The sequence below is a fragment of the Schistocerca nitens genome, chromosome 8 (genome assembly GCF_023898315.1).
Source record: "Schistocerca nitens isolate TAMUIC-IGC-003100 chromosome 8, iqSchNite1.1, whole genome shotgun sequence".
NCBI lineage: Eukaryota > Metazoa > Arthropoda > Insecta > Orthoptera > Acrididae > Schistocerca > Schistocerca nitens.
In genome coordinates, this window is record NC_064621.1 from 20,719,818 (window position 1) to 20,791,906 (window position 72,089).

The 72,089-nt window shown below is 40.4% G+C and overlaps 2 protein-coding genes, 1 non-coding gene and 1 pseudogene across 3 annotated transcripts; all 4 read right to left on the reverse strand.

Moving 5' to 3' along the window:
- Positions 1-15,902: 15,902 nt before the first annotated feature.
- LOC126199035 (deoxycytidylate deaminase) lies at positions 15,903-22,323 on the reverse strand. Its single transcript, XM_049935735.1, has 5 exons — positions 21,895-22,323; positions 21,716-21,818; positions 21,016-21,251; positions 16,809-17,022; positions 15,903-16,181 (listed from the first exon to the last, which is right to left on the reverse strand). Exons 2-5 carry the CDS (start codon positions 21,739-21,741, stop codon positions 16,028-16,030), a joined length of 630 nt encoding a protein of 209 aa, XP_049791692.1. The 5' UTR covers positions 21,742-21,818; positions 21,895-22,323; the 3' UTR covers positions 15,903-16,027.
- A 13,140-nt stretch (positions 22,324-35,463) lies between these two features.
- On the reverse strand, positions 35,464-39,911 carry LOC126199075 (uncharacterized). The gene is made up of 2 exons (XM_049935794.1): positions 39,816-39,911; positions 35,464-36,015 (listed from the first exon to the last, which is right to left on the reverse strand). The coding sequence occupies exons 1-2, from the start codon at positions 39,909-39,911 to the stop codon at positions 35,464-35,466; spliced, it is 648 nt and encodes a 215-aa protein (XP_049791751.1).
- A 5,166-nt stretch (positions 39,912-45,077) lies between these two features.
- Trnas-gga (transfer RNA serine (anticodon GGA)) lies at positions 45,078-45,152 on the reverse strand. Its single transcript has one exon. It is a non-coding gene; the product is annotated as a tRNA-Ser (tRNA).
- Positions 45,153-50,886: 5,734 nt separating this feature from the next.
- On the reverse strand, positions 50,887-51,004 carry LOC126199921 (5S ribosomal RNA; annotated as a pseudogene).
- Positions 51,005-72,089: the final 21,085 nt, after the last annotated feature.

Here is a 72,089-nt window from a genome sequence, read left to right on the forward strand (position 1 = left end):
TGCTACTCTGTTCTAATTGTGTTTTGACCATTGTTATAGTAACGTGAATAGTTGAAAACGAACCATTAAAAACTTTTGTCTTAGTCTTGGTGAAGGGAAGACGTGTATTCTGTTTCAAGTTGAGAATGGACATGGTTTTTAAGCCAACTTTCTCTCATATGTAACTTATTTTGTTTCTAATGCTTGGAGACACGATAGGCTTATGAAACAGTATTTATTTATGTGAAGTGTGGAATTTGTAAAATGTCAGAAGTTAAAATATACGTCGTTAATTGAAGCAAATGAAACTTGGTATGTCTACTTATTTTTATAAGTAGAAAGAGTCTTAAGAAATTCCTGTACCTAGCACCATACTTGAGAGAAGAAGTGAAAGAGAGTTTGCAGCAGCAGGCCAGCCATCAGGGAAGTTTGGCCGAACATCTCAAGTAAGTTGTCTCGTAAAAGAAGTGGAAGTTTGCATACATACTTCAACACTTTAAGTTGTCCAAACCATTAGAGAGTATCGCATACGCCTTCAACCAGACAATCGTCGTAGACGTGTCTGGAGGGAACCTGTCAGGTTGAATGCCTTAGAGGCATTGTCCAGCAAGTGCAGCAAGGTGGAGGTTCCCTGCTGTTTTGGGGTGGCATTACGTGAGGCCGACATACGCCACTGGTGGTCATGGAAGGTGCTGTAACAGCTGTACAATACGTGAATGTCATCCTCCAACCGGTAGTGCAATCATATCGGCAGCATAATGGCGAGGCATTCATCTTCATGGACGACAAGTCGCGCCCCCATTGTGCACATCTTGTTAATGACTTCCTTCAGGATAACAACATCACTCGACTAGAGTGGCCAGCATGTTCTCCAGACATGAACTCTATCGAACATGCCAGGGATAAATTGAAAAGGGCTCTTTATGGACAGTGTGACCCACCAACCCCTCTGAGGGATCTATGCCGAATCGTCATTGAGGAGTGGTATAATCTGGACCAACAGTGCCTTGATAAACTTGTGGATAGTATGCCACAATGAAGACAGGCATGCATCAATGCTAGAGGACATGCTACAGGGTATTAGAGGTACTGGTGTGTACAGCGATCTGGACCAGCACCTCTGAAGGTCTCGCTGTATGGTGGTGCAACATGCAATTTGTGGTTTTCATGAGCAATAAAAATGGCGAAAATGATGTTTTATGTTGACCTCTACTCGAATTTTCTGTACAGGTTCCGGATCTCTCGGAACCAAGGTGATGCAAAACTTTTTCTGATGTGTGTAGATTCACCAAATTAGTAACAACAAAATAAATGGAAATCATGCTTTACTTTAACCTCATACAGTTTTGCAATGGCTTCATATTAGCAAACTTGCTAAATTGCAGGCAAAATCTTTTTTAGCCATAACTCCGTAACTAAACATTTGCGGACCTATGTTTACAAGAACTTTTTTCTTTAGTTTTAGTTGTAGAATAACATATTAAAATATTTGCGTATCTTCATGAATCGCCCTGTATATAAGGAAGGACAAGTGTCTCCATCACAAAATTGAAATAAAAACTTTTTGGATTACTACCTACTCGTACCATGTACATGCTGACTGACCAAGTGACCAGAGCATAATTACTCTTGTTTTCATTGAGTGTGAAGCATAAGATAACTACTGTTATAGGTTTTTTTACCATTACTCTAAGTATTGGGAAACAGAACTGATAGTTACTCAGTGTTTACTTGTATAAGTGGTCTTAAAGTGACTGTAAATTTTGCAGCTCCTGTTAAAAAGTAAAATGTATTTTAATATAAATGTATGAAATTTATTTAAACTTCTGGACGGCACATCATGTGATGACACACTCCATAGGACTATGCCACACAGTAAAGTATTGCAACATGCTAATTGAGAAAGTTGGATTTACACTGTAGTTAGTGGCGGAAGATGCAAAACTGACACTGTGATGTTCAGGCAAAGAAAATAAACACAACTGAATAATTAAATGAATTAAAAGGATGAAAATATCACAGGAGTCCACTGAAATGTTGTAAACAAACATACTGTAAAAGCACAATGTGGCTGAGCCTAAAATCAGTGAAAGGAACGAACAGTACTACATACTACAGGTTTTTCCTAACCTTACTACTACTACTACTACTACTACTACTTAATACAGATTTCAAAGTATTCTGCTTGTTCGGCTGTTTCCTTCAGCAACCACCAGCACTCACATTATCCTAAACAGAGTTGTTATCGTCAGTTTAAAGTTGTCAACAATTGATTTTCATCACAAAAGACAGGGCAGTGCCATTGCAGGACTCCTGCCAGCATAGGGCATGCAGCCTGTGATACGTTGATAAATCATATCTGCCTGGTAAACAGTCAAACTCCATCTCAATGCATTGACTGCCAGCAGCCACAGCAGAGCCTCATGCTTAACACCAAGTGCCTGGCCCGGCTCTGAAACACCGATCACTATGCTTGCATCCGTTGACTTGTTATGTGGCCTTTGACTTCCAAAAAGTATTTTGATCAGTACCACATCTATAATTAACAAAAGAATGATCATATGGGGTATCAACAAAATATGTAACTGGAATTACAGTCTCTTAGGGAGAATGCAGCATGTTATCTTGGCTGTAGAGTCACTGACAGATGTAGAAATAATGTCAGGTGTGACCCATGGTAGGACACTCGGACCCTTGCTGTAGATATTCTACATTGCCGTGACCTGTGCTGTGTGGAGTAGTGGTTAGGGATTCCAGTTATCACTGAATTAACTGGTTTTCATTTATACTGGTTCTTTACATCTCCAATTTAATCTGATTATTAAAACTGCTCAAAATAACCAGAATGAAATAATCGATTTTTTGTTTCTTATTGCTATTATTTCTAGTAAGAAATGTAGACTTTGAACAAAGATTGAAAAATTGCAATGAAAGTGAAGGAGCAGGACATCTTGATCAATACAGGATCGAGATTGTGGAAAAACCAGGTCTCACTTTCTTCAGCAAAGATTGTGAAGGTAAGGACAGTGATACAACAACAGTGAGAAGGAAATGGCACAAGTTGATGACTTTCCTGCACAAAGACGTGGTAGATATCAAGTTTTCACCATGAAGTAACCACAAAATTAAAGGCTCAGTTATTATCCCAAGTTAATAGCATGTCAATAAAATTATAGTTGTATCAACCAAATTTCCTTTCCTTTACAAGGTACATTGTGGATATTTTCTCCTTACTTGATGTCACAAGATGTTGGCCCTCATCTCATTTTAAAATCTTTTTAAACAAATGGAGTGCTGTACTACATGGCTACTACACTCGTAAAATACTTCAAAACTAGGGATAGTGCCATTCTCAAACAATGGAAAATCCAGGATGGAATAACGACACTATTATTAAAAGGATAGATTGACAAACTGCCTATTGGCTTCTGTCTCGGGTTCTTCGGCCGACGTTCATCTAATGATTTTTCTGACGTTTCGCCAGCACGAGTGGCTGGCATTGTCAAAGCTTCACCCTCCATTGCCGGTGGTGAACTGGAGCCGAGCTCGCGGGCGCAGACTATATGTACCTGGCGCGCCAACGTCCGAGGGCTTCTCCGCGGTCATTTCCGGTGCGGTTCTCCTCTTGCTACCTGCGACGGTCGTTCGCTGCAGTACGGGAAGCCAGGATCCGTTGACCTTAAGGCTTTCCTCTTTCTTGTTCAAACTGTTCGCGTGTTTTTGTATTTCTACAGCTTCTCTGAACAAGCGCGTGTGATAGTGCTTCTCTACAGCCAGAACTTCCGTGTCGGCGAATTTTATTACATGGTCGGTCTCATTCAGTGCGTGCTCTGCCACGGCCGATTTCTCCACCTGCCCCAACCTGCAATGTCGCTTATGCTCTTTGATCCTGGTGTTAATGGATCGTCCAGTCATTCCGACATAAACTTTTCCGCATGTGCATGGTATGCGGTATATTCCCGACATTGCAAGTGGGTCTCTTTTCTCCTTCGCCGATCTAAGACACTCTTTGATCTTCCTTGTCGGTTTGAAAATCGTCTTTACGCCACGTTTGCGCAATATACGGCCGATTCTGTCCGTCACTCTGGGAATGTATGGCAGAAAGGCCGTACCCGACAATTCTTTTTCCGGTTCCTTACTTCGCCGAGGTTTGGGCTCTGTTACACTTCTAATATAATTTGTGGAGTAACCATTGCTCCTCAGGACAGTTTCCAGGTGTTGCATTTCTCGTTTGAGGTGTTGCGGCTCACATATTCGTCCTGCTCTCGTTACGAGCGTACTAATCATGCCTCTTTTCTGGCTCGGGTGGTGGTTTGACAGTTTGTGCAGGTATCGGTCTGTGTGAGTCGGTTTTCGATACACGCTGTGTCCCAGATCTTCGCCGTCCCTTGTGACCAGAACATCTAGAAATGGCAGTTTCTTGTCCTTTTCTACTTCCATGGTAAATGTTATGTTGGCATGGAGGCTGTTCAAGTGTCTTAGGAAGTCACTGAGCTGTTCTTCACCATGGCTCCACACCACGAAAGTATCATCGACGTACCTGTACCACACCTTAGGTTTGCAAGTGGCCGAGTCCAGCGCCTGTGCTTCGAATTGTTCCATGAAGAAGTTGGCCACCACTGGACTGAGAGGACTACCCATGGCGACGCCTTCCAGCTGTTCGTAGAAATCGCCATTCCACGTGAAATAGCTCGTGGTGAGACATGCATGGAAGAGCTTTCTGATGTCTAGCGGAAAAATGGAACCGATGTGCTCCAGAGCGTCACTGAGTGGCACTTTCGTAAATAACGAAACAACATCAAAGCTGACCAGGATGTCGTTTGGTGCAAGTTTCAGTTTCTTCAGCTTCTCAATGAAATGTCCTGAGTCCTTAATGTATGTGTCGGTCTTCCCCACGTGTGGCTGGAGCAGAGAGGCCAAGTGTTTTGCCAGTTTATATGTCGGTGATCCAGGAGCGCTAACGATCGGTCTCAGTGGAACGTTGTTCTTATGGATCTTGGGTAATCCATACAGCCGAGGTGGTAGGGCTTCTGTGTTGCGCAGGTTTCTCTGTATGTCCGCCGGCAGAGAAGACGCCTTGATTAATCGATTCGTATTCCGTGTGATACGTTGCGTCGGATCTGCGCTTAGTTTTCGGTACGTCGTCGGATCTAATAGGTCTCGGATCTTTTGCTCATAATCTTCGGTCTTCATTACGACGGTCGCATTCCCCTTATCGGCAGGCAGTACCAATATACTCTTGTCGGCGTTGAGATTCTTAATGGCTTGTACCTCTTCTTTCTTCAGGTTGCAAGCTGGTGGTTTTGCTCGGCGCAGTATCCTGGCTGTTTCCGTGCGTATTTCCTCTGCCCTTTCACAAGGAAGGGTACGAATGGCTGCTTCGGTGTTGGCAATGATGTCCTCCATAGGTATAGTTCTCGGGATGATAGCGAAATTCCCTCCTTTTTGAAGAACAGACACTTCCTCTTCGGTCAATTGTCGTTCAGTGAGGTTGACCACTGTGTGTGACATGTCGGGAGTCGCCTTTTCGGTGTGCTTCCGGCATCTTTCAAACTTTTTCTTCTGTCGATCGGTGCAGCGCTCGAGTTCGTTCTGCATGCTCCTGTGAGTGATGCTGTCAATCTTGTCCCAGTCGTCTCGATGCATTCTGCTACTTAGTTGATAGAAAAGGTCCAGAAGTTCCTGATCCGTTCTTGCCAAGTCTCTCCGTGTTGTATGTATTCGCTCACGAAGAAAAGCTCGTTCCATTCTGTCGTAGATACGATGTGCTTGGGCGGTGGTGAATAGGCGCTTACATCTCAAGAACTTCGGTGTAGCACATTCATCTCGGCAACGTGACAGAAAGGCGAGAGAGGACATCAGTCGCGCTTTCTTCTTCCGTCGTTGGTCAAGGCGTCGGTACAATCTGCAAATCTCCTCCCCGTAGAGGCGTAATACAAAATTGTTGAGGCTTTCGTGGCGGAGAAGCCCTCGGACGTTGGCGCGCCAGGTACATATAGTCTGCGCCCGCGAGCTCGGCTCCAGTTCACCACCGGCAATGGAGGGTGAAGCTTTGACAATGCCAGCCACTCGTGCTGGCGAAACGTCAGAAAAATCATTAGATGAACGTCGGCCGAAGAACCCGAGACAGAAGCCAATAGGCAGTTTGTCAACAAGTGGCCACGAAAGCCTCAACAATTTTGTAAAGGATAGATTGCTACTCACCATATAGCGGAGATGTTGAGTCATGGACAGGCACAAGAAGAAGACTGCTAAGCAAGGTTTTGGCCAAAAAGCCTTCTACTTATTAGCCCCCCCCACCCACCCACCCACCCACGCACACACACACAAACACACACACTCAAACACACACACTCAAACAAAACTCATACACACACTGTCACTGTCTCCAGCAGTGAGTAACAGCGCATGATGGGAGAAACAATCTGGATTGTTGGGCTGAGAAGAAGGCCAGGGCAGGAAGGGGGAGGGATAGCAAAGTGCCAGTTCCATTCTGCAATAACACAGAAGTCTAAGTAGGAGAACAAGAAACTAACATGTACACCAGGTGGGGGAGGTCTTGGGCACTGCACATGCTCATGTACCGTCTACAGTGCCATGCTACATGGCAATAGATATGTCACTGTCTCAGCAATGCTGTACAAATTCTGAAGTCATGTCTTTGTTGCTAGTTTCTAACAGTCAGTGTTTTTCAAGTAGCACTGTTTGCTTTTCCCATGCTCTCTATTTCAAAGCAATGGAAATTTTATACACAAAGATTAATCATGTTTAAAAACAAACAAAGTTTAGCACTGCTGCTTTGGTGAATTGATATGCTAGTTTTTTTTATCTTATTATAGGTGGGGTGGGGGGTGGGGGAGGGGGGTGGGGGGGACCTGTTACAACTGAGACTGAACAAATATCAAGTTATTCAGAACTAAAATAGCAGTATTGATTTTAACTGGTAGGTTTTTCCCATCCCTAGTAGTGGTTATTCTCACTGCCTCGCATGCAGTGGGTGGCCAGCTACAATTCAATTACCACAAAATATTTGTCATTTAGTATTTATCATTTCTGGGAGGTTTCCGGTATTTCTTGTCCTTGCTTATTCTATGTCTGTATAAATAGCAGCAATCCCCATCCAGATGGCAGTTCTGTTCAGTTTATAGGTTGGTCTCAGTAATAAACGTGTTTTCAGTGCAAAGTGTTGTACTTCACTGACAACCCTGGTTTTGGATTTGGAGCTGACTGAGGTAACAGTGTGACCTATTTGGCAGAGATGCCAAGTATTCAAATGTTTACATCGCCATGGCTCCAGTTAAGCAATGTAAAAGCCATTGCCCAAATAGACAGGAACACAGTTCATCATTCCCAAGGCCTGTACATTCGGGAGACCAATGGATTCCAAACCAGCAGTAAATGACAGCTCCACATCAGGCCCAATCAGCATTTTCCGGAGACATTGGTCAGGAACCCATGAAATAGCTAAGAGGATTTGTCCAAGTTGCCAAATAAAATTTTTTGAATGACATGATGTGTTTGACAAAAATGTACTTTTACTTGGATGGCATAGCCCAGCGAAGAAGAAGTCATTGGCCGTGATAAGTTCCAGGCTGAACTGAAGAAAACATTTGGCAACAATTAGCAGCAAGTTCACTTAGTGGTAGAACAGTTGAAGAATTAGGTCCAAAATCACAGAGAAATAACATAGTTTTATGTACATAATGTTTTGGCTCCGGGCCACATTGTAAATCTACGAAAAAAGCTAACAAAACCTCACATTAGATGAAACCAGTTGCAGAAGACATGTACCAAGCTCTTCTGGTAAAAGATGTTACAACAACAGGCACTAAAGGCCAGTCCTAAAAAGCAATAAGTCTCCACCACATTCAGTAGTTGGTCATCGAGGTAAAGTTCTGGATGTGGGTGGACAATACGACAATGAGATGTGCATGATGCAAGTCTTGGCAGCTGAAAACTGAAAGCTGTGGGTGAGGGGCCTTGACTGTACCTTTCGTATGGCTTCCTGCACTAGAGTAGCAAAAGTAAATGCAAAAACCATCAGCATACAGGAAAGGTGCTACTGAGGATCTCACAGCTCATTCTAGACCATTAATGGCTGCTAAAAAGAGAGAGGAATGCTCAATACAGAGCACTGCATGACTCCATTCTCCTGGATATGGGATGAGCTGTGGAAAACACCAGCTCAAATCTGGAAATTATGGATTGACAAAAAATACTGTATGAAGATTGGGAGCAGGCCCCAGAGATCCCACTCATGTAATGTAGCGAGGATGTGATTTCTCCATGTTGTATCATAGGTATTTTTTAATAAAAAAAAAAAAGACAGCAATAAGGTATTGACGTTGGGCAAAGACTGTACGGACAGCAGGCTCTAGTGTACCAAATTATCTGTGGTGGAGCTGCCTTGACAAAAACTACCCTGAAACAGAGCCAGAAGGCCCCAAGACTCAAGGAGCCAACACAGCCGATGGCTCACCGTGTGTCCCAGAAACTCGCACAGAATATTGGTGAGACCAATGGGAAGTAGCTGTCCATGTCTAGGGGATTCTTACCAGGTTTCAGCACCGAGACGTTGATGCTTTCCCACCATTGTGTCGAACTCGCCCTCACTACAGATGCGGTTAAAGATAGCAAGCACGTGACGCTGGTAATCCACTGAAAGTTGTTTAAGCATTTGATAGTGAATACAGTCTGGCCCTGGAGCTGTATCAGGGCAATGGGCAAGGGTGCTGAGGAATTCCCCACTCATTGAATGAACCACTGTATGGCTCAACATGGCGTGTAGTAAAAGATAAGCACTTTCATTTCACCCACTGTTTTAGGGTACAAAAGGCAGGTTGGTAAGTCTCAGATGCAGAAGTTCAAGCAGAATGCACAGCAAAATGTTCAGCGATTGCATCTGGATCAGCGTAGATAATTCTGCAGTCCGTTAAGGCATCTGATCCTTGTCCAAACCTGAGAAGGAAAGGTACGGGGGTCCAATGGCTTAAACATACCATTCCCAGCTCTCCCGTTTTTGCCTCTTTATTAGTTGGCACAGAACTGTTTCAAGTCAATGTGCCCCAGTGATAGGTGCCACTTATGACATTGGGGAGCCCGCCTAAGATCTCTAATGGCCCTGGCAATTTCTGACAACCACCAGAGCACTGTCTTTCACTGGGGTGATTCTGAGGAACAGGGGACTGTCAAGTCAGCCACAGAAACAATGGTCGCAGTTGTGTTTTGGACCACCAGATCGATATTGCCATGTGACAGAGATCCAACAGTGGCAGCAGAGATGAAAGCAACTGTCAGCCTTGTTAAAGAGCCCATCTGGGCAGGCAGCCAGTGATGCTGGGGTAGGGACAGGAAGATCAGAAAGTGATCACTACTACACAGATTTTCCTGAACTTTACAGTGAATGGATGGTAGAAGGCCAGGGCTGCAGACTGAAAGATCAGTGACTTAGTAGGTGCCATGTGGGAGCACCAGTATTTAAAAGACAGAGATCAAGTTGTGTCAGTAGATTTTTGACACCTTCGCCATGCTCATGGTGTCACCCCACAGAGGGTTATAGGCACTGAAATCACATAAAATGAAGAAAGATGGTGGGAAATGAGAAAACAGTGCAGCCAAAACATTTTGAGGTATTTCGCCATCTGGGGGAAGATAGACATTGGAGATGGTAAGGTCCTGCATTGTCCTTACCCTGAAAGTCACAGCTTCTGAAGTTGTTTGGAGAGGCACAGATTTGATATATACACAGCCAAGAACAAACATACGTCCTCCATCTGAAACTCTGTCATAGTCAGTATGAATCTTGTAATATCTGCAATAACCACAAACGGTGGGGGTCAGCATTGCTGGAAACCAAGTTTCCTGAAGGGCAATGCAGAAAGCAGGTGAGGTGCTTAAGAGTTGTTGTAACTCAGCCAGCTGACAGAAAAAACTGGTGCAACTCTACTGGAGGATTAATCTTTCAGTGTACTGGAAGGGCATGAAGTGAGCAAGGAGGCAGTTTATGCCCCAGGGTCACCTGTTGCCACCGGTTGAGTGCCTCTGTCCATTGGTTCTGAGGCTCTGTGGAGCTCTAGGTCTTTGGAGGACACTAGGATCTCTAACTAATCCTCAGAATTGGAGCCTGCTGCAAATGGTGGTGTGGAGGCCACAAGGATCTCTTTCTTCGTTATAGGCTGCTTCTTTTTCTCCTCTCCCTTCTCCTTAGGTTTCACTGGCCAGGAGGGATTCTCTGTTTCAGGAGCTGATGATGATAATGAAGCCCTATGACCAACAGCTCGCAGCTCCTTCAGCCACTGGCTGAAATCCAGCTTCATGACAGCAGGAACCTTGGAAGGTAGTGTTCCAAGGGACCCCTTCTTGATGAGAGAAGTGTGAGAAGATTTTTTGGTGCTTCGCCGGCTGACGAATGGGACCTGATGTTCGCGATGGCTGGGACATTGCTCCTGAAGTAGGTGGGAAGGGAGCAACGGGAGGAGAGCCTTCAACCATCAAGGAGGCAGGCATAGTCTGGCAGTCCTGGGGGCCGACTTTAACAGGCATAGCTGATGGGGATGATGATTTCATAAAGGGTGACTTCATTGTAGCCATAGCACATGACGTCATGTGTGTTTTTTGCCTCTGTGTAGGTCAGCCTGTCCAGTGTCTTATATTCCATTATCTTCCTCTCTCTCTCTGATAAACGGCGCAGTCCGGCAAACGTGGAATGGTACTCTCTGCAGCTGACACTGATGGGAAGAGGGAGGGGGGCACAAGGAATGGTCACGCGTGACAGATGTCCGCATTTCCCACATGTGGGGCTGGCATTACAGCGAGAGAGCATGTGCCCAAATTTCCAGCATTTGAAACATAGGAGGAGGAACATGGAGTTTTAGTGTCATACTGGTATACCATCACACTGACCTTTTCAGTCAATGTGGTCACCCCTGTGACGTTGCCGCCACTTGGCAGGAAGGCTCTGTTGCCACTCAGGGGGAAGGATGTGGTTTCCAGACAAGTCAGAAGATGCAAAGGGGATGCCAGAAGAAATTGAAACATCTTCTGTGCTACAAGTGAACCCTCACCACTTGAGGGTGCCAGTGGTGTGCAGAGCCTCTGGAAGAGATCAGCCTCTGCAAATGAACAAACACTGAAGCCAGCCACTTTACTTTTGTCTCCACGGTTCTGCTTGAGTTTGGCTGGGTGTGTGACTGTTTCGAAGGGACTCTGACTTGGCTTCTTTTATGGGAGATTCACATCAGGCCACCCCCTCCAGAGGATCTGCCCACTGCATGCAATGGCAGCGCCATTTGTTTTGCAGGCTAGCTTGTAGCACCAATGGTATTTCTGTCTCTTCTGTATGCCCTCTGAATCTTCTGTGACTTCAACACCAGATTCCTCCCCTTGTATCAGTGGTGGAACAGAAACCCCTGCCAAGTGGAGACAATGTCTCAGGGGTGAGTACTCGGCATGACTGTCAGACTTTTTCAGATTTACTTGTTGCAGCCTACTGTCATGTGTTTCATGTCAGGTACTTGTGTAATTGTCTCTGTTTGGTTTATAGCATACAAACTAGGAAAAGTTCTCCACTCATTGGCTTTCACCAACAAAATGAACCTCATGCAAAACCATAACACATTAATATATGGAAAGAGTACCTTCAAATTTGTTTCTGTGTGGCTTGAATAGAGATAGAATACCACCTGGCAGAAATATTGGGAGGAATAACCATCAACATGATGTTATTCACAGTGAAGGTAAATTACAAATGGCATTACAACAACAGGTAGACCATTTCCAATATTAAGGATGTGATCTATCATACAAACAGGATGTGGATGTTGTGGTGGTCTTCAGTCCAATGACTGGGAGTGCAGTTCTCTCCGTTACTCTATCCTGTGCAAGGCTCTCAATCTCCGAATAACTACCGCAACCTACATCCTTCTGAATATACTTACTGTATTCATCTCTTGGTCTCCCTCTATGATTTTTACACCCCTCCCGCCCCCCTCTCCATGCTTCCCTCCAGTGCTACAGTTGATGTCACAGAATGTGCCCCATCAAGCACTCCTTTCTCCTAGTCAGGTTGTACCAAATAATTTCTTTTCTCCCCAATTCGATTCAGTACTGCCTCGTGAGTTATGTGATCTACCCATCTTATCTTCAGCATTCTTCCGCTGTGTCACATTTCAAAAGCTTCTGTTCTCTTCTAGTCTAAACTGTTTACCGCACTTTTTATTTGCATACATAACTAGACTCCAGACAGACATCTTTACAAAAGACTTCCTAACACTTAATCTATATTTGATGTTAACAAATTTCTTTTCTTCAGAAACACTTTTCCTGCCATTGTCAGTCTACATTTTATATCCTCTCTACTACAACCAGTTGCTACTCTGCCCAAATAGCAAACCTCATCTACTACCTTCAGAATCTCGTTTCCTAATCTGAGTCTCTCAGCATCACCATATTTAATTCAACTACATTCCATTATTCTTACTTCACTTTTGTTGATTTTCATCTTATATCCTCCTTTCAAGACACTTCATTTTGTTCAACTGCTCTTTCAAGTACTTTTCTGTCTCTGGCAGAATTAAGATGTCATCAGCAAACCTCAAAGTTTTTATTCCTTCTCCCTGGACTTCTCATTCCAAATTTTTCTTTCATTTCCTTTAATGTTTGCTCAATGTACATACTGAATAACTTTAGGGATAGGCTACAACCCTGTATCACTCTCTTCGCAATCATTGGTTTCTTTCCATGCCCCTCGACTCTAGTAACTGCCATCTGGTTTGTGTATGAGTTTTAAATAATCTTTTGTTCCTTGTATTTTACCCCTTGCTGTATCCAGAATTTCAAAGAGGGTATTCCAGTCAATAATGTCAAAAGCTTTCTATAAGTCTGTACATGCTATAAACATAGGTTTACCTTTCCTTAACATATTTTCTAAGAGAAGTTATAGGTCAGTATTGCCTCTCATGTTCTGACATATCTCCAAAATTCAAAGTGATCCTCCCTGACGTTGGCTTCTACGTGTTTTTCCATTCTTCTGTGAATAATTTGTATTAGTACTTTGCAACCATGATTTATTAAAATGATTGTTTGGCAATATTTACACCTATTATCAACTATGTTCTTTGAAATTGGAATTATTATATTCTTGAAGCCTGGGGGTATATTACCCATCTCATACATCTTGTGATACCAGATGCAACAGTTTTGCTATGGCTGGCTCTCCCAAGGCTATCAGTAGTTCTGACAGAATATCTTCTATTCCTGGGACCTTGTTTTGGTATAGGTCTTCCAGTGCTCTGTCCAGTTCTTCTCCCAACATCAAATCCCCATTCATCTATGTCCTCTTCCATTTCTGTAACACTGCCTTGGTGTACATCTCCCTCATATAGGCCCTGTATATACTCCTTCCACCTTTCCATTCTTTCCTTGGGACTGGTTTCCCATCAGAGCTCGCGATGTTCATACAGCTGCTTCTCTTTTCTACAGACCTCTTTATTATTCCTGCAGGCTGTCAATCTCATTCATTCAATTTTTATATTGCCCTTTCCCCTGCTTATTTGCTGTATTTTTATATTTTAACCTTTCATCAATTAAATTCAGTATCTCATGTGTTATCAAAGATTGTCTTTTTACCTACTTGATCATCTGCTGTCTTCACTATTTCATCTCTCAAAGCTACCTATTTGTCTTTTACCGTATTCCTTTCCCCTATTCTAGTCAACTGTCGCATAATGCTCCCACTGAATGTCTCAATAACCTATGGATCTTTCAACTTACCCAGTACTCATCTCCTTAATTTTCTATCTTTTTGCAATTTATACAGTTTTAAGCTACAGTTCATAACCAATAAATTGTGGTCAGAGTCTGCATCTGCCCTTGGAAATGTCTTACAATTTACAATCTGGTTCCGAAATCTCTCTTTTACCATTATATAGTAAACCTAAATCCTTCCAGTGTCTCCAGATCTCTTCCACATATACAACTGTCTTTCACGATTCTGAACCAAGTTTTAGTGAACATTAAATTATGCTCTGTGCAAAATTCTACCAGGTGGCTTCCTCTTTCAATTCCTTTCCCCCAAGCCAAATTCACTTACTATTTTTCCTTCTCTTCCAATATACAGAAAAAAACTATTACCAGTATGTAAGGCACAATAAGGAAAACACTAAAGAGTAAAACAAAGAAAACAATTCAACTGAAATTTTATATGGTCACGGTAGTCGCCAGTGTTATATGGGGCAGAGTGTTGGACACAGACAAAGATTTATGACAACCAGGAGCATCGCAAATGAAATTTCTAAGATGTGTAAAAGGCTGCACCTCAGAAGACTAAATTAGAAATTGAGAAAGGAAGACTTTGAAATGCAACCAATAACCCAAAAGGTAATCCAACAAGAAAAATTGAGAGAATGTACTTCATATGCCAACACAAAGACTTTCCTAAACTAGTAATGCAATATAAAGCATGGGAAGATCGAGAGAGATGGTGAGATCAGAACAGATCATAGGCCTAAACCTGCAGGAGGAGGAGGAAGTGGTTTTCACTAATCCAGTCCACTCACCAATGGTTAAAGTAGTTCAATGATTGTATTAATCATTAGTCTCTATGGAATATATTTCACTAGAAGTCCCAAGTAATCGGCAAAAAGATTTAATGTTGCATTGAGAAACCTTTTAGTAGTACATTGGTCTCATAGAGCATGGTAAAAGTATAAAATAATTCATGCTACAGAAGTGTGTAGTACTAATATTGTGTATAGTTGATAATCAATCCTCTTGCAGATTGCCTCTCCAAGGACCACAGAATTCTTAGACTTAAGTGCTAATTCATGTACTCCCTAATGGTATTTCTGATTGATAATAAGAGTGTACAGAAGAAGAACTGCAAAATTCACAACCATAATACTATAAGTAAAATTAATTTACTTGTCATCTGTCTCTATGCCTTTAGTTAGGATTGAAATTTTGTATTTTGGTGCAAAAGCCTTTACGCTGCTGACAATAACAGACATCAAACTGGAACCTCTGAATATTTCAAACTAAAGCAAAACAGTACATTAATAGTCACTCCTGTGATTGAATAAAATATTATGACTCTGGGTGTACATTCTGGTTAAGACTGAAGTTAAATATGAACACGTTTTAACTTCTCAAGTACATGGACAGCAGATAGTGTTCTGTGTAAAATTATTTTACACAAATTCAAGAAGTAATTCTCATAATTATCAATGTGTGTAGGTAAGCATTAGTCAAATTGTCTGATAATATACTTTGCAGTGATGGTCTACCATGATGGGTTCTGCCACTTAAGGTATAATTTGACTCAGTCCACATTCCTGAAGGCTCTCCTTCAGATTTATGGGACACCTGTTTGAACCGAATGAACGAAGACCCACAAACCAGAACCAAAAATTATGAGAATATTAAGATTGCCCCTCGTACTTAATAACATAATCACGAAGATTCATTTGTATTAATGAGGGGAAAATGTAAAAGGACTTTCAATGTTAACAAAGAAGTGTCCTTTACAAATAATCAGACAATGCTCTAGCTTTCTAGTTGTGCCACATAGATTCAGCACTCAGTAGTCAAGGCAATGCAGAAGTGCAGTTCACAATAAACAGTTCTTTCCAATGGTGTATTAATGATCTTTTTAGACAACTTCTTCAGACTGAAATGAGACAGTATACGACAAAGCAGGTCATATCTACTTTTGTCATAGTCATTGGTTATGTATACATCATTTCTGCAAAACTGTATAAAATCAAACACTTCCTGCAAAGATGAAGCATATAAGAGTGAAATTTCTGGTAGCAACATACAGATATAAAGACTAACTATTTTTTTACTTCGGGACATAAAAAAAAAAAAAAAATAGGTCCCTTTCCACGGTGTTATGTATAAAATAAAACTATTTATTCATCATTTGTAAAATAAAATATTTATTCATCACTTATACATGTAAATCACAGATTTTATTACTGGTGAGCTCTCAGCACAGTAAAACACACACACACACACACACACACACACACTCTCTACATCTGGAATCATATCATAGATGATTCTGTGTCAAGATCATTTGGTCAAGTTTTATCTCTTCGTGCAATTCAGCATCTTTGTGTGGAGATGGTGGACACTGTGTCATTTCATTCCAGTTGATTTCTGTGAAATCTATAACAATATGTTTGCGCTTTGGAACATACTGCCTGGAAGCAAAATACTTATTTTATTCATCAACACACTATGGATTTATACAATTTACAGAAATCTAAGGATCTGTATACATTATAAAAATGTTAATAAACACTAAAATTATTGCAATCAAATCAGCAACTATATGTACTTTTGGGAATAGTTACACATACTCTCAATCATTCTAAATGACTTTACTACTGTTCAATACAAATACTTTTCAGATTCACAGATTATGGGTTTATGCATTGAGTTTTTATAGCTCAACATGTCTCATTGCTGTCTTTTATCATATATTGAAACTGCTAACAAGATTAAAATTGTGGTCCAACGCAGAACATCTACAGTCATCCTTGGTATTTGCTACTGTAGAAATTTTCTTACCATAAAGCTATCTATCTACATTAAATTCAAGCATCACGACCTAAATCTCCAGTTCAATACACAGTTTTAATCTGCCAAGAGATTTCATAAGAGCAAACACTACATTACAGAATTTAAAATTAATTCTATTTAAATTCCTTTGTGGAATTACTGTAATCGGGTATAACTAAAGGAGATGGAAATTGAGTCAATGATTTAAGCAGAGAATGTTGTTAGTAATTCTGTTTCAGAAAAAGATAAAAGTTCATTCCACTTACCAGTACTTGACACCAGAAGAGTCAAACATTCGTTTGGAAGCAATGGTTTCCAGCTTGTGGGAATTCTTGTCAGACATATAAATGACTTCTCGAATGCCAGACTGAATTATTATCTTTGCACATTCATTGCATGGGAACAGAGCAACATACATAGAACAGTCTTTCACATCTGCTGAATTTTTGTTCAATATTGCATTCATTTCGGCATGACAAACTGCATCACAAAACAGGTAAGTATAATATGAGATTACAACAATTGAAACCAGGTAGTATAAATAGATGTCACCTATTTTTTTCCCTGTTGTTTGCAAAGACAGATATCCATTTATATGGCTACTAAATGAACTGTACGGGAACATGCCTCTTGCATATTTGGGATCTACGGAAGCATTCAATTCCACCCATCTGCTTTGACCCATGATGTAATGGTGTGGCTTTTTTGAGTTGGCTGTGTTTGTAGATGTCTTGTTGTAGTGATGGTGCCCACTGGTGGTTGTAGTTGATGGTGCCCACTGGTGGCAGACAGGCCGAGTTTAACTTGTGATATTGGGATGATTTGAGTTTTGGTTGTCATCGTGATAAGGTGGTTCTGAGTTTAGGTAGATGGTGCAGTAACGTGGGTTGTGGAAGTGTTTTCAGCGAGTGATTACAGTTATTTTTTGTTTATGTATTTGGCATTTTTGTTAGGCCTGATTAATTTGGTGCTTGTTGTGCAGAAAGAAGTCTAATATTTCTTTTTCTTTCTTTTTTATTTTCCCCGTTGGGTATGGATATGACAGTGAAGTTCACAATTGTATCATTACATTCTGAAATGCGTGATGATATGATGTCTCTCATACACTTTCTGCAGATGGTTGGTCTTATTGCTGAATATGTTAGGTGTCACGTTTGTGGCGTGTGTGTGTACATGTACCTAGATGGTATTTCCAGCTATTATTGGTAAGCAATTTTTGTTTTATTGTATTGTATTGTATTTGATGTTTTGTGTCTTGTAAATTTAAGGTTGGTCGGTTGTGTTTTAATTGATGTAGTGAATATGGAGTATTTGGGTTTTTGAGTTGTGGGGGATTTGGTTCCACTTTTCAGAGTTGTAGGTGTTGGTTTTTTGGTATTGATAACTGCTGTTTAGCTATATAGGCCAAGGGAAAGGTCTGATTCCTCTTTCTGGAGTTGTAGGTGTTTATTTTTGGTATTGGTAGCTCCGGTTGAGCTATATAGTTCACTGGAAATGTCAGATTCCTGTGGTGGTGTTGGTGTAGCGAAATGCTACAATTTAATTTTTTAATATTTGTTCTGTGATGGGGCAGTTGTTTATTGTTGTATATTTAGCTTATCCCCACCCTAAAACGCCAATTTTCTGCGGTTGTCCTATTACTTTCATTTTATTTTTGGAGTGAGGCATTACTGTGTCATTTTTATATTTGTTCGTGTTTGTTGGCGTGTGTATGTAGTGACACCATTGTCAGCCATTTTGTATACGCTGGAAGTACTCGTTTCCCCATGTTGATGGCCATGGGTCAAAGCATATGGGTGGAATCTGACACTTCTGTCGTGTCCATATTTGTATCCATCTGTTGTTTAGTCATATGCACTTACATGGAAATTAGTAGAAAATGCTTCTACATACAAAATGCAATACACAGACTGCAAAGATTTGTATCTTCTTGACTTTCATTTTAACAGTTTCACGAAAAGTACAGTGCTTTCCTGAACTGAATTAAAGTGAAACATGTAACACATGTACATATTAACAAAGGTACATGAAATGTAAGTTATAAACAATTTAATAACTTCATAACAGTACTAAGAAAGTCAAAGAAATTAATACCTAGAAAAGTGGGAAATACGGAAGCGTCCGATCCCGCCCGTCTGCTTTGACCCATGACGTCACAAATATGGCGGAAACAAAAACAAAACACACACGCTTTCCACAAGAAGCCTAATGACACTAACGGGACAAGCGCAGGAAATGGGGTGTTTTGGGTGGGGGGCAAACTAAATATAAACAAATTTAGACGCCTTGCGTAGCTACAACGTGTAAGTGAAGACAGCCATGCATGAATACCCACCCACCTCCCCAAGGGTCATAACCCCTGCAACACATAGAAGATAAAGATGCTTCAGTAGCTGATTAGTTTTTTGTCTTTAAAAAAAAAAAAAAATCTCACGGGATAGAGCGAACAGATCAGAAAGATAAATATAATAAACTAAAACAGAAATTGGAGGAAACAGATAATTAAAATAAGTAATAAGTGTTTTTATATCTAAAAAGAAAGATGATGAGACTTACCAAACAAAAGCGCTGGCAGGTCGATAGACACACAAACAAACACAAATATACACACAAAATTCTAGCTTTCGCAACCAACGGTTGCTTCGTCAGGAAAGAGGGAAGGAGAGGGAAGGAGAGGGAAAGACGAAAGGATGTGGGTTTTAAGGGAGAGGGTAAGGAGTCATTCCAATCCCGGGAGCGGAAAGACTTACCTTAGGGAGAAAAAAGGACGGGTCTTTGAATATGTCCGCCTGCGCCTGCATGTGTGTGGATGGATGTGTGTGGATGGATGTGTGTGGATGGATGTGTGTGGATGGATGCGTGTGTGCGCGCGCGCCCGAGCGAGTGTATACCCGTCCCTTTCACATCCATCCATCCATCCGTCCACACACATCCATCCACACACATCCATCCACACACATCCATCCACACACATCCATCCACACACATGCAGGCGCAGGCGGACATATTCAAAGACCCGTCCTTTTTTTCTCCCTAAGGTAAGTCTTTCCGCTCCCGGGATTGGAATGACTCCTTACCCTCTCCCTTAAAACCCACATCCTTTCATCTTTCCCTCTCCTTCCCTCTTTCCTGATGAAGCAACCGTTGGTTGCGAAAGCTAGAATTTTGTGTGTATATTTGTGTTTGTTTGTGTGTCTATCGACCTGCCAGCGCTTTTGTTTGGTAAGTCTCATCATCTTTCTTTTTAGATATATTTTTCCACGTGGAATGTTTCCCTCTGTTATATTCATATCATAATAAGTGTTTTTAAATTTAAAAAAAAATCTCACGAGATAGAACGAACAGATCAGAAAAGTAAATAAACTAAGATAAAACAGAACTGGAGACAGCCACACTCAAACCAAACTCCACGCCGTCATGACGTCACACACGACAACACCCTTACGTCACGGGTCAAAGCCGACACGTGGGATCGGACACTTCTGTCGACCCGAAAAGTGTATAGCAGTGTCTCCATTGTTAAAAAAAATATTCCAACACATCATGTGGCCACCTTTGACTAACACCAAGTATCTGCACAAGAAGAGGGAACATACCATTCAACTCACTTAAGCCACACATATAGTTAAGTGGGATATTGCCCATGCACTGGAAATTGTCAATGTTTAATCCTAGCAGTGTTTTAGATATAAATAAGTTTGGCACAAAGCAATTTATCAGAATATTTGGTAACAGCAAAATATAAGCTGCTAGTCAGATTATGAGCTTGAGTGAAAGCCTAGAATACAGACAGTGCTGTTAGGCCCCACATTTTGCAGAGAAGGGGAAAAATTGGCAATGCACTGTGTGAGGTGTGATGGGGACACAAGAAGTTGTTTCAGCAGCCAATGGTAAGTACACAATGAGAGGGGTTTTTCTTACGGTAGTCAACTGAATGACATGAATATAATAATGGAATTAACTATGTAATAAACACAGTTGTTTAAGTCTTATTAACCATAACAAACATATAGGCCTACCACTTCAGTAATAAATGTTTATAACACACACACACACACACACACACACACACATTGTGAGACGTCTTTCCAAAGAAAATAGGTGTATGTCATTTTTTGTATTCACAAAAGTACTAAGTAAGGACACATGCTAAATCTGAGTGTCTAAAACCACTTTCTTTTTTTGGTTTCCAAACATGGGTAAATAATGGTATGACAATTTGAAATTGACTGCTGCACACACACAGTGAAGGACCTTTGGCCACTGGCCAGCCCATGAATGAGGCTCTGCTGTGACCACTGGTGGCCTTACAGTAGTCAACATATGAAACTATTATCAATGGTAGAGGAAACCCATAAATTGCACACCAATGTAAACATTTGCATATCAGATTTTCATGGAAGTTACTGTCTAATGGGCACACATGTCAGAATAAGAAAGAATGACTGAACAATTAGTCAAAGGCATACAGACCATAAAAATATTTTGTTTCCAGTTTATTAGAACTTGTTTTATTCCACGGGTATTGATCATCACTGCAACCAGATGGCATTCCATTGTATCCAATACCCACTATTTTCTTCTCCTTATTTACTATACATGCACCAACTTGGGAACAAGGATCCTTACTACGTTTCGCAGCAAGAAAAGCAGTGGCCATAAAATATTCATTCCACTCCAAATAATCCTCTCTCTTTGAATTTATATCCCTGTTTGCAAGCAGAAATGATTGTGTAGCGTAAATATATGCACATTATTTGGAAGAAAATGATAACTAACAGGGTTATAATTGAAATTGCAACTCAGTGTCAACAATATATGTGTTTGGCTTGTTTCCATAAATTCAAGCATCAGGACCTAAGATACTAGTTCAAAACATAGTATTAATCTGCCTAGGGTTTTCATAACAGCAAACACTACATTACAGAATTTAAAATTTATTCTATTTAAATCTCTTTGTGGTGTAACTATAGGTGGATACAACAAAAGATTGAGAAACATGAGTCAATGAGTTAAGCAGAGAATGTTGTTAGTGATTTTCAGTATCAGAAAAAGATACCAGTTCATTGGTGGTTACACAGTTCTAACTAACAGAGTTAATGCTTATATTGGACACAAATCATGCTGAAAAACGTATGAACAGAATGAAAACTTTCGGCTCTTGAAGAATTACCTGTTATTGCAAGATGTTTCCGCCATGTGCCTTGTTGTTCCTTTTACAGACGGGTTTATTTAAAAGGTTCCTTTGTGGCTTTACTAATTTTAGGGATGTACTACTGTAACATTATGAAAACATCATTAAATAAACACCTTATATCGCACGCTGTTATTCCCGTGATCGGGAAAACTTACTTTCAATCCGGAGTTGTTTAAACATCGAATCCGATTGTGCAGCTGACGACACACCTGCCAGCTCGAAACTTGAAGCTAGAACTACAATTGCAACTGAACTGCGAAGAAGGTCAGTTCACAGAAATTTTCCGATTCTCCAAACGTTCCACATCACTTTCATTAATTTTAGCTTACTAGGTAAACTTAAAAGCACGTAACGTGATTTTAGAACAATTTCGCGGTATATTTCAATCAAGTGAATCGACATTTCGACTAATCGAACTTACAGGATTTAAATCTGCGGTCTGTCGACAGCGGCAACAAATACAAACATCATACAATAAACTATCGATATAATGATCCATTGAAGGTTTATTTACTTATTTTGAAAGTTACGTTGATAAAGGCCAATTCACATTGGACATCACGGGACCGTCAACTCACGGTCAACTGCACTGGCCGTCACATCATCTCATGTCCCGTCCCGCCAAAACATTGTGCGATGCATTTCAACTGGCGGCATGTCACGTTACGGCACCGTCGAGTTTCGCGGGAAGAAAGTTTTGCCGGCTGACGTCATCCGTCAGTTGTTGACCACATCACCCTGAAACGCAATTCCCCCAATGCAAGGCTATGCGCAGATCTTCTTATTGCCTTTCATTGTGGTTTTCGTGGTTAATATCAGTTGTTTTTTGTTCGTTATTTGTTATAAATTGTTTCGTTTCGTTATTTCTTTTGTTAAAATTTATAATAAATGAGGAAAGAGTAATTGAATCTGAGGCAGCAGTCTGAATTGTGCGACACGATCGTACCAAATTACTGCCCTCTACTATATTTATGAAGTGGATTTTTATACATACCGTACGGTATTTAAAATTTGACAGTGAAATGCATTTCAATATGTCTCCAACTTGAGGTGAAAAAAGTACTGCGGATAGAATCAGAGTGATTAGTAGGTGGAATTTATTTGTTTGTTGTCAGGCATTTGTAACGTTTCACAAGGAAATGGACTGAAAAATTCAGACACTTCAAGTTATTTGTTTAAATATGTGTTTGTGGTAGGCTTATTTATTTTTAAGTAGCTCTGTGGATTGTGTGTGTTCTGCAAAAGTCAGTGGTCAATATTTACATGGTTTCACAAGCTAACCCCAGTACAAATTAGGCATTTGAATTATTAAAACTTATATATAAGACATAAAAAAGTATAAATCTTGAAGAGAAAGATAGGAGGGAGATATGACTACTGAACAAAAATTTGCACTGAACCAGCTACTAAACCTAACTATAAACAACACAGTTTTTCACGAGATGTAATGGCAGCATGTAACACTTTATTCCTTTTAGTAATTCTGGGTGCAGTTTGATGTAACAAATAAAAACCTGATGCTTCGACTTCCTACAATATAAAATGAAGATTCTTCTTCCTCGAGCTCCATGTCTACCATGTGAAATTCCCCTTCCGTGCCACTTTATGACGTTTTCCGGACCCCACGTTCTTTTTTGTGATGTTTTGCATTTCTGTCTTCCTTCTCTAATATACTAGCTAAGCTTGCAAGCTGTAAATCATTTGAGACAAATAAATGTCATTTTTGTACAAATGTGGAGTCCAGCATCCACGTAAACGACCTACCAAGTTGTGTTGTGGGCAATTCGTACGTAAAAACAGTTGGAAATCATCTTGCGGAGGTTGCAATTCCCTCGAAAAAACAGTTGAGGACAGCCATGCGAGTTGAGATCACATGACTGAATTAACTTGACATGCTGTAACGTGGCGGACAGTGTGAATACACCTTGACGTGGTGGTGCCGTGATGGCCAGTGTGAATTGGCCTTTAAGGTATATTCACACTGTCCATCATGTCACAGCACGTAAAGTCAATTCAAGTCACGTGATCTCAACCCGCATAGCTATCCTCAACTATTTTTTTGTGGGAACTGAAACATTCGCAAGATGGTTTTCAAGTGGTTTTACCTGAGAAGTACACATACACAGCACAATAGCTTATATATTTGGATGCTGGAGCCTACATTTGTACAAAAAATGACATTTATAAGACTCTAATACTTCACAGCTTACAGGGATAGCTTGTATATTAAATAAGGAGACAGAAGTGCAAAACAATGCAAAAAAACAGTGTGATTCCGAAAAGTGTTGTTATGTGGTACAGAAGGGGAATTCCAAATACTATACAAGGAGCTCAAGGAAAAAAGTCGAAGCACCGTTTTTTTTTCATCAGACTGCACCCAAAATTACTGAAAGGAACACAGTGTTACAAGCTGCCATCGCACCCCATGCAAAATTGGTTTGTTTAAGGTTAAGTTTATCTGCCAGTCCAGGGAAAATTTTTGTGCAATAGTTATCTCCCTCAAAATTTTTCCCTTCAAGACTGATAGGTTTTGCTTACATCTTGTATTTGGCTTTTAATAGTTTTTTTAAAATTTGTGGTAAGGTTGTTTGGGATCAAACTGCTGAGGTCATTGGTACCTAGGCTTACACACTAATTAATGTAACTTAAACTAACTTACACTAAGGACAACACACACACCGGAGGGAGGACTCGAACCTCCGACAGGGGGAGCCGCGCGAACCGCGACAAGACACCGTAGGCCGCGCGGCTACCCCGTGCAGCTTTTTAATAGTTCAAGCACCTCATTTGTACTGGGGTTCGGTAATGTAACTATATAAATATTGATCAGTGGTGCTTGCAAAAACGTTGCACACACAATTCAGAGTTTTGTAATAATAAATAAGGCTGCCATAGACACCTAATAAAATACAACTCTAATACATTAGTTTATTTATAGTCCACAATAATGCATTTTGTCACTGTTGCAGTGTCTAAAGGTTTCTTTATCAGCCATCACAAGTGCCTGTCAACAGACAAATAAGTTCCACTCACTAATCAACCTGATACTACCCACTATACCTTTTTCACTTTAAGGTGCAGCCATCTTGCAATAAATTTCATCGTAAAACATTAAATACAGTACCAGTATGTATAATAATCCACTTTATATATATAGTAGATGCAAGTAACTTAGTACACTCATGCCATATGTTTCAACTGTTGCCTTATTGCATCCATTAATGTTCCATAATTAATTATAATTTTAACAAAAGAAATAACAAAACAGTTTATAAGAAACAACAAATAACTGATAACCACAAAAACCACAATGAATTGAAATATGGAGACTTACATGTGGCCATGTATCTGGACAGAGGTTACATTATCACCACTGGAAGGATGACATCAGCTATCAAATCTTTCTTCCTGGGGAACCTTGATGGTACTGTGATGTGATGGGATGGCCAGTGTGAATGCTAACATTTGAAATGCATTGCAGAATGTTTTAATGGGACTTGCTGTGATGTGATGGCCAGAATGAATTGGCCTTAAAATATCATCATATAAATATTGATGTTTTGAAACACTTAATGAAGATGTTACAGAGAACTCGCAAATATTTAAGGGCCTTTATTAGTTAAAGGAGATCAGATTATAGGTCAGTTCACATTGGCCATCATGTCACATCACTTCCTATCCCACCAAAACATTCTGCAGTGCATTTCAAATGGTGGCATCCCCACTGGCCATTCTGTTTCATCATGTCATGTCATGGCACCATCATGGTTTCTTGGGAAGAAATCTTTTGCCAGCTGACATCATCCATACATTGTTGACCACTTAACCCCCAAGCTCACTTCCTCTTGATTCACAGCCATGCATAGATCTTCATATTTCTTTTTGTCATGGGGCTTGTGGTTGGCATCAGTTGTTTTTTGATCGTTATTTGTTATAAATTGTTTCGTTTCGTTATTTCCTTTGTTAAAATTTATAGTAAATGACGAAAGATTTATCGAAACAGTGAGGCAGCAGCCTCAATTGTATGACATGAGCATGCTAAATTATTTGCCTCTACTATATATCAAAAGTGTGTATCCTATTCTATTTTTTATTACTTGCTGGTTGGATAATGAATTAGAGTTTTTGAATTGGAAATGTTTTATGACTTTTGTCAGTGAAGTGATATATGGAAGTTTACAAAATGCTTTTACGGCTGGCTACTGAACAGACACTATCAAACAAATTTGAAATGAACTTTTTGGAAATTTAATGGTAAATGTCCTTTGCTGTATTTTCTTTTTTCTGGGAAACTTAACCTCTTCTTTCTGCCACAGTGGTCATCTCGAATACAGGCTTCATAGAAGGTGCTAATTGTTGACCATGTGCCTAATGAAAGACGCTTATAATTTGATGTGGTGAGATGAAGTGTTAGTCAAATAAATAAACAGGTACTGTAATTCACTGCACTTTCTTTATATCAGCCTAAAATACAATCTTATTCAGAAAATTGTTACAACAAGAAGAACAATAAAAACGTTTGCATCCTCTCTTCATCAAGACACTCCATAGACACTTCTCTTTTTGCCAGCTTAAAAATATGATAATCGCATCTCCTTCATCTAACAGCATCTCTGCTGCTGTGCATCGCTTTTTTATCTCTTTGGAATCATCTACCAAGTGCCATTACAAGTGGATTCTTATACATACCATTACCATGTTTAACATTTTACAACGAAATGGATTGCAATATGACTAAAACTTGAAGTGAAAAAAGTGCTCTGGGCAGAATCACATTGATTGATGATTGGAATTTATTTTAATGTTGTCAGGCATTTGTAGTGCTTCATAAAGAAATTGATTGAAACCTCCTGACACTACAAGTTGTTTGTTTAAATATGTGATTGTGGCAGACTAACTTATCGTTAATTCGCCCTCTGGAATGTGTGTGAAACAATTTTGCAAGCGTTAGTGGTCTGTATTTGTATGGTTTTTCTAGATAACCCCAGTACAAATAAGGTACTTGAACAATAAAAGCCAAATGCAAAATGTGCAGAAAACCTACAAATCTTTAACAGAAAAGTGTTGAGGGAGATATGACTACTGCACAAAAATTTGCACTTGACTATAAACTAAACGTTAAACAAGTACATTTTTCGCGAGATGTCATGGCAGCTCATAAGACGGTGTTCATTTTAGTAATTCTGGGTGCATTTTAATGTAATAAAAAAAAACTAATGCTTCGTCTTTCTAAAATATAAAATGCAGATTCCACTTCCACGAGCTCTTTGTAGGTGTAGTGTGTGAAATTCCCCTTCTGTTCCACCTAATGACATTGTTCGTGTCCAATACTCATTTATATTTTGTTTTGCACTTCTGTCCTCCTTCTTTCATATACAAGCTATCCCTATAAGCTGCAAACAATTTAAGTCAAATAAATGACATTTTCGTTCAAATGTAAATGCCAGCATCCACATATATTAGCTACTGTGTTGTGCGTGTGCACTGCACACATAAAAGAAGTTGAAAATGATCTTGTGAAGGCTACAGTTCCCACAAGAAAACCAGTTAATGACAGCCATGCAACTTTAGATCACGTGACTCGAACTGACTTGACGTGACCAACAGTGTTCAAATGGTTCAAATGGCTCTGAGCACTATGGGACTTAACTGCTGAGGTCAGCAGTCCCCTAGAACTTAGAACTACTTAAACCTAACTAACCTAAGGACATCACACACATCCATGCCCGAGGCAGGATTCGAACCTGCGACCGTAGCGGTCGCGCTGTTCCAGACTGTAGCGCCTAGAACCGTCAGCCACCCCGGCCGGCCACCAACAGTGTGAATACATCTCGACATGATGGTGCTGCAACATGATGTTTCAGGGACGGCCAGTGTGAATTGGCCTTATCAGAGTACTGAAATGAAAAAACAGATTTTATAACTGAATCTCCCAGTATCAGGAACAGTTACCAAACTAAGACTTATTTACGCAGAATAGATTTTGAAAATAACAACTTTGAAAGCCATGTTGTGGGTTTAATAAATTCACTTTATTGCAACACTTAAGGACAGTTCACACTGGTCGTCACGGCGGCGTCATGTTACGGCGCTATCATGTCACAGCACCATTATGTCATGGCACCACAATGTCACAGAACCATCATATTGAGGTTTATCCACACTGTCCATCAGTCACGGCACTTCCAGTCAATTCAAGTCAGGTGATTTCAACTCGCTTGGCTGTTCTCAACTGTTTTTTCGTGGGAATGCGATCTTCACAAGATGATTTTTAACTGTTTTTACACACAAAGTGCATATACACAATGCACAATTGTACGAAAATAATGTTTATTATACAAATTTTTTGCAGCTTGCAGGCATAGCTTGTATTTTACAGAAGGAATACAGAAGTGCAAAACAACGGAAAAAAAGAGGATGGGCCTGGAAAATGTCATTTCTTGGTACAGAAGGGGAATTTCGCAAACTATACAAGGAGCTCGAGGAAGAGGAATCAGCATTTTATATTTTAGAAAGTCAAAGCACCAGTTTTCTCATTTGTTACTTCAAACGGTACCCAGAATTACTAAAAGGAATATATTGTTACAAGCTGCCATCACATGTTATGAAAAACGGATTTATTTAAGGTTAAGTTTAGTTGACAGTCCAGTGCAAATTTTTGCTCAATAGCCATATCTCCCTCAATACCTTTTCTTTCAAGATTTACAGTTTTCCTTACATCTTGTATTTGGCATTTAATGCTTCAAGTGCATTAGGGGGTACTGTGCTTAGTGTGTGAAACCAAATAAATGTTGACCACTTATCCTTCCAAACCTTTTTCATATACAATCCAGAGAGATAAACCTGCCACAAACACATATTAAAATAAACAACTCTAAATTACTTGATGTACACTTCACAAAAAGTGTTTTGATTCTGTTGCAATGTCTGACAGTTTCAGTCCATTACTTTATGAAACACTACAAATGCCTGACAATATTCAAAATAAATTTCACTTACTAAATCAATCTGATTCTAGTCACAATACTTTTTTCACTTAAAGTTGCAGTCATATTGCAATCCATTTCAATGTAAAATATTAAACAAGGTACCAGTATGTTCAAAAAATCCCTTTATTAATGTTGTAGAGGGCAAGTAATTTAGTACACTCATATTGTACAATTCAGATTGCTGCTTCAGTGCTTTAGTTAATCTTTTATCATTTATTATAAATTTTAAAAAAAGAAATAACAAAATGAAACAATTTACAAGAAACAACAAAATCCACGACCAAAGGAAATACGGAGATCTACATATGGTCATGTATCAGGAAGGAATGAGTTTCTACATCTACATCTACATCTACATGATTACTCTGCAATTCACATTTAAGTGCTTGGCAGAGGGTTCATCGAATCACAATCATACTATCTCTCTACTATTCCACTCCCAAACAGCGCGCGGGAAAAACGAACACCTAAACCTTTGTGTTCGAGCTCTGATTTCTCATATTTTATTTTGATGATCATTCCTACCTATGTAGGTTGGGCCCAACAAAATATTTTCGCATTCGGAAGAGAAATTTGGTGACTGAAATTTCGTAAATAGATCTCGCCACGACGAAAAACGTCTTTGCTTTAATGACTTCCATCCCACTCGTTTATCATATCTGCCACACTCTCTCCCCTATTACGTGATAATACAAAACGAGCTGCCCTTTTTTGCACCCTTTTGATGTCCTCCGTCAATCCCACCTGGTAAGGATCCCACACCACGCAGCAATATTCTAACAGAGAACAAACGAGTGTAGTGTAAGCTGTCTCTTTAGTGGACTTGTTGCATCTTCTAAGTGTCCTGCCAATGAAACGCAACCTTTGGCTCGCCTTCCCCACAATATTATCTATGTGGTATTTCCAACTGAAGTTGTTCGTAATTTTAACACCCAGGTACTTAGTTGAACTGACAGCCTTGAGAATTGTACTATTTATCAAGTAATCGAATTCCAACAGATTCCTTTTGGAACTCATGTGGATCACCTCACACGTTTCGTTATTTAGCGTCAACTGCCACCTGACACACCATACAGAAATCTTTTCTAAATCGCTTTGCAACTGATACTGGTCTTCAGATGACCTTACTAGACGGTAAATTACAGCATCATCTGCGAACAGTCTAAGAGAACTGCTCAGATTGTCACCCAGGTCATTTATATAGATCAGGAACAGCAGAGGTCCCAGGACGCTTCCCTGGGGAACACCTGATATCACTTCAGTTTTACTAGATGATTTGCCGTCTATTACTACGAACTGCGACCTTCCTGACAGGAAATCATGAATCCAGTCGCACAACTGAGACGATACTCCATAGGCCCGCAGCTTGATTAGAAGTTGCTTGTGAGGAACGTTGTCAAAAGCTTTCCGGAAATCTAGAAATACGGAATCAACTTGAGATCCCCTGTCGATAGCGCCCATTACTTCGTGCGAATAAAGAGCTAGCTACGTTGCACAAGAACGATGTTTTCTGAAACCATGCTGATTACGTATCAATAGATCGTTCCCTTCGAGGTGATTCATAATGTTTGAATACAGTATATGCTCCAAAACCCTACTGCGAACCGACGTCAATGATATAGGTCTGTAGTTCGATGGATTACTCCTACTACCCTTCTTAAACACTGGTGCGACCTGCGCAATTTTCCAATCGGTAGGTACAGATCTATCGGTGAGCGAGCGGTTGTATATGATTGCTAAGTAGGGAGCTATTGTATCAGCGTAATCTGAAAGGGACCTAATCGGTATACAATCTGAACCTGAAGTCTTGCCCGTATCAAGCGATTTGAGTTGCTTCGCAACCCCTAAGAAACTCATGCAAATTCTGGAATATTCCATTCGTCTTCCCTGGTGAAGGAATTTCGGAAAACTGCGTTCAATAACTCCGCTTTTGCGGCACAGTCGTCGGTAACAGTACCATCGGCACTGCGCAGCGAAGGTATTGACTGCGTCTTGCCGCTTGTGTGCTTTACATACGACCAGAATTTCTTCGGATTTTCTACCAAATTTCGAGACAATGTTTCGTTGTGGAACCTATTAAACGCATCTCGCAGTGAAGTCCGTGCCAAATTTCTCTCGTCTGTAAATTTTAGCCAATCTTCGGGATTTCGCATTCTTCTGAACTTCGCGTGCTTTTCCGTTGCCTCTGCAACAGCGTTCGGACCTGTTTTGTGTACCGTGGGGGATCAGTTCCATCTCTTACCAATTTATGAGGTATGAATCTCTCAATTGCTGCTGCTACTATATCTTTGAATTTGAGCCACATCTCGTCTACATTTGCATAGTCAGTTCGGAAGGAATGGAGATTGTCTCTTAGGAAGACTTCTAGTGACACTTTATCCACTTTTTTAAATAAAATTATTTTGCGTTTGTTTCTGGTGGATTTGGAAGAAACGGTATTGAGCCTAGCTACAATGACCTTGTGATCACTAATCCCTGTATCAGTCATGATGCTCTTTATTAGCTCTGGATTGTTTGTGGCTAAGAGGTCAAGTGTGTTTTCGCAACCATTTACAATTCGCGGGGGTTCGTGGACTAACTGCTCGAAATGATTTTCGGAGAAAGCATTTAGGACAATCTCGGAAGATGTTTTCTGCCTACCACCGGTTTTGAACAAGTATTTTTCCCAACATATCGAGGGAAGGTTGTAGTCCCCACCAACTATAACCGTATGAGTGGGGAATTTATTTGTTACGAGACTCAAATTTTCTCTGAACTGTTCAGCAACTATATCATCGGAGTCTGGAGGTCGGTAGAAGGAGCCAATTATTAACTTAGTTCGGCTGTTAAGTATAACCTCCACCCATACCAATTCGCACGGAGTATCTACTTCGACTTCACTACAAGATAAAGCACTACTGACAGACACAAACACTCCACCACCAATTCTGCCTAATCTATCTTTCCTGAACACCGTCTGAGACTTCGTAAAAATTTCTGCAGAACTTATTTCAGGCTTTAGCCAGCTTTCTGTACCTATAACGATTTCAGCTTCTGTGCTTTCTATTAGCGCTTGAAGCTCAGGGACTTTCCCAGCACAACTACAACAATTTACTACTACAATTCCGACTGTTCCTTGATCCAAGCACGTCCTGTATTTGCCATGCACCCTTTGAGATTGCAACCCACCCCGTACTTTCCCGAGGCCTTCTAACCAAAAAAACCGCCTAGTCCACGCCACACAGCCTCCGCTACCCGTGTAGCCGCCAGCTGAGTGTAGTGAACTCCTGACCTATTCAGCGGACCCCGAAACCCCACCACTCTATGGCGCAAGTCAAGGAATCTGCAGCCAACACGGTCGCAAAACCGTCTGAGCCTCTGATTCAGACCCTCCACCCGGCTCTGCACTAAAGGTCCGCAGTCGGTTCTGTCAACAATGCTGCAGATGGTGAGCTCTGCCTTGATCTCGTAAGCAAGACCGGCAGCCTTCACCAAATCAGATACCCGCTGGAATCCAGAGAGAATTTCCTCAGATCCAAAGCGACACACGTTAGGGGTTATGTGATCAACAATGGACGTATGGTGGCAGCTGTCAAAACTTTCTTTTCGAGAAACCTGGACACTGCTGTGATATGACGTGACGTGACGTGATGGGATGGCCAGTGCAGATGCCACCATTTGCAGTTCATTGCAGAATGTTTTGACAGAACATGCCATGATTTTATGTGATGGCCAGTGTCGACCGCTCTTTGAAACTGTTCCATAACTTATATGATGTTTTGTAGACAGGCTATCTAAAAGACAGAATAATTACGAAAACGAGGAGGAAACATGAATGAAACAGAGACTGTGTCAGAGATAATCATTGCACTGAGTAACCACTTGTCTGTGTAGCATTGCACTAAATGCTGTGTTCCACCACTCACCCCTTCACTGTCAACAATATTTGACGGTGTTAAACCCGAAGTTGTGTAAGTCACGTTTTTAAAATTATTGGCTTAAGTACTGCAATACAATTTTGAAATATAGATCTGTTAAATGGAAGAATGGTGTAACTCACAGTTTTGTTTTTACCCCTATAGATGGCGTTAGCAGTTTCACTTGTGAATGAAACGGCCGCTTTGTTTACAGGCATTGCGGTGCAAGTCAGACTTACGCCATTATTCCTCTAAGTGCTTCTAAGGTGTGCTTTCGTACTGTGTAGTTTACGTGTTTTGGTGAAGATGGATCCTCAATTTGATGAAGACACAAGTAGTGAACCCAGTATATTGCAAAATGCAGGATCTAATGATGATTATGATCCTTCAGAGAATGAAATGTTTGGTTCTTCAGGTAAGTTTAACTCACGTAGTCTATCATTTGACCAATTACGTTAGTAACACATTATCATGTTTTTGAAGTTTAACAATGACTGACCAATAAACGTAATTTCACTGAAAATAATAGCAAACGTGTTGCATGAGCTAAACGATGTACCATAATTTCTGCAAAACAATTCGTAAAAATAATAACAGTCTTGATACACAACCTCAAAACGTCGTAGCATAACATTCGGAAAATAATTATGCGTGTTTGTTTGGTTGCAGAGGAAGAGGTGGAAATAACACAACGTGAATTACCAAGTCGAAGTAGAAACAGGCAAAAAAGGGGGGGGTACGAAGAAGGAAAGAAAGAAATTTGGGTCATGCATATGAAACTAAGGAAGGGAGAAAGGTTCCTGAAAAGACGTTCTCAAACATAAATTGTAACTGCAGATTAAAATGTATAGGTAAGATATCAGAAGTGGAACGCAGAAGTTCATTCGAAACATTTTGGAATTTAGGTTCTTTTTCCTGTCAGCATGCTTTTCTATGTGGGTTAATTAAGCAAATAAGTCCTCAACACAGGCGTCCAAGAGATGTGTTAAGATTGCCAAAGTCAACCAGCAATCAATTTTATTATGAAGTTGATGGAACTAGTGTTAAAGTATGCAAAAAATATTTCCTTCAAACATTCCAAATGTCAGATGGGCGGATGACCAGAGCTGAAAAAAAGTAAAAAATGGGAGAGCAACCAGGATCAGACAAACGAGAAAGTGGGATACCCGTGAACAAAATCTCTGATGAAAGAATGGATATTGTCTGGAAGCATATTTCATCATTATACAAGAGCTCAAAATCCAAACAGAAAATATTTATCCCCTGATCTTAATGTACGTCTTATGTATAATTTATACAGAGAGTACTGCAAAGAGAAAAAAATCTTACCTGTTAAAGAGCCCATTTATCACAGATGTTTCAGTCATGATTTCAACTTGCACTTTCATGCTCCACGTAAAGATACCTGTGTGAAATGTGACAAGTACAAAATACAGATGTCCACTTTAGAAGATGCAATAGAAAGAAAGAACGTGGAAGTACAACACGAACTTCATCTTCGAAAGGCGGAGGCTGCTAGAACATCCATGAAATTAGATAAAGAAAAGTCACAGAAAGATAAATTGTATTATGCCTTCACTTTTGACTTGCAGAAAGCTCTACCATTCCCCAAACTGACCACGTGGCCTATTATAAAAGAAACATGTACTTATACAATGTTGGCTGTCATGAGCTGTCAACTGATATTGGCTTTATGTACACATGGGATGAGACAATGGCCTTACGTGGGTCACAAGAAATAGGTTCTTGTGCTACAAAACATATTACTACAAGAGCTTCAGCTTCAAACCATGTTGTCATGTATAGCGACACTTGTATGGGGCAAAATAGGAATTTGAAATTTGCATTGTGTCTCATGAAATTGCTTCACATCAGTGTTAACATCGACATTATGGACCATAAATTTATGGTTAGTGGCCACTCCTATCTCCCTAATGATTCAGATTTGGGATCTATAGAATCCTATGCAAGAGGTAAAACAGTTTATGTTCCTGCTGATTGGTGCTCCATAATCGCAAAATCAAGAAGAAAGAAAGCTTTTATTGTTACGCAAATGTCACGTGAAGACTTCAAGTCTACAAAGAATCTTGAACAAGCTATTACAAGGAGAAAACAAAATGTTGCTAAAAAATCAGTGTCGTGGCTTAATATGCAGTGGATTCGTTTACTGAAGAACGAACCTTTTATGCTCTATTACAAGGAGACTCTTAATGAGGATTTTCCATTCTCCACTCTATGTCTAAAGCCAGCGAAACCAGGAAGGCCAGTTTCACTTGGACATATTGCAATGGAAAACCTATACCATGGACCAAGGCCTGTAACCAAGGAAAAGAAAAGGGACATGCTAGATCTTCTACCATACATTCCACCCACCAACCATGCTTACTTCCAGGGACTTACAACAGCTTAAGAAACAGTAGATGATGCAGGCCCGCTGGATGTTGTTGATACTGAACGTGACTGAACATTGTTATAGCTAAGAAAGGATATTTCGTTGTTCTGCTCTTAGTTATTTCTGAAATATATCATTTGTCATTAAAAATACCTTTTGGCTTTATTTAAATATACTGCAAATACAAGATTGGTTAAAGGCAAAATGGTGTAAGTCATTTGGGCGCTTCAAAAAACACATAATTTTGTATTAAACCGTTTTCAATTATGAACACATTGAAACAATGACACCTTCCTGTGATGTATTGATTTCTTGTGGAATTTATTATAATGCTTCTCACAAAACCTTCTGTTTCTCAAAATGCATGAAACATGACTTACACCACTTTGGCTTTGTTGTTGAATCAGACTTGTCGTCTGGACCAGATCACAATGGGTCTTACACAGGCTACTGTGCGGTCATCAGAGGTAGCCTTGATGTCTGTTGCCACTTATCTTTGTTGGGTGGCAGTGTAGCTAGTGCGTTTGTCAAATTCATGTTGGCTGTGTCTGTGGATGAGTTCGGACCAGTGTAGGTGGCGCTGAAGGTTAACTTGAGCCTGTAGATGGTGGTTGGTGTACCCATAATGTTGACCTTGGCTGTCTTTTCCTCCATACTGATAAGTCTGTCGTAAGGTGGCTGCACTGGCTTGTGCTCCGTGTCATGATGTACAAAAACATGATCACACCTCCGTAGCTCATTGAAAACAAACGGACGACGTGCCTGCTGGTCCCTTAGAGCAATAGGGCGTAGCTGCCGAATTTTTGCATGTAGATGGTGTACAAAGTCTGACGGTTCAATGTGGTCATCTGACACGTTGTTGAAGAACTCGCTGAGCAGTCGTATCAGCTGGCCATGTACAAGTTCCACAGTCACCACTTTCAGATCTTCTTTCGCCCATGCACGGAGGCTCAGGAAGATGACAGGCAATGTCCCTGTACGCTGCTGCCATTTATGGCGCTGAAGAGAAGCTTTCTATTGCCGGTGCCTTCGCTCAGCTAAGCCATTTGCTGACGGATGGTAAGCTGTGGTTCTAATATGCTTCATATCCTGTGGGACGCCGAGTGCTTTGAACAGGGATGACTCGAATTACCTTCCTTGGTCTTCTATAACTTGTAGTCGTACGCTGAAATGGGTGATCCATCCTTGGAATAACGTGGTTGCGATGGCTTCGGCGGTAATGTCGATCATAGGGAAAGCCTCTGGCCACTGTTTGAAATAGTATAGTCAGTACTGTTCAATGACGGTTCATTGTAGTAAGACAGTAGATATACCATGCGGATGGTGGGAGCAGTCTGTCGGTGTCCAGATGCACATGCTCAGATCTTTGGCTCGGTGCAATGAACGTGCCGAGAGCTGTCCTGACATACTGGTTAGCTTTGTTCTATTGGCACGCCCCTCACTGGCACACATGTTGTTTGGAAACTTTGTCCATGTTTGGCCACACAAAGGCTCACTTCACCGATTTTGTAGTGCACCCTACTCCAGAGTGTTACATTTTATGTAAAGTTGCTACTGTCTGCTGCCAAAAGAAAAAAGTCACAAATAGTCGTGCTTTGATAGTTGTGACATCACAATGCAGCAGCACATTTGACGGTGATACCTGTAACATGGTGTAGCTGTAGATCTGATGGTTGCATCGAAAAGTCTCACAACTCGCTGTGTGCCTGTTGCGCAGCAGTGAGAACTTTGAAATCATCTGCGTCAGTGGAATCTTCGACCTGAGAAAGAGTATCTGCTGGCACTTTCAGGTCTCCCTCGACATGGTCTGTATGGGTGGTAAACTGTCCAACAGAGTCTAGATGGAGCAGCTGACATGGTGATGTTTTCTTTGGACACTGGTGAAAAGCATGTGTCAGTGGCTTGTGATCTGTGCTTGGGGTGAAACGTCGTCCCTCTAACATGTGGCGAAACTTCTTAAAAGGGGGCTATGAAGCTTATGGTTCACAGCCGTATGTGGACGAGTTCTGCTGTGATAGCAATAACTTCCGACTGAAAATGGCCAGGGGTTGCCGGTGTTTGCCTGCTTGCTGCTGGAGTACAGCTGTGATTGCAGTGGCAGACACGTCGGCCCTTACAGCAAGAGCCGCCTGTGGAAATGGATGTGCTAACAGAGTAGCTCATGTGATGGCAGTCTCAACCTTGTTAAGTGCCAACTCAGCCTCGCTGTTCCAGAGCAGTGTGTCCTTTAGTCTCGATGGACCACACAAGAATTCATTCAGTGGTGCAGTCAGGAGGGCACGGTTGGGAATGAAAGAATAGAAAGTGGTGACGCAAACGAATCGCCATAATTTTTTGTCATAGGCCAGTGAAAATTAACTGTAGCTTCCACATTCTCCTGTGGCGGCCATATGCCTTGAGCATTGATAGTGTTGCCTAGGAACTGAACCTCAGCTGCTCTAAAGATGCATTTTGACAGGTTGATAAGCAGACTGTGTGCACGAAGACGAGTGAAAATCTGCCGTAAACACGACGGTTTTTCCATCTCAGAGCTTGACATGTCCAAAATGTCGCCAATGTACACGTAACAAAATCCTAGGTGCGTGTAACCTCGTCCATGGATCGTTGAAATGTTTGGGCAGCATTACGAAGTTCAAAAAGGCATTCTAGTGAGCTGAAACAGTTCGAACAGCATGCAGGCAACGGCCTCAACGATGTCGCCCGGTGCCATATGTATCTGATAGAGTGTACACACTAAACACAATGTAGTAAAAACGCGCTTACCGTGGATGATGAAAGCTAAACCTACGATATGTGGTATCGGATATAAGTCAGCGATGGTTATAGCATTTAACTGTCTGTAATCTCCACAAGGGCGCCATCCGTATCTTCAGTTTCCCCAAGGTCGACCATGAAGTGTTGGTCCCGGTGTAGTTAATATATAGTGTACGATCAAGTGGTGCACAGGTGCTGGTGTCGGTGTCTGGAGTGTGATCTCCCAGAACTGCTTGAGGAGCTCTACGAAGAGAGAGTCGCCGTTTATCATCTGCACTGCAGTGTCGTTCACATGAGGTACTCGCCCTTGGCTTGCCATATTGGTAGTGATGATAAAGAAGGCGCTGATGACAGACGTCAGACAGGAGTTCATAGACCGACAGGAAGTCTGCTCCGAGTAAGGGGTGCAATATGTCTGCCAAGACGCATTGCCAATCGAATTTGCGTCACAGGCTTAAGTTTAATGTTAATGTGACTAGACCACTGGCGGAGAAAAGGTGTGTGGCGGGCGGACAGATAGATAAATTGACACGTCAGCACCCATGTCTACCCAGAACTGCAGCTTGGTATTACACTGTGTCACGAACAGTGGACGGCTCCCGTCTGGAGAGCCAGTGGCCGTCACCACTGACTCCCCTTCTCGCAGAAAGGAGTAGGCCTACACTTCCGCGCCTTGGAGCCGAACCCTCGGTGATACCAGCAAACTCTTGCTGACCAGGTTGAGCGGCTGAACTTTCCTGGTGAGTGGTGGCGCTGGCATTGGCGGCTGTACTCGGTTCGTAAGGCAGAAACTTGCACAGTGAGCTTGGCGATCTGTGCTTGTAATGTGGGGAGAGTGTTACCTGCCTGAGACTCTGGGTAAACTGTGGTGACGCACGCGGACAGGTACGTCTCCGCCGTCTGATCTGAAGTTTATGCTAGCACATCTAAATCTCCAGCGTCCACTGTTAATATCGTCTGCGCGTCAGGTGGCAGGCACGATAACCAAATATTCCGCAGGATGTCTTCGTTAACGGCACTGGTCGCTAACGTATGCAGGCGGCGCAGCAGGTGCGCTGGAGTGTGATTCCCCAGCTATTCGGTGGAAAATTTCTCCAGTTTCTTCGCCTTGGTTTGCGAGATGCGGGTAATCAGGGAGTTTTTGATAGCCGAGTAGCGATTAGTACTCAACGGTGAGGCCACAATGTCTTGCACCTCTGTGACCGTATCTTCGATGAGCTCTTCGGCAACATAACTACACTAGTTGTCTGTGGTTACAAGCGCTGGCACGAATTCTCTTTCTACATATGTGATTTGTGTTCTTTCGGATATCTGAAAGAACACCACCACATATACACATATAATGGAGGCTAGCCAATTATCTCTTCAGTGCAGATGCACACCACCTATGAACTCTTATGGGAATCGGCGAAACACCGCGAGTAATGAGGATAAAGGGTAGAGGCACTACGTCAGCATTGTGTGGATAAGCTCAGAATTTGGGTTTGATGGGACGTGTGCTAGGATAGTCTGTGTAGTTGCGATCACCACTGTGTCCAAAGAATTAAGTGGTCACAGCACGTGCCTAGTGAGCGGAAGACCTGCGTTCGATCCCGGTCCGACACAAATTTTCAACTTTCCCCATTCATTTAAATCAATGCCCACTAACAACTATGTGTCATTAATACCTTTGTCTATTAAACTGGCTTTCTAAATGCGCGACCACAGTAAGGGATTCTGTCGCCCAAACAGTAGCGATTTTATCATGACGCGGTACGGTACATGGCGTCAGCGACCGTCGAACATGACGTCGGGATCACTAATTATTTGGCGTTCAATAAATTCACTTTATTGCAAGACTTAAAACTATCCCGTAACTCATACGACGTTTTCTATACAGCGAACGTGAAGAACAGAATAATTATAAAAGCAGAGAGGAGATACAAAATAGAGAGTGTTTCAGAGATAATCACTGCATGGATTAATGACTTGCGTGCATATGATCGCATTTCACTTAACGCTGCACTTCAACCGCTTTCCAGAGAAACATTTCGCTGCCGAGTTACCTCAGCACCAGTTTTAGAAAACAGTCGCTCGCCCGGAATTGACGTCACCACCATTGGTAGAGTTATGATGGCGTACGTGTATAATCTCGGGGACATTGTTCTCTTACCTATCATTCCACATTGCAACGGGGCTTTGTGGAATCGGAGCAACTGTTCGTTCGAGATACACTTGAACTTATGTGTCCGTCGTCGTGGAAGATATCTATATTTCGGTTTCATGTTTTTGTGCGCTACATGTTTACGTCTCGTCGGATTTTTGAGCACATTGACGAATTCATGTAAAAAAGTGATCATCTTACTTTTAACTAAAGGATCTGTAAAATGAAATAACTTGAGCCCCGAGTCAAGAGCATTTGCCAACGCCGAGTTATATTTCAGTTTTTCGAACCATTTGCTCATTTGCTTTTGCAGCCCACTTTGCAATTCGATAACGTTTGGATCTCTTTGGAAATTATTTTTCAAGGCTTCATTTAGGCCGTTACAAAAGGTCCTCTGGTATCACTTTGCAGGCGTTTTTTCAAAAATCCCCCGAAATCTCTTTGCTTACTATACTACTTGTTAACATTTTAAAGCTCGATCATCTCCTTGACATTGTTTGCTCAGTGGCAGTAATCATGTTATTGTGGTCTTCGATATGAATACTGGTTTGATGCCGCTCTCCACACTACTCCATCTTGTGCAAGCCTCTTCATCTCTGAATAACTATTACAACCTGCATCCATTTGCAAATACTAATTCAAACTTTGTTCTCCCTCTACAGTTTATACACTTCTTTCCATTTCAAAACTGACGATTTGCTCATATCTCAGCATGTGTCCTATCAACCAACCCCTTCCTTTAGTCAAGCTGTGCCATAATTATTCCCCCACTTCGATTCAGTATCCTCCATCCAATGCTCAGCATCCTTGTCTACTACCAAATTTCATAAGCGTCTATTTTCTTTGTGTTCAAATAAACTATCGTTTACGTTAGACTTCCGTGCAAGGCTACACTCCAGGCAAAAACCTTCAGAAAAGACTTTCTAACACTAGTTTGTATTAGAAGTTAACAAATTCTTCTTTATGAGAATTGATTTTCTCGCTATAGCCAGTCTTCATTTTATATCCTCACTGTTACAGCTATCATTACCTACTTTTCTGCCAAAATAGCAAAACATATCAGTAGTAGGGGAATGAGGTTTCTGGAGTACCAAAAAATTTATATGTAAATTTAGCTCAAAATCGTTCCTTAATAAAAAATAAAAGCTCCCCATCGCACACCTGAATTTATCGAAATTTTTGCTCATTTCATCCAACATTCCATGATGCAGAGATGGCTCCACAGCACCACCAAGTTAGGAACATGCAAATTTTTTTACTACGAACAAGAGTGTTAGCTCTTAAAGTTATAATTTCATTTTGAATGTATTCGGTATAGGTATTTTTGAACAGACATTTTTCCCTTCAAACTATACACTTAGACTTTTACAAAAGACTAATAAAAATTTATCCTTTATAAATGAAAAAGACTATAAAAACGTGTGCAGTGTGGAGAGGAGAAGCCACTCAGCGAATATAATTTGCAAATGATTCAAAAAGATAAACATCGCAACATATGCAAAGAATGTGCAATAAGGTATTGTAGAAATAGTTATCTTGTGAACAAAGAACTGATGTCATCCATGAAAACTGATGGAACAACAAAAAAGTGCAATACAGGTCAAGAAATTAAAGGTATTGATTGTTTTTATGCAAATCCATCTATAAAGGATAGACATGCAAGCACATGTATAGCTCGTGTACTTGAAGAAAGAAAAAGTAAAGTGATGTGTGTATGTGGAACTGGAATAAATAAGTGCAGTTTTAGAATGCATCTACTTTCGAACAAGTATCAATATTTACCCTTAATAAATAAGCAGGCAACTCAAACAATGTTCACTGTTGATCTCCAATTTTGCAAAACTTATAAAAAATTTATCATTAATAAATAAGTAGAGAACTCAAATAATCTTTGCAGTTGATCTCCAATTTCGTAAAAATAATAAAAACTTACCCTTTATAAATCAGTAGCCTGCTCAAACAATCTTCGTGGTTGATCTTCAATTTCGCAAAATGAATAAAAAATTTATCCTATAAAAATGAGTAGCCAACTTCAGCAATTCAGTGTCGACGATCTTCACTCCTTTTTTTAGGAGAGAAGGTTGGAAAGGACAAAGTAAGATGAGAAAGTCAGAGTTAATTAATTTTTTAACCAAACAAATCATTAAAAAAAAAGGACTAGCAGAATACTCTGGAGAAAACAAAAGTGTCGAGGATAAACCATTGAAAGAAATATTTCCATTTTCTACCATAGTGTTCGAGAGACAAAGAGATAGAACAACAGTTAACTAATATCTAGTCAATAAAGCATTTGCAGAACAATCTAAACTTGCTTGACAAAAATCTTCTTGAATGCAACAAAACCAAAAATCATGGAAATCATGATCAACTAAAAATTCATAAGAGAGTAAAGATTAATTTCATCCTCTCCTGCATATACCAAATGCAAACAGATCGAAGAATGATGGAATTTAGATTTCAAATGCCAAACAACACAGTCACTATAGAGAAGGATTTAACTAAAAAAATTCAAGTATGGAAAGCAAGATATTCTAGCAAAAATGGCTAATTTTCAAACTTGAAGATTGGGATGGACACTAAACAGAATTTTTGGTCTACAACTAGGAATTAATTGATATGTTCCATTGAGACGATCGTTGTATATTGAATTACCAGAAAGAATAAGTATCAAGAAAGCCTGCATCAATGTGAAAAATAAAGGACGAAAATGTTTCCTGTGGTCAATAAAATCTGCATTATTTGCAGCAAAGAAAGATCCACAAAGGTTAAACAAATACCAAGGCATTGGTCTTGAAATTGATGAAAAACTCACAAATTTTAATTTCCTGTAGCAGTTGATAATATTCCTAAAATTGAAAATGTAATTAATGTATGTATCATTGTTTATTCATTTAATGACAAATATGAAATACATCTGTTAAAAGTTGTGAAATGCAGGAAAGAAAAACACCTAAAAATGCTCTATTTCACAGTAGGTGAAAATTCACACTGCTGTTGGATCAAACACTTACCTCATCTTGTTTGATCCCAGATAACAATGCAAAAACAACTAGCATTTATCTGTGATATGTGTTTACTCCACTTTAATAGTGAAGAAAATTTAGGTGATCACAGGCCAAATTGCATAGTTGACAAACCATTAAAGGTAGAATTACCACAGAAAGGCTCATTTGTAAGTTTTAAAAATTGTCAACATACACAAAAAAGTGCCATTTGTTATTTATGCAGATTTTGAAAGTATACTTCGAAAGATGGACAACTGTCAACCAAACCATGAATAACCATACACTATGAAATATCAAAAACATGTGCCAGGCGGTTTCTGTTATTACATCAAATACATTAATGGACATTATAAAGCCCAGTGGTATATAGAGGACTAAATGCTCATAAAAATTTTATTGAGTGTATGAAAAAGAAGTTGAAGAAATCGGAAAAACTGACTCTCAAATCTTAGAAATGAAACCACATACACCTGAAGAACAATCAAGGCATGCAAGAGCGAAAATTTGTAAGCTATGGAGATGCCACTTCCAAAACATGAACAAAAATGTTCATCACCATGATAATCTAACTGGTAAATACATTTCCCCATTGTGCAATAATTGTAATTTGCAACTAAAATATCCTCGCTTTCTATCTACTTATTTACATAATTTATCAGGATGTAATTCTTATCTCTTTGTATAAGAACTTGGTTATTATGGAAAAGAGATGGATTTAATCCCCAACAATGAAGAGAAGTATACCACCTTTGGTAAAAGGACAGAAAATCTGAAGACAAGATTTATTGACACATTTAGATTCTTGGTCTTCTCACTTATTAAACTTTCATCAAATCTGGAGAAGGAACAAATGGAAAACATTACAAAGTTTTTTCCAGAAGATTTAATCGATTTAGTGTTCAGATTACATGGACAGTTGAAGGAAATTCCACCAAAGAAGGAATTCTACAACAGAGTCAACAATACTGACATAAGCCACAAAGACTATAAGCACACAAAAAAGCTGTGGAAAAAATTTGAGATGAAAAATGTTGGTGAATATCATGATTTATATCTGGAAACCGATGTGCTGTTATTGGCTGATGTCTTCAAGAATTTCAAAACAACATGTATAAATGCTTATGGTTTAAAATCATCATGGTAATTTACAGCTCCTGGTCTGTCATGGGATTCAATGCTAAAAGTGACTAGACAACCACTTGATTTAATACACGATTACGATACGATTCTGATGCTCAAAAAGGAATAAGAGGAGGAATATCACAGTGTTGCAAAGATATGTCAAGGCAAACAACAGATATCTAAGGGATTTTGATGTGACTAAGATATCAAATTATCTGGCTTATTTAGATGCAAACAATCTTTATGGCTGTACTATGAGTCAATATTAACCATAAATAGGATTTGAATGGGACGATACAAAAAGCTTTGATTATGCAAAAATAAGTGAAATTTCAAACACTTCTCGACAGGGGATACATATTCGAAATAGATCTTGAATATCCAAAGGAATTACATGATTTACATAAAGATTTTCCATTAGCTCCTGAAAATAAAATTGTACTAACCTTAAAATTTAAGCAAACTGTATGGCTAATGAAATACATAAATCAGAATACACAGATGAGGATCAAGGCTACAAATGGTTTACAGAAAGATTTCTACAAGCTGATGAAGAACTCAGTCTTTGGCAAGACAAGGGAAATATTGGCGATACATTTTCAAACATCCCAGTATTCATCTGGTTCAATTTAGGGAACTCACGGAAAACTTATATCTGGATGGCCAGACAGGGATTTCAACCGTCCTCCAGCCGAATGCGAGTCCAATGTACTAACCACTGCGTCACATCGCTCGGTACTTCTCGAGAAGCAAACTGATCTTCCTTGAGGTTGGCTCCTACCAGTTTTTCCATTCTTCAGTAAATAATACATGGGAGTATTTTGCAAGCTTTTGCAAGCTTATAAAACTGATAACTCGGTGATATTCATACATGTCAGCACCTGCATGGTTTGTAAATGGAAGTAATACATTCTTCATAAATTTGAGGGTATTTTGACCATTTCATATGTCTTGCCCACCAGGTGCGATTGTTTTGTCATGGCTGGCTCTCCCAAGGAAGTAAATAATTCTGAAACTTCCTGGCAGGTTAAAACTGTGTGCTGGGCCGAGACTCGAACTCGGGACCTTTGCCTTTCCCGGGCAAGTGCTCTACCAACTGAGCTACCCAAGCACGACTCATGCCCCGTCCTCACAGCTTTGCTTCTGCCAGTACCTCGTCTCCTACCTTCCAAACTTTACAAAAGCTCTCCTGCGAACCTCACAGAACTAGCACACCTGAAAGAAAGGATATTGCGGAGACATGGCTTAGCCACAGCCTGGGGATGTCTCAAGAATGAGATTTTCACTCTGCAGCGGAGGTACTGGCAGAGGTAAAGCTGTGAGGATGGGGCGTGACTCGTGCTTGGGTAGCTCAGTTGGTAGAGCACTTGCCCGGGAAAGGCAGAGGTTCCAAGTTCGATTCTCGGTCTGGCACATAGTTTTAATCTGCCAGGAAGATTCATATCATCGCACACTCCGCTGCAGAGTGAAAATCTCATTCTGGAAACATCCCCCAGGCTGTGGCTAAGCCATGTCTTCACAATATCCTTTCTTTCAGGAGTGCTAGTTCTGCAAGGTTCGCAGGAGAGCTTCTGTAAAGTTTGGAAGGTAGGAGACGAGTTACTGGCAGAAGTAAAGCTGTGAGGACGGGGCGTGAGCCGTGTTTGTGTAGCTCAGTTGGTAGAGCACTTGCCCGCGAAAGGCAAAGGTCACGAGTTCGAGTCTCGGTCCGGCACACAGGTTTAATTTGCTAGGAAGTTTCATATCATCGTTCACTCCGCTGCAGAGTAAAATCTCATTTAGGAATAATTCTGAAGATGTCATCTACTCAAAGCGCCTGTGTCCACTTATATCTTTCAGTGCTCTGTCAGACACTTCTTGCAGTATAAAATCTCCTATCACGTCTTCATCTACATCCTCTTTTCGTTCTGTTATATTGCCTTCCTGTTCATATCCTTTTGTAGACCCCCCCCCTCCTTCTCTGTCTCCTCCCTCTACGTTTCTCTCTCTCTTCCAGCTTTTAGCTTCCCTTTCTTTTCTTAGTAATGGCTTGGCATCTGACCTCTTGGTATTCATACAGCCACTTACCATTTCTCCAAGGAACTTTTTAATTTTCCTGTAGGCGGCATCTATCTTTCCTCTAGTTATGTATAGTTGTATGTACTTCCATTTATCGTCCAGCCATTTGCCTTGCCATTTCGCATTTCCTGTCCATCTCATCTTTGATGCTTTTCTATTGTCTTTCGCCTCCCTGATTTACTGTATTTTTGCATTTTCTGCTCTTGTCAATTAGAGTCAATATTCACACGTTAGCAGATGGTTTTTATTCAGCTTTGTCTTTTTGCATATTTGCTCCTCTACTGTTTAAATATTCATCTCATAAGATTACCCATTCGGATTCTATTGTCTTCCTCATAACTGTTTTATTTATTTGTTGTCTAATGGTCCATTTGAAATTTTTAAAGACCTCAAGCAGTTTCAACTTATCGATATCGTCTTAATTTTCTATCATTCCGCAAGTTCTTCAGTTTTAATCTGAGTTCATAATCAATAGATAGTGGCTGGAGTCCACTTCTGTCCCTGAAAATGTTTAGCAGTTTAAAATCGAGGTTTGATATCTCTGTCTTGCCGTTATGTAATCTATTTCCACCTTACCTCTCAGATTGGCTCCACATGTACAACCTTCTTTCATGATTTTTAAACCAAGTGTTAGCGATGATTAAATTATGCTCTATGCAAAATTCCGCCAGACAGTTTCTCTTTCATTCCTTTCTCTCATACCACTTTCTGCTACCATTTTTCGTCGTCTTCCTTTCTTAGTATCACATTCGAGCTCCCCATCACAAATTACTTTTAGTCTCCTTCAAATAACTGAGTTATTTCTTTTAACTCATTATACATTCTCTCCATCTATTCGTTATCTGCGGAACTAAGCTGGCATATAGATTGTTGCTATTGTGCTGGCCGAAAGTTTTGTGCCTATCTTGGTTACAATAAAACATTTTCTATGCTATTCATAGTAGCTTATCAGTATTTCTATTTTCTTATTTATTGTTAGATTTACACGTGCATTACCCCTAATTGATTTTGTACTTATAACCCTGTACTAACCTGCCCAGAGGTCCTGTGCCTCCTGCCAACTGCACTTCACTGTTTATACCGTAATTCAACTTATCCATTTCCCTTTTTAAATTCTATAGCCTATTTAGCCCATTAAGGGATGCAGTTTTCCGACCAGCAGAATGCCAGTTTTGTTTTTCCTGAGGACGACATCATCCTGAGTAATCCCCACGTGGATATCCGAATGGGGAACTATTTTAATCCTGGAACATTTGACTCAAGAGTATGTTATTATGATTCAATGATACAGAAGAGCGGCATGCCATCAGGAGAAATAACAGCTGAAGTTTACCCTCGCTTTCAACTGTTCATTGTACCAGTATAGTAAGACCATGTAAGCTGGTTGCCGTGCAACTACTGCAAAAGGTACTGCCTCTCTTTATGAACCATTAGGTAGCCTGGTCTCTCCAAAAATATCCCTTAATTGTGGTTGAACCTACGGTAGGGCTATATGTATTGTTGAGGCCGGAAGCCCCTTGACCTGGGCATGGTCGTTTTTTCATGTGGGAGGGGGAAGTAATCGCAGAGACAATAATATTTCTCTTATTATAGAAGTGGACTGTGCGAATCGCTTGAAATATATATACGAGCTCCACCGTGCCCTAAGAGCAAAAAGCTTTTCTTTGCATTGCCTTCAGGAGACCCAGCATCAAACTATTTCTTGTGCACTTCATCACTGTCGCTAATGTTTCTTCTAATAGAATGAACTATGTTGCGTACTCGCAGAGGGAATAATATTTCACTTATGATAGAAGTGAACTGGTCGAATCTCTGAAATATATGTACGAGCCCCATCGTGCCCTAAGATCGAAAAAGATTTTCTTTGCATTGCCTTCAGGACATCCAGCATCAAACTATCTCTTGTGCACTTCGTCACTGGCGCTAATGTTTCTTCTAACAGAATGAACAATGTTGCGTACTTTGCTGACCAATGATAACGCTTCTGTGGATTTACAGTGTGTGTGTGTGTGTGTGTGTGTGTGTGTGTGTGTGTGTGTGCGTGTGTGTGTGTGTGTGTGTGTGTGTGTGAAACATGACTGTTTCTTTTTTACACCAAACCAGTTACGATTCGGTGTCCTAATTGTACTGTCATTTCTCATCATGCCAGTAGAAACTTTCTGTACGTCAATGTAAATTTGAAAATGCTCGACGAAATCTCATTTTTTTCGTCCATATGTATTTCCATCGTTTCTCAAGTTGATTCATTATAAAGGGAAACAATTTTTTTCACTGAAGCAAGAAACCTTTTAATCTGATGACTGTTTTAATGAATTTGACCTAGCGCCGTTTTTGTTAGAAATGCTCTTGAATTTCTCAAAAAAAATAAAAAAATAAAAAAAAGGGAAACACTTATATCTGGTTGAATGCGAGTAGTTTGTTGTCTAATACTGACAAAGCAGATGTCGGACGTTTATATTCAGGAATCAGACTTATTCGTATATCACTCTGACTCGAAGAAGAAGTCTGGTTTTGGGATGTTGGAATCGAGAGTAACGACAGCGAAGAGAGGGTTCTCAACAATGAGCGTGTATATGTTTACGCCTAAGGCACAACATTCAGTTAGTTCCGTGGCATGAGGATGTTCACAATGTAAGGAATGATGCCTATTGCCTTCACCTTGTTGTGAATTAATAAATATAATTAACTTAAATATTATTAACTTGGTAGCAGTTAACTGAGACTGTTATTCGGGAAAGTAGTGATCTGTGGACTAAAAATATTATTACTCGAAAAGAGTGCTCTGCATAATTGGACATGACATTCACTAAGATACCAGTATTTGCCGGAGAGGACTACTGGAAAGTAAATGGCGAATGGAAACGTTTTTGGAAACGAAGAAATACTGTACAATGGGGCCAAGAGTAAAAATGAACACTAACAAGGCGGATGCTTGGGATGAAGAAAATCTGACTGTAGTGATCAACAAACATGGAGTCATTGCGAACAAGAGACTGAAATTCGTGAGCGATAAGGAAACAGAGTTTTTGAGTCAGTGAAAAATTTCGACAAATTATACCCCAAGGAATCGACAGCACTGCAGACCGTTTGCAGAAACAATTTGGACAAACTGAGGTTAAGAGAGTATAGTGACACGGAAACATTTTTAGTATTTTTGAAAGAAAACAGGAAATGTACAAAATTGGCAGCCGCTAAAGTGACAGAAAAGGAGACGGTAAAATGCACGTTGAGAACTTTTGGACTCTATCAGGTACTTGATCGATGTTTTGAAAGAAGAAGATTAGATAGCTGGAAAAGTTAAAAGCAAAATTCAAGATTTTACATTCATGTCTGAAAGAAGAGACACTGTTGACACTCGACAGCTGTACGAAATACTCTCGAAATTAATTCGCTGGCTGCGAATTCCTTGATATCAGCTGTATTAGGTACAAATCTATTACCAACTAGTGACATGAAAATCCATTCGGGACCAGGATTTGATACCGGTTTTCCCGCTTATCGCGAGCGGTCGTCTTAACCTCTTTGTCCACCCTTGCGCGCTCCCCAGACCGACGGAAACTTCCATATGTCACACTCTCTACATCGCTGTATCATACTCCACTAAATTCATCACCTAATAGGCCTACTCGCAACATGGTTTGAATCCTCGCGGCAGAGAGAATGAGCAATGCGAAATCGAGACCAGTGTTGTTATCGTTAAGAGCCTGCCTAGGCTTTAAGAACAGTCACTACTGACAATCCACACTCTAGGCTTGTAGTATTTACATGTACCTCTGAAAGAACACAAACTGTTTGCAATCCACGACTGTATGATATTCTTCGAGATTAATTCTCTAACTGTGAATTCTTGACATTAGCGGTATTAGGTATAGATCCGCTACCTAATAGCGACATATACAAATTTGCGCCGGACCAGGACTTGAACCCAGATTTTTCACTTATTTAGAGTGGTCACCTTAACCACTTCAGCTATCCATGCATGCTCCTCTGACCGACCCAAACTTCCATATGTCACACTGTCCACACCCTTATATCCACACATGCATGAAAGGAGTAAAACCTTAGGCGAGCACATAGTGATATCAAATTGCACTCGATTCCTCGTTGTCTCATTCTCCCTGTTGTGGGAATTCAAGAACATGTTTGTAGAGGGACTGCCAGCAGTGAGGAACAAGGTGGTTGCAACAGTTGGTAACATGGGCCAAACAATCAGCATAGTGGCGCTAACAACAACTGGTCATATGGTCGAGGTGAACAGTATGGTTCGAGAGGTGGTCATCAACCAGGATACTGAAGCTATCAGCATAACAGATCTGGCATCAGCAGCTTTGTAATGGAAAAATGTTTTCAAATGTTCGTGTATTCCTAAGTGACCAAACTGCTGAGGTCATCAGTCCCTAGACTTACGCACTACTTAAACTAAATTATGCTAAAAACAAAAAGCTCACCCGTGCCCGAGGGAGGACTCGAATCTCCGGCAGGAAGGGCCACGCAATCTCTAACCGCGGGGCCACTCCGTGCGACTTTATGATGGAAGTTTTTACATTACACATATGCAGCCATGTGATTTGGCCGCCTGGAGTTGGTATAACAGTCTTCAGGCCACAAAGGGCCTATCGGGATCATCCGACCGCCGTGTCATCCTCAGTTGAGGATGCAGAGAGGAGGGGCGTGTGGTCAGCACACCGCTCTCCCAGTCGTTATGATGGTTTTCTTTGACCGGAGCCACTACTATTCGGTCAAGTAGCTCCTCAGTTGGCATCACGAAGCTGAGTGCACCCCGAAAAATGGCAACAGCGCATGGCGGCCCGGGTGGTCACCCATCCAAGTGCCGGCCACGCCGGACAGCGCTTAACTTCAGTGATCTGATGGGAACCGGCGTATCCACTGTGGCAAGGCCATTGCCGGAGTTGGTATGATGGGAGGTGAATTTCCTTGTGTGGCTGAAGATGGGCTACGCAACGCCAAGGTTCAGGGCACATCATGGTCAGTTGTGCTATATGAGTCAGGTAGAAAGATGACAGCGTGACCACATATGGACAAATTCCAGTACGGAGAATTTTGGCGGTGTTTGGTCGCTTAAGGATACAGGGTACTTACAAATGGTTGAAAAATCGAAATTTTTTTAATGACTTTAATATAATCTGTAGTCTTTCCTGATTACATTGATATATACATTATAGGGTTTCAAATGAAAAATGACCTATATATACAAAATTTTAAAGTTATGTACCCCTTTATTTCTGTTACAGAAACCAGTATTATTTCGAAAAGAACTGTGAACTTCCTGTTTCCACCTATTATATGTATGAAACATCGTATATGTTGGTAACAGTGCAGGTTTCTAAAGTCTGTAAATGATTATTTTTGCTATTTTTTGTATTTGCTAGTATTTTGTTTTGTTGAAGCAGTTTGTTCATGTGTTACTGAATGTTTGTTGCCCAAGTGCTACGTACATTTGTGGAAGTACATATCCTTTAGTGTGCAATAAACACGAACTATGCCATGCATCAAGAAATTCAATAAAAGGAAATTCTGTGGTAACGAGTAGCAAACAAAGCAAGCTACACTGTTGAAAATAACCTATGTATCAGTTCTTCAGGGAAGATACTCCCACATGGCACACCTTCTGGTTATTCTAATTTTTGTGTTAACAATGACGCTCTTTGTAGTGGATTTGTTGTTGATGATGTGGGCATCTTATCTTCTTTGATAAAAGAAGTGGGGAAATGTAAACAATGTGATGGTGTAGACTGTCTGGAAATAACTGAATAACAAAGTAACAGGAAGGGTTTAGCGTCAAAATCAGTTGTTCTGTGTAGATGCTGCAAAAAAATCTACCTCGAAAATGACTTCGAACATTGTGCATAATTTGTATGATGTGAATTTGAAGTTAGTGTATGCAATACATGCAAGGAAAAAAGGCTGCTCAAACGTTTTGTGGTTTTATGGACGTTCCTCCTCTTCCCAGTAGGTTGAGCAAGTACATAAAAATACTTTTAGCTGCCTTGACACCAGAAGAAACTCTAAATATTAGTGGAACCAAGAACGTCGCTGTTGCACTTGATGGGACATGGCAACGTCGAGGACATCATTCCCTGAATGGTATTGTAAGTGCTACTTCTCTGGAGAATGGAAAAGTTGTTGATGTTGAGTGCTTATCTAAGTACTGCCACACCTGCCATGGTAACACTGAAGGATATATTAAACATCAGTGTTCTAAAAATGTTCTGAGGCACAGTTTAATTGGACTCATATCTTCATTTACAATTTCCCGCAAGTAGTATTATTCAGAATTCAGGTACAAATATTCCCTAAAGTTTATGAAGCATTGCTCTTATTTTTTCTGAAACTTGCAATAGTCAATACTTATGTAACAGAACTAAGCTGCATTGCAATATCAACTAAATTATAATAAAATAACATTTTTATTAGGAAAAAATTACAAAATAAAAATGTAAGATATATAATTTTTTTATCCTTGTAATATAAATAATAGGTAGAATTAAGTAGGTCTAGTGCCTCAGCCATTATGTCATGCATATCTGTTATAAATTTGGTCTCCTCCAAATGTATAACATTGGATGAAATGGTACCTCAATTTGAGGAAACATTTTGGAAAAAAGTTGCATCAATTTCTTTGTAATTTTTTAATAACCCTAAACAGGTTCAAAAATATTCAAAATACTTCTAATCTGTATAGAGAGTGTGCTGCATTACCTGATACCAACAAAGAATCTGTAAAACATATACATTATAAACAGTGCCTGTAAGAAATAGGTGTTGATTTTTACATTATATTGACCTGGAAAAGTACCCTGTATCCTTAAGAGGGCAGCCAGTGCTCAAAGAAATGGCAGAGTGTCAGACAATATTGAAGATGGCTAATCTTTGACAACATAATTCACAGTCGAATAATAAAGCAAAGCTATATACATCTACAATTTCAGAGGAATGATGCGCATCCAATGATACAGTAATATTTTCGGTATCTTCAAAATTACAGGAGTCAATATTTCACAATAACTAAGCATTTACACAACGAACCTTTGAACTAACACTTTTAAATGCTTCACTCGATTTCAACAAGCAATATCTCAGATGATAGCATTGCAATGGCTGTCATAATTGAATGGCACTTATTGCTGAAAGCCACGTATCGGTATCTATTTTATTTCTTGAGTTATTACGTTTTTTATATTTTTACTATGCAAGTATTTTTCAGAATAACATATTCTCTACAATAACACAGCGTATGAAACCACCATGAATACCTCATATCTTGTCATTCGTATGTATTTTATTTAATGAGCAGTTTACTATTTTTTTCCAGTAGCTTTATTTAATTGTTAATTAAAACTGGTAATAGAAAATGATGGTAATTTAAGAAGTGGTCAACCAGTTGTGTTAGCTGACATTACTATTAAAAAGAGTACCAAATGACGCTTCTATCAATCAGGCATGAATAACTGTTTAAACAACATTTAGAAACAGTCTGTTGTCAGTTAATGTAAGGAGAGTTGCGCAAGAATTCTACCCTATTTATTTAACAACAAACCTTTATTTAGACTTACTGTAAATGATCTGAGTATGACTGAATGTTACAACAGTTCTTTAATTAATTATTATTGTAATATATATTTGTTAGTCCACGAAGTGTTCAAATTGAGTCACATCATGTCTGTAGAACTTAGGAATGATGTATTTTTGGTGGAGCCGCCTTTAGTCAATGGAAAAACCAGCAGTAGTGGCAGATTATGGGGAGGTAAGTGGAGAGCAAGAATTCTCAAGTCAGGAACTGAAGGGAGCGATGCTGGACACATCACGTGGAGACTGGTGGAAGGCAGACCTGCCTATGGTAATGTGTGATATTTTCTTGTGTCGGGGATAGACTCCGTGCAGTGAACGGCCGCTACAACATTGTAACTTTTGAAGGGACTGTATATTTCGAAAAGTCTGACTTTTCCGCTCGCATTATGGAATTGAGAACAGACAGAGTATGAGTTACTGCTCTTTGTACTTCACGTGTTTTGTACATCATAACGCCGAAATCTGAATTCTTTGAGCCATTGAATATTTCATGTGTTGTGATCATGAATTGTCTTAGTTTTCACGAATCTTTGATAACTAATTAGTTTGGGGAGCCTGCTACCATTCTCGGGATGCTCTCAATCTACTTTACTTTGATAGGGGTATTTTCTGTCTGTATTTTAACTGTATATCATAGGAGCAATTTCCAGTTATTTAAAATGTCCTTTTTCGAATAAACATTATTTAGCCTATTTCTCAGTCGTCTATATCAATTACAGACATAAGAGTAGGAACGTTTTTACTAAATTATTTACTTATTTTTTACTTTATAGTTCTGTGTATTTATTAATTCGCAATTGTAGCCAATGTAGAGATTATTTTGGTGCATCGAAATCCCTCATCCACTCTATGAGGTACAATATAAGCATTATCAGGTGTGTAGGATACCTGTGTGTTATGCCCTATTATAATTACTTTAAACAGAGGGTTTTTTTGGCACTGCTGACTGAAAACGTAATGAATTACGTACAATTTCCCTCTTATGGTATTGATATCTTGTTAGTTCGTTTCACTCTGTTAAAATGTCACGTGTGGTAGAATGCAACGTTTTGCCTGGAAATGACATGGGCCACTGTTTTTTTTTTTTTTAAAAAAAAAGATCGAACGTTATTCTAAGCATGGTTTCATGTGGTTCCTAGCATTAGAGGTCAAAGGTATCCCTTATTGGAATAATGACGACACACATGGCTATGCATGTGAGCGGAGGTCAGCAAAACACCAATGCTTGATAAGCATATAATATTTCGCCAACAGATCTGAGGCACTTATAACAATGATGGTGCAACTGGCAAAGTGTGTGATCGGGTGTTGCTGAGGCAACAACGCGTAATAAGCATATACAATATTACTCCAATAGATCATGCATTTTTAAGTGGGACCAATAGTACGCTGACTGGATCTGACAGGAATTAGCTGTGGCCTCGGACACCATAGGGCACATCACCTCTGAACAGTAAAATGCATGTGTGTTCTCCCCAGAACGAAACATAAGAAGTAATACTTAAACAGTTGTTATAATTTTTCCGTATGCATGCACCAGTATGGGGAATGAAGTTCTCGTTAAGGTCGTTGCATCTGTATACTCTTCTACAGTCACAACAGCGCATTTCCTGCTCCCCATCTTCCGAGAGATAAGTACTTAAAGGCATAAAACCGCTATCAGTTTATAACACTACAGCATGGTGTTTACCTAGTGACAACAAGGTTTATTTTAGTCACAAGGCAGTCACGTATAACTCTATTGCGGTAGTAAATTTACCAAATGTGGCCTAAACTTGCAGTAAAGGGTACCCTCTGAGAGGAATTTAGAAAAGTGACCGAGTAATATCTAATGATTTTGGCTTATCGAACTTAATACCAATGTTATTTAAGGACACAGAAAGTGACACATACAATTTAGAAAATGTTTTAGCTAATCACATTTACTCAACTGAAATAGAATGCGGTCGCCAGCCTAATTAGGCATACAAATGTGAAACTTTTCTTTTAAATAAACAGTGAATAGTTTTGTTGGAAAAAACACAACCTATACTTCTTTCTCACAGAGGTGCGACAAACCCTTTTACAAGCAGACAAGTAGTATAGTGGATATAACCAATTTCAATGGGAAATGCGTGTTCTCTCAAACACAATTGACACTTTAGCCCTCATCAACAGTAAATACTTTACCTAGCATAAGATATTTCATTAACAATAAAAGTGGAAATCAATGTTCATATAAAAATGGACGTGGACGTAGTCCTATTTCATCAGATACTTTCTAAACAGCACAAATTTAACGAAAATTCACTTGCAGTAAGATTTACACATTCCTTTATAAGCAATGTTGTAACTGTTTTCATGAATAAGGGCACTCACTGTAACTTTACCACTGGCCGGTGTGGCTGAGCGGTTCTAGGCGCTTCAGTCTGGAACCGCGCGACCGCTACGGTCGCAGGTTCGAATCCTGCCTTGGGCATGGATGTGTGTGATGTCTTTAGGTTAGTTAGGTTTAAGTAGTTCTAAGTTCTCGGGGACTGATGACCTCAGATGTTAAGTCCCATAGTGCTCAGAGCCATCTGAACCATTTGTAACTTTACCTTAATTAAGGAAAACAGTAAATGGGGGCTCACAAGCTGATATTACACATTTCATCACGCAATGTGCTCAAAACTCAACATTAACTTAAAATGTATTTAGTATATTCATTAATCAAGCAGATTTACGCATTTTGAGCAACTTAAAATGGGGACTCTTTTTCTTGACCATCTCCATAAAACAATCTAAACACACTTTTATGAACCGCTACGGTCGCAGGTTCGAATCCTGCCTTGGGCATGGATGTGTGTGATGTCTTTAGGTTAGTTAGGTTTAAGTAGTTCTAAGTTCTCAGGGACTGATGACCTCAGATGTTAAGTCCCATAGTGCTCAGAGCCATCTGAACCATTTGTAACTTTACCTTCAGTAAGGAAAACAGTAAATGGGGGCTCACAAGCTGATATTACACATTTCATCACGCAATGTGCTCAAAACTCAACATTAACTTAAAATGTATTTAGTATATTCATTAATCAAGCAGATTTACGCATTTTGAGCAACTTAAAATGGGGACCCTTTTTCTTGACCATCTCCATAAAACAATCTAAACACACTTTTATGAACAAACTAAAGGAAGCAAACTTTGGAAATACTCTTTTAAAACTTTCATTCACCTTGTGTGAACATTATGTCAGTCGATGCAAACGATCTTTTCAACAGGATTTTCAAATATGGCTTTAAGATAATTTACTTCTAACTAACCCCAAAATCGTGTGGCCTATTTGTCATCAGCACAAACATTAATATTTTTAGACAGAATTAAATCAGTTAATTCTCATAACACTGACACTTTGAACTAAAGCAATTTAATTACTGGGGAGGCTTTCATAAAAGCAACATTTACTTCCTCCCTCAACTTCAATAAAATCTACAGTAATTTTAGGCAACTTTTTAGCACTCGGGTTTTAGCAAAAGTAATTAAACACTTTGTTTTTCACCACTTCTCATAATAAGGGTACCAGGGAATCACTGTTCAAGAGGAATGGATCCTAAGAGATATCATGACAGGAAACAAATCAATGTCGGTACACAAATTTAACATGAGTTACCTTATATCAGCACATACTTTAGTAAATGTGCTGATCCATACACTTTACAAAGATCTGACTTCTCCTCTCTGCTGAAGTGATTGCGCAATGTTGGTGGTGAGTACATAACAGGTGGACTTTCCGTTGCAAGTAATTTGCTCTGTTACTATCTTCTTGGCGATGATCATCAACTTTTATGGTATTTTCCAGAAACAGGGCAATATTTTAGAGCCATTTATCCACCCAAGGCTTTTCCATAATAACTCCAAGTACTGAAAGCTTCACTCGGCACCTGCACTGTGCACTTTCCAGTTACTCGTTGCCAACTGCCCAGCAGTTGCTAGTTTCCGACTGACTATCGTTTCCACCTTTTCCTTCACACCAACCACATTTTGCGTGCGCTAACTCACTTACGTAGCAGAGGAGAAGTACACCAGGTTTTAACTCGATATAAACCAAAAGCCCTAAGTGTGAATCAGCATAGACATAGTTGTATATTCATATCTTTTACAAAATCCTTTCATTTACACATATTAGGAAATTAACAAAAAATAGATATAATTAAAGTCATCCTCCTCCAAATGAGGCAAAGTGTTTAAATGGTGAAGAGAAAACATAGTATAATCTTTCTACACCTTTCCAGCATATTAAAGATTACATATCAAAGAAAACATACTTTATACAAAGCATAATTAATCAAAAAAGTATTTGGTATCGTAACTATGGTGTTACGAGCTAATAACGACAAGTCTTGCGGTGCAAATCGTATAACAGTTAGGTTTATTAATATTTAATAAACATGTACAAACGCTTGCTCAAGATAAAATCTATACCTAAAGATTGCAGACTTACCCAGATCACACCAGCACATTAAGAAGGGATCCGTATTACTTACATCAATTTGCAGTTAGATTTCGGAACATATACTGACTTCCAACATTATGAAGCACCTCAATGAAAATGACACATATAACGGATTGAGAAAATATCTGTCTTGTGACCTTCCATTCATATGAAGCAATGAGTTCCATAGACAGGAGATCTAATGGTGTGTGAGCAGCAGTAAGTGCAATGACAGCTCAATATTTTTATCTTATGTGATTAGAAAAAAAGAGTTTTTCGGTGTTCAGTTAGACTTCATTGTATTCTCGAGTTTCAATGTCAGTAAATTTTCCAATTGCAACATTGCAGAATGGCTTTACAATGCGCGAAAGTGGAAGAGACGAATTTTATTTCAGTGATGAAATGTAGTAAGATGTATTGTAGTTTTTAAAAAATATAGATAAATTGTTAAATAATAATGAGCACAAAATAATCGCTCATTTGCCTAATGTATTTAGCATGAGTTTATATTTGTAGATAGATAACTGGGTTTTGAATTTTTCATGCCTCACAATAAACTCTAGTACTATAAAAAAGGGCGGCTATAAGCAGATCTCAAGTAACAACCACACACTGCACAGCAGTTAAGTCTCACAACATGTGCCTCCTACTGTATCTGTTCATAGACTAGTTTCATTCTACAAAAATATTTTTAGAAGATTAATAATACTGTTAGTGGTGGCTTGTTATTTCTCCTGCAGCTATGCAAGAACAATATATAACTTAATTGTTCCAAAGTCTCGCAGAATTTATTTACTAACTAGCCTAGTAATAGTAGTTGTTATGTAACCTAACAAACATCAACTCATACAGTGCTCTAATAGACAACACCAACATAGATTAGATCTGTATGGACTGAACAAATAGAGTTTTCCTGAAGAGGGACTTTCATGTAGATAGTACTGAAATGAATAGCACCACATGTGGATGCTAGAGTTGAAGTTTAATATCAAGTCCCCTTTCCCAGGTGGTGTTGGTGAAGGAATATCTGTATCTACTCTTTCTTGTCTTCTTTTATTCTCTTCTTAAACTACAGCATAAATTTGTAATTTCATTCTTCCAAATGGCTGTATTTTTCATTAAAAAATAAGTGTAATTGCTATAAGTAAATAAAAGATAATAACAAAGTGTAGACAAATGAACTCCATGCAGTTCCACATCCATATGGTGCTGCATGGGCAACAGTGCCCATGGCCTCAACTGCATAGCACACTTTTCCTACGCGATGGTGGCCATGGGTACTGACTAAGAGGTCTGTTTGGAGCACTAAGGCCTGCGTGAAGTAATAAGATGGCAGGCCCTAGTAGACAAAAGCCTGCCTCAGAAAAAAATGTGGCTTGTATCTGTTCTGCGACGCAGTTATAAATTATTTCGATCAAATAAACAAGCGACTGAATATGGAAGACAAGCCACATAGAATTTTCGATTGAATAAACAAATCAGACTCTGTGGACACCAGAGAGGATCATTGGCACTGCTTTGCTGAGCTCATAATTTTGGAGTGAGAAAATATTAATCTATGTGATATTATTTGTAGCATATGTATATAAAAATTCAGCGTCTAACTACTGTTCCATCACGTGTTTAAAATGTTTGAATCTATAATAATTTCATTACTTTTGAATACATTGTGGGAGTGAACAGTGATCAATGTGATACAAATATTTACTATGAAAGTCTTGATCACAATTTATTTATTATGGTGACCGGTTTTGCGCACTACTGTGGTCATCTTCAGACCAATGAGTAAGAACGTCCTTCTGCTGGAGAATCACTACAGTAGTGGTCGAAACCGGTCACCATAATAGATAAATTGTGATAAAGACTGTTTTTGACAGTACACATTAGCAAAACTTGCTTGTTGATGATGGAGAGCTGTCAATGTCATAGATGTGTAAGTGAGTTTAGATTTCAAGTGATGGTGCAGATACAGATTATCACTGACATAGAACCTGCTGAATTAGAACATAAACAGAATGTACTAGATTATTGGATACAGTGTATGAGTGTTGTGATGAAACTTATTCCAAGTAGGTACTTTTTTGTTAAGTATTACTCGATCAATTTGCTTGATAGACATCAAATCCAGTGCTGTAGATTCACAGTGTAGCTGTGTAGTTTTGTGAGGCAGTGTAGTATGTGAATCCCAAATGTAAGAGACTTTGAGATTACAGTGTATATAAATTAATGACAACATGGCATATTCTGCAAAGTGACAGAGAATTTGTCCCGTAAAGTGCAGGACTCCAACATAATCATGTAGGTCTGTATCATGCACTGCACTTAATTCATTTCTGGCTGTAATAAATTGTCGATATTCATGGTTTTCTAGTTCACTGAATTTATGTCTTCGGGTTCCACCTCGTTCCAAGACTTCTTTGCAATATTTAATTGTGCTTTTTTCCTCCATCCCTTTAAATTTCTTAAAGTTATTTGTTACTTCACTCCATAATCTATATTTGCGACTTTTAATTGGTTTGCACAGTAACCTGTATTGGAACATTTACTTCATGTAACCCAAAGAAATACCATCAGATTGAAGTCGCAGTATTTCCTCTTCGTATTCTTCGTACAGATCGTCTACAATCTCATCATCTGGTACATACGGCCCCGCAGCAATCAGCAAGGTATCGTAATCACTACACGTACTGTTTATCAACAAATGTAGGAAATAATCATACAAATGTTCGACAATCGTTCGATCCCTTAAGGAACTTTCCGATTCCGTACAGTTCGGAAACTATTCATTGACCTTGTTATTGAAGTCGCGAGCTATATTTGCTGGATTCATATTGCCCACGGAATACATCTCACGTATTTAATGCGCTCTCGTCCAAATTAGCGAACAGTCAACTGCCAGCCAGGGAGCCTCGTTAGCAGGAATACTTCTCTTCCGTGCGCTGTAGTCGACTGACGTCGTGTGTTTCCACGTTTGTTTAGGTGTAGCGTCCCCATACTACGGCGCAGTTACCTCGCATCGGACGGACGGACGGACAGATTATAATTGTCTGAAAATAAAAAATTAAACTTTTCACTCGAAGGGAGACTTGAACTAAAGACCGCTCGTTCCACAGCTGCTCACTCTAACCACGGGACCACGGCGCTCCTAAGCTAAAATTACCCTCGATGTTGCCTGTCTTGAGCATCGACTACTCAGTTTGTATATTGTGCTTATTTTTTTCATAGTTCCACACAACTTCTTCCTGTTTTCTCGATTGATCTGTGTTCAGTTTTTCAAGGCCTATCCACTGTGCCAACTTATAACTAAATCTGAGGGGGTTGCGATGGGGAGGTTCCCTTGTAAGAAACAACCACCTATCGGATGGTTCGAAGTGGGGATGAGAAAGCAGTGCAGCCCACCGCCAAGAACACCCGTGATATTGGTCATCCAGTATTTGAGAATGAGAGCACTTAGAGACGTGCAGTAACATAATTTCGAACCTTTACAACACCTTTTCTCGCTGACAACTCCCACAAAATGAAGAAAAGCAGTAATGACTATATTTTCTGTGCTCCAGAAAGACACATCAGTACTTCCAGACAAATTATAAAAATGACTATATCCGTTGATAGTGTCCGGGCCGGCCGGGGTGGCCGAGCGGTTCTAGGCGCTTCAGTCTGGAACCGCGCGACCGCTATGGTCGCAGGTTCGAATCCTGCCTCGGGCATGGATGTGTGTGATGTCCTTAGGTTAGTTAGGTTTAAGTAGTTATAAGTTCTAGGGGACTGATGACCTCAGAAGTTAAGTCTCATAGTGCTCAGAGCCATTTGAACCATTTTTGATAGTGTCCGGGCGAAATATCTCACGAAATAAGCATCAAACGAAAAAACTACCTAAAACGAAACTAGTCTAGCTTGAAGGGGGAAACCAGATGGCGCTATGGTTGGCCCGCTAGATGGCGCTGCCATAGGTCAAACGGACATCGACTGCGTTTTTTTAAAAAATAGGACCCACATTTTTTATTACATATTCGTGTAGTACATAAAGAAATATGAATGTTTTAGTTGAACCACTTTTTCGCTTTGTGATAGATGGCGCTGTAATAGTCACAAACGTATAAGTACGTGGTATCACGTAACATTCCGCCAGTGCGGACGGTATGTGGTTCGTGATACATTACCCTTCTTCGATTGGACCGTTTACCAAATGCAGAAAAAGTCGATATCGTGTTGATGTATGGGTATTGTGATCAAAATGCCCAACGGGCATGTGCTATGTATGCTGCTCGGTATCCTGGACGACATCATCCAAGCGTCCGGACCGTTCGCCGGATAGTTACGTAATTTAAGGAAACAGGAAGTGTTCAGCCACATGTGAAACGTCAACCACGACCTGCAACAAATGATGGTGCCCAAGTAGGTGTTTTAGCTGCTGTCGCGGCTAATCCGCACATCAGTAGCAGACAAATTGCGCGAGAATCGCGAATCTCAAAAACGTCGGTGTTGAGAATGCTACATCAACATCGATTGCACCCGTACCGTGTTTCTATGCACCAGGAATTGCATGGCGACGACTTCGAACGACGCGTACAGTTCTGCCACTGGGAAAAAGAGAAATTACGGGACGATGACAGATTTTTTGCACGTGTTCTATTTAGCGACGAAGCACCAACAGCGGTAACGTAAACCGGCATAATATGCGCTATTGGGCAACGGAAGATCCACGATGGCTGTGACAAGTGGAACATCAGCGACCTTGGCGGGTTAATGTATGGTGCGGCATTATGGGAGGAAGGATAATTGGCCCCCATTTTATCGATGGCAGTCTAAATGGTGCAATGTATGCTGATCTCCTAGTAACGTTCTACCGATATTACTACAAGATGTTTCACTGCATGACAGAATGGCGATGTATCTTCAACATGATGGATGTCTGGCACATAGCTCGCGTGCGGTAGAAGCGGTATTGAATAACGTATTTCATGACAGGTGGGTTGATCGTCGAAGCACCATACCATGGCTCGCACGTTCACCGGATCTGACGTCCCCGGACTTCATTCTGTGGGGAAGGTTGAAGAATATTTGCTATCGTGATCCATCGACGATGCCTGACAACATGCGTCAGCGCATTGTCAATGCATGTGCGAACATGGAAGGCGAACTACTCACTGTTGAGAGGAATGTTGCTACACGTATTGCCAAATGTATTAAGGTTAACGGAGATCACTTTGAGCATTTATTGCATTAATGTGGTATTTACAGGTAATCACACTGTAACAGCACACGTTCTCAGAAATGATAAGTTCACAAAGGTACATGTATCACATTAGAACAACCGAAATAAAATGTTCAAACGTACCTAAGTTCTGTATTTTAATTTAAAAAACCTACCTGTTACCAACTGTTCGTATAAAATTGTGTAATATGTATGTGACCATTACAGCGACATCTATCACAAAGCGAAAAAGTGGTTCAACTAAAACATTCATATTTCTTTACGTACTACACGAGTATGTAATAAAAATTGGGGGTTCCTTTTTAAGGCCGCGCAGGATTAGCCGAGCGGTCTAAGGCGCTGCAGTCATGGGCTGTGCGGGTTGTCCCGACGGAGGTTCGAGTCCTCCCTCGGGCATGGGTGTGTATGTTTGTCCTTAGGATAATTTAGGTTAAGTAGTGTGTAAGCTTAGGGACTGATGATCTTAGCAGTTAAGTCCCATAAGATTTCACACGCACATGAACATTTTTTTGTTCCTACTTAAAAAAAACGCAGTTGAAATCCGTTTGACCTATGGCAGCGCCATCTAGCGGGCCAACCATAGCGCCATCTGGTTTCCCCCTTCAAGTTAGACAAATTTCGTTCTTTGTAGTGTTTTCGTTTGACGCTTATTTCGTGAGATATTTCGCCTGGTGACGATCAATGGACCACCCTGTATATAGCATTTTTCAAATAAGTTGGGCATCCCATAACAGTGATACGATGGAAGTGACTGGTTTGCGAAATCCACTTTGAATATATATATATATATATATATATATATATATATATATATATATATATATATATATATATATATAGGGTGAGTCACCTAACGTTACCGCTGGATATATTTCGTAAACCCCATCAAATACTGACGAACCGATTCCACAGACCGAACGTGAGGAGAGGGGCTAGTGTAATTGTTTAATACAAACCATACAAAAATGCACGGAAGTATGTTTTTTAACACAAACCTACGTTTTTTTTTAAATGGAACCACGTTAGTTTTGTTAGCAAAAAAATGGTTCAAATGGTTCTGAGCACTATGGGCATCAGTCCCCTAGAACTTAGAACTACTTAAACCTAACTAACCTAAGGACATCACACACATCCATGCCCGAGGCAGGATTCGAACCTGCGACCGTAGCAGTCGCGCGGTTCCGGACTGCGCGCCTAGAACTGCTAGACCACCGCGGCCGGCAGTTTTGTTAGCACATCTGAACATATAAACAAATACGTAATCTGCCGTTTGTTGCATTGTAAAATGTTAATTACATCAGGAGATGCTCTAACCTAAAGTTGACGCTTGAAACCTCCGACGTTCAGTTGCGTGTTGTAACAAACACGGGCCACGGTCGGCGAGCAGCATCTGCAGGGACATGTTTACTATGACGACCGTGTTTACGAATGTGGCTGTAGTGCACTGTTGTGGTTTGGTCTAGCTGTCGCAGTGTCCGCATGTATCGCTTGCTGCTATTGTTATTCTGCATTCGTCTCCGCACGCAGACCAACTGTAGTACACTATGTTACCAGACGTCTGTGATAGTGCAGTGTTGTAGGAACTGTGAACATGGTGTATTCGAACTCTGAAAAGGCGGAGATGATACTCATCTATGGCGAGTGTCGACGAAATGCAGCAGAAGCCTGCAGGGTGTATGCAGAACGGTACCTGGACAGAGAGCATCCAACGTGCCGCACATTGCAAAACATCTACCGCCAACTGTATGCAACAGGTATGGTCGTAGCACGCAAACGGGTCCGAAACAGGCCCGTCACTGGAGAAGCGGGTGCAGTTGGTGTGTTAACTGCTGTTGCCATTAACCCACACATGAGTACACGGGACATTGCGAGAGCCGGTGGACTGAGTCAAAGTAGTGTCATGCGCATACTGCATCGTCACCGCTTTCACCCGTTTCATGTGTCGCTACATCAGCAATTACATGGTGATGACTTTAATCATCGAGTGCAATTCTGTCAATGGTCATTAACAGAGAATGCGTTGGAGTTCTACCTGTTTACCGATGAAGCGGTTTTCACAAACCACGGGGCAGTGAATCTACGGAACATGCATTACTGGTCCGTGGACGATCCTCGCTGGCTCAGACAGGTAGAGCAACAGCGACCGTGGACTGTAAAGGTATGGTACGGAATCATTGGCGACCACCTCATTGGTCCTCACTTCATTGCAGGGGCCCAAACAGCTGCAACATACATCGCGTTTCTACAGAACGATCTGCCAACGTTGCTCGAAAATGTCCCACTGGAAACGCGTCGACGTATGTGGTATCAGCATGATGGTGCACCTGCACATTCCGCAGTTAACACTAGGCTGACCCTTGACAGGATGTTCGACGGGCGTTTCATACGACGTGGAGGTCGCATAAATTGGCCAGCCCGTTCTCCTGATCTTACACCTCTGGACTTCTTTCTGTGGGGTACGTTAAAGGAGAATGTGTACCGCGATGTGCCTACAACCCCAGAGGATATGAAACAACGTATTGTGGCAGCCTGCGGCGACATTACACCAGATGTACTGCGGCGTGTACGACATTCATTACGCCAGAGATTGCAATTGTGTGCAGCAAATGATGGCCACCACATTGAACATCTATTGGCCTGACATGTCGGGACACACTCTATTCCACTCCGTAATTGAAAACGGAAACCACGTGTGTACGTGTACCTCACCCCTCATGGTAATGTACATGTGCGTCAGTGAAAAAGACCAATAAAAAGGTGTTAGCATGTGGACGTAATGTGCTGTTTCAGTCTCTTCTGTACCTAAGGTCCATCACCGTTCCCTTTGGATCCCTACGTAATTCGGTGCTCTCCGATACACACGATCGAACAGCGTAGGAGTGGTACTCAAGCGTCTACTTTAGGTTACAATATCTCCGGATGTAATTAACATTTTACAATGCAACAAACGGCACTGATTACGTTTTTGTTTATATGTTCAGATGTGCTAACAAAACTAACGGTGTTCCATTAAAAAATCGTAGGTTTGTGTTAAAAAACATACTTCCGTGCATTTTTGTATGGTTTGTATTAAACAAATACACTAGCCCCTCTCCTCACGTTCGGTCTGTGGAATCGATTCGTCAGTATTTGATGTGGTTTACGAAATATATCCAGCGGTAATGTTAGGTGACTCACCCTATATAATATGTGTGTGTGTGTGTAAGTACTGATGTGTTTTACTGGAGCACAAAAAATTCGAGGCAAGGATCATTGACTCTCTTTGTGTTTCTATGTTGTAATCACCGTACAAAATTACACTAATGATGCTTCTAGGAATGTAAAATTTACCTTGTGATTTAGATGATAATCTGTCTGAGAGAGCAATGTTTCTAGGTGTATTCTGGCGAAATTTTTTCCTAAATGAAGATCTGCAATATGCCTAATGCGTTCCAGAGATACTTCTCCAACTTTTCTGAAATATCATGATTGTACTGGCGTTTTTCAAATAAGTTGGGCTTCCCATTACAGTGATGAGATGGAAGTAGCTGGTTTGCGACATCCACTGTGAATGATTTTCAGGCAATATTGTTACGGAGAATAGCCTTCCTTGCCTGTTAATAACTTTATGGTACTGCTGAAAAATGTTCTGGGTTCCTACGATAACTACTGATATCGTTATATCTGAGAAAGTTCTTGATACATTTGTTTTTGCATGAAGAGCCCACATGATGCTTGTAAGTGGGAAAATGTATTCAGATTGACGAAGGAGAAAAGAGTTGTCACTGCGGCAGGCTGATGGTCATGCACTCCAGTAAATCGAGTTCTTACATTTCATTGGTAGGAGGAAATTAAGTCGGGATGGAAACAGAATTAAAACAGGAATAGTATAACTTCGTGATAGCAGTAGCAAGGGGAGTGGGTGGGGTACGGGAGGGGAGGGGGGGGGGCTCGCTGGCGTGCAGCCAGTCAGCCAGTCGCTCTTGACCGAGGCTCTGCCTCTGCATGTATGGCCGGCAACACAGAGAGCACGCGGAGCGCGGAAGAACTGCAACCGGCTGGCGACTGGCGCCCACCACTCCTCTCACTCTAAAGTCAGTCACAAAGTTATTTTAACTGAAGTATAAAATGTGGAAAGTGTAGGGTCGGTGTGACAGGTGCATCAAATGAACTTCCTCACAGCCGATGCAGAGGTGGAGTCGCTATCAAATAAAGCAGTTTACGTCGTGCAGGCCCCTGCAGCAGTCGAGACGTTGAATATTATTTACATTTGCGATATAAAGCTGCGAATGAGGTGTGCACCAACGTTGATACTAGATAGGAGTATGGGTGTAACTATTATGGACACAATGACAATAGTAAAATAGTCACGGGTATTTTTGTGACCACTCTTTTTAATAACAAGTTTCATCAGATTCAACTAAGGGAACAGAAGCCATGCAATGTACTGAGTCAACTTAAGAGTGTGATGTCGAATAGGAACTCAATTTTCCTATTCCCAACGCTATTCCTATTCCTATTCAATATGGCTCACTTATGTTGACTCACTGCATTGTATGGTGCCCGTTCCCGTAGTTGAATCTGATGATATTTTCGAAACGCGTCATTATAAACAGTGGTCACAAAAATATCTGTGACTATTATACTATTGTCATTGTGTCCATAATAGTTATACCCATACTCCTATGTTGAACATTATTTGCTAAGGGAAAAAAATATGAATAGAGCTATCCCTGGAAAAACACAGCGAATTATTAAAGTTAAGTTGAATAGTGAAACAGTTGAATCTCTTGTGGATTTGGAGAACTGATAGTTGTTTCATTAAAGAGATTCAAAGATTATGAACTGGTAGAACTTATTCTTACAGACATGAATTTGAAATTGGTGATGTGTCAATTAAGAAAACCTGTAAAGAGTAAAGTTCTATTGCAATTCAAGTGTGACGAACACGAATTTCAGGTAAGTTGTTTTCGGATTTGTTGACTTATCAGAGATATTATTTTAGGGACAGTCTTTCTAACAGAATATAAATAATTAATTAATTGAAAGCATAGGTGCCTCAAGTACGAAAAGAAGCGAACTCGAGGAAGATTTGAGACGTGGCTGAATGGGGATGCACAAAACGAATCTATCGATACCTCTTTCAACCACTATCTACGGTACCCGTGTCGCGTATTGTATTTTTCACAGGGAACAACTTTCGGCTTTACATACATACCTATTAGTTGCACAAAAACATTTGTACTCTTGAGCAGCTGGATTCAACTATTTTGTGGTTAAACTGTTTTTGTGGTTAAACTGCTAAAACATTCACGAAAATATCGAACTGCAGAACGTCCATCATTGTCAAAACGTAAACAATCCCCAGAACCGAGATTTAATGACCTTTCTAAGTAACAACCATTATTTCAGTAATAAACACTTGATGTAAAATTGCTGAAGACATGTTAGTAATCTCTAATTCACCATAATATCTTAGTAATTCGTGTTTTATACCTGTTATTGTTACTGTAGTTAACTCTATGTAATATCACATGGTAATGTTACTAGATTTCTGAAAGTATTGGGTTGTGTCACTGTCTATTCCAGCACTGATTTTACTAAATTAACAAAATTCTAATTACAACTGTACAAAAAACAAGTACGTATCAGTACTGTAAAACATATCAACGGTTGATGTATATCTACGCCGTGGCGGCTCTGCCGACAGTGATAGTCTCATACGGTGTCTGTTGAAGCAACGTCACGCTCAGGCCCGAACATAGTTGTAAAACAGTTTTAAAAAATGTTAGAATTTTTTTATTTAAAAATTTCCCTGTCGATCCTGCATTAAAAAGTAGATAGAGATCTTCCAGCAGTGTAGATAATCTAAAGGCATCATCATTTTTACAGGGAGACGATTGAGTTACACCCACGCACACGCAAGACGAGACCCAGTGACAAACGTAACCGTACTGAACACGGTCGCTTTTTAGACTGCGTTTGGAACGTATGTTAACAGGGGAAGACAGAGTTGCACATATGGAAAATACCGAGGGTTGAAGTACGAGTGACTATGTAACTACGTTACGATATAGTTTATTGTTTTGTGTGTTGTTATGAATGTAAGTGGGCTTATGTGTTGTGCTGTACCTAGGATTATACCTTTTTATAACTTGTTTTTTTTTTTTTTGTGAGTCCGCGACTTTTCTACTGTAGAACGTACGATTTTTGCGATATATTTTAATTTCGATTTTTGGTCTTCTATGTGTAAATTTTTTATGAAAAAAAATACGTAGCGCAATCTTAAGGGTGTACAATAAAGGTCTAAAATCAATTTCGTTATTAGTTATTTTTCTGAAAAAATCGTGAATATCGGTTCCAAAATCGAGCGTCACTCTGGTGTAGCCCCTTAAAACGGTGCGCGAACTACGCACTCTTTAATCATCTAGTGAATAATCCGAAACTAATAAAGTCAACATAGTTAGGGTTGGCTTCTTCATTCATAAATGTTTCGCTCGATTAACGTCAAATATTTAACAAATTAACTCGTCTGCAAAGTAACCAGGCGTTTGAAGCCGTTTTCTGCATGGAAGAAGGCTTCTTTAAAAATAGGATGTGCAAGTGGGGCGGGACGCAGGGGGGGGGGGGGGGAGGGGAGGGAGTATACTGGTATTCAGTAATCAACAAGAAGTACTTGTAATTATGGTCTCTGTTTATTAGATAAAAGTCTCAGTTAATAAGCGTCAGCTCGTCTCACACTTGTCGCTGCTTTACAATACTATTTTCATTCTGCTTAGCGCCATTCTGGAAAACCTTCCGCGAAAATTACTAAGTTTACACGAAGCCACACGTAAGTAGGAAAAGAAATCGTCTAGGTTACGTTTACACTACTGGCGCCAAGTCACTGGAAACAGTGACTACCGTACCCTATGGTGACGAAAGTCACGGGGTACTTTGTAACGTCGTGTCGCACCTCCTTCTGCCTGGCGCAGTGCCACCGACTCAACAGATCGTTCCAAGACCTCTGCACAAATACTGTGCTGCCTCTATAGCCGTCTGTGTCTGCGGTGCGGGATTTTGTGCACCAACTTACCTCTCGGTTATGTCCCAAAAATGTTCGATGGGATTCGCGTCGGGATACATGTGTGGCCCAACAATTTGCTCCAACTGTCCAAAACGTTCTTCAAACCAATCGCGAAAAACAGTGGGCAGCTCAACCGTGAAAATTCAATCGTTGTTTGGGAACGTGAAGTCCACGAATGGGTGGAGATGTTGTCCAAGTAGCCGAACACAACCATTTCCAGTCGATGATCAGCTCAGTTGGACCAGAGGACCCAGTGCATTCCATGCAAACGAAGCGCATATCGTTATGGAGCCACCACCAGCTCGCACTGTGGTACGTTGACAATTCGGGTCGCAGGCTTCGTGGGGTCTGCTCCATGCTCAGACCCTACCGCCAGCCTTCACCACTGCACCACGGCTGTACCCTCACAGACACCAATTGCATCTCACATTTCAAGCAGTTTTTGGGCGTTTGTGTGATCGTGGATCCTTTCAGACAGACGAACTTGCAGGGAGGCGGCAGACTGTGGGTACGCCAGATTTGGAGGGCCGGGTTCTACAGGATATTGAGATGAACCCTAGTACAAGCTCCAGGCAAGTGGCCGCCAACATAGTGTAAACGAAAGCAGAGTTCGTGTATCCTGCGTGACATCCGCTACTGTCCATGTCACCTGCAGTCCCGTGGAGGCCACTCTGAACACCTGTTGTGACGTGGATGCGATGCGGCTCCGTACTGCGTTCCGGGATGGTTTGCTGTCGTTGCATACACACCGTCCATTTCCGGACACATGCTCGTAGAAAATCAGTTTGTCGGTTTTATTAATATTCATCCTATATACAAAGAGTCTTCTCTGAAGGACATCCTCGTTGCTAGCGTCGTAGAAGACCTGCCGTAGTGAGGTGTAACTGTTTTCTTTGTAGGCTTTCAAGACTGTTGAACTTCTTAGAAACTTCATCACGTGGGTTTCCGCGTTCTTGGGCAGCAACTTGCCAACTGGCTTCTTTTACATTGTTACCAGCTGAATACCTGGCGTTGCACAGGCATGTATTTATTCGAATCTTCTATTAGTCCCTCTCCTCCTCCCCCCTCTCTCTCTCTTTCTCTCCATCTGATCCTACCTCTTCTGTGACTCTGCTCCTTCTTCATCTTCTATGCTCCTCTAAGTTAATATCGTCGCCCCCCTCTATCTCCTCCACGCTCCCTCTATCTCTTCATGCCCCTCCCTTGTGCATCTCCTCCTCCTCACTCTCTGTCCATCTCCTCCTTCCCCCTCTCTCTGTCCACCTACTTCTCCCACCTCTCTCCGTCCACCTGCTCCCTTTCTCTATCTCCTCCTCTTTCCTTCCTCCGTCTGTCACCATCTCTCCTCTCTCTCTGTCCTTCTCTCCCCTTCCTCTGTCCATTCCCTGCTCCACCTCGCTCTGTCCATCTCCTCGCTGTCTATCTGTTCCTCCTCGCTCTCTTTCATATCCTCTCTCTGTCCATTTCGCCCTCCCCTCTCCACCTCCTCCTACCCCCTATCTGTGCTCAGCTTCTTCTTCCCCTCTCTGTCCATTTACTCCTGCCCCCTTTTCTCTTCACGTTATCAGCCCCACCACAATGTCAGGTCGCTAATTTTTCCCAGATAGTAACACTCGTATGTCTACCGAGGTCGGTTGAACTCGATTCAGGAACTTAGGAGGAGCTTTCTGCCCTTGGTTTTGCCCACCCACGC

Bases quoted from the DNA above. Each gene is read 5' to 3' on its own strand.
- LOC126199035 (XM_049935735.1), bottom strand. From the start codon at position 21,741: ATGGCGGAAACATCTTGCAATAACAG. The intron at 17,023-21,015 runs GTCTGTATGCCT...TTTGTGATGCAG, and splicing joins GGAAACAAAATATTTTTATG to TTTGTCATGCCGAAATGAAT. The intron at 16,182-16,808 runs GTAAGTGGAATG...TTTTGCTTCCAG, and splicing joins TCTTCTGGTGTCAAGTACTG to GCAGTATGTTCCAAAGCGCA.
- LOC126199075 (XM_049935794.1), bottom strand. From the start codon at position 39,911: ATGTCCCCGAGATTATACACGTACGCCATCATAACTCTACCAATGGTG. The intron at 36,016-39,815 runs GTAACTCGGCAG...GCTTCTCTTCAG, and splicing joins TTTCTAAAACTGGTGCTGAG to CGCCATAAATGGCAGCAGCG.